The sequence below is a fragment of the Rana temporaria genome, unplaced genomic scaffold (genome assembly GCF_905171775.1).
Source record: "Rana temporaria unplaced genomic scaffold, aRanTem1.1, whole genome shotgun sequence".
NCBI classification, from domain to species: domain Eukaryota; kingdom Metazoa; phylum Chordata; class Amphibia; order Anura; family Ranidae; genus Rana; species Rana temporaria.
Window position 1 is genome coordinate 1 of NW_024404560.1, and position 72,089 is coordinate 72,089.

Here is a 72,089-nt window from a genome sequence, read left to right on the forward strand (position 1 = left end):
CCGGAATTCACAAGTGTACCTAATTTGAAGGATGGTAAAACTTAGAAACTTGGGGCCCTTGGTAGGTGCCCAGGTTGCACCCTTTACCAACAGCACTCATTTTTGTGATACCTGATTTTATTTCTGTGTATAGAATAGACAACTCATAGATATGTGTAGACATTTTATTAGGCCTCAAAAACTTTTGTTTGCTTACAGGTTGCACTTTCTCTGTTCTATCCAGATGGTTTTTATTTACTATAATGTGGAGGTCAACACATCAAAAAATTCCTGATAAAAGGAAACTCTATTCTAACAGACATACTAAGGGCACCAACAGAGTAAGACAGGCCATAGATTATGCGACTTTTGATCTGCAACAATTGCTTAATTCCCCCATCAACACAGACTGTATTCCTTCTGCAGAGCTATTGTGATCACAATGTATTGTGAACACAATGATTGTTGCTAGTAGCTATAGCCGCTGGCAATAATCGCATGCTAAAAAATTGTACATGCTGGTTTTACCCAAGGCAATCAATGGATCGACTTGGCAACATTCAGCCTGCCCAAACATGGATGGAATCTGGACAGCACTCTGCTGAACTGATTGAAATTCCATCTGTATAAAGCTGGCTTTAGTGTTTCGAGCCATAAGGTTCTAGCAAATAATCTAACGGTCTGTACAAAAGATTTGTGGCATATTTGTGATGTGCTGATCTCCACTACTTGTTAAACTTAACTGCCTGTGTGGAAATGCACAGATAGTGAACTCCATTGCCTAGGCTTTTTTTGAAAAAAATCATCATATTAGATGAACTGTTCACATAAGTGTTTATATTTCAATACTGCTTTAAAATAGAATACTTGTTCAATTTACTGTCCATGCAAATTTACGGCCATGGCATTAAAAAAAAAAGAATGGTTTGATTTACTTGGTTATTAAATAGTAAAAACAGCCAATTATAAAAATAATAAAGGCATGAATCTTAAAGCAGTTAATAATTAAGTAAAATATTATTTAGATTTCAAAAACTAGCATAAATGGATATATTTTGCATCTACAGATGGAACTTACCAAACCACCAACAACCTTGTTTAAAAGCCCATCCTGGTTGAGGAAAAGAAAGCAAATCTATATTTAACTACAGACAAAAAATTGCAACCCAGCACTCTAAAAGAGCTAAAAACAGTAAACATGGTGAAATGTCTAAGATATAAGTGTTATAGCCCAAATCTTCCACCACTGAGGATACTCGCGGTACATCCTAAAATTTAAAAATACGAAGGAAAAAGAATAATACGCAAAACACACATCCAGTGTCAGGAGATAATTAATCAGACAGTGAGGCCCCATACACACGATAGAATTTATCCGCGAATACGGTTCAGCGGACCGTATCCGCGGATAAATCCTCTCTAAGATTTCAGAGGATTTCTATGCGATGGCGTGTACACACCATCGCATTGAAATCCACGCTGAAATCCTCTGCCGATGACGTGTCGCGCCGTCGCCGCTATTATGACGCGGCGACGGGCGCGACGCTGTCATATAAGGAATTCCACGCATGCGTCTATTCATTACGGCGCGTGCGGGGAATCCCTTTGGACGGATGGATCCGGTAAGTCTGTACAGACGAGCGGATCCATGGTTGGAATGGATTCCAGCAGATAGATATTCTGTGCATGTCGACAAATATTTATCTGCTGGAAATCCATTCCAGGGGAGATTTATCTGCGGATAAATATCCGTTGGCGTGTACACACCATAGGATCTATCCGCAGAAACCCATTTGATGGGATTTATCTGCGGATAGATTCTATGGTGTGTATGGGGCCTGAATTATTGAACATTGAAGAAACCATAGAGCATCAGTACTAATTATGATGTGTGTTACTTGTGTCCAATTGTAACAGTCACAGTGAAGTCTGGATGGAACTTGACAGATCTGCTATAAATGTTCAAACATGAAAAGAGCAGAGTCACAGCTTGTGGATCATCCATATACTGTTTATTGGCAGAGAGTTTGCTTCAAAGATCCACTAGAGGAAGATCTCAATGCACAAAAAGCACTCCATTCAGTAGTATAACCATAATTATATAAAATGTGTATCACCGTGTAGCAACTCAAAATCGCCGTAAATTAGAGTCCCACATTTTTCCACACAAGTTTTTGATAAATTGCAAAGAACATATGGTGCAGTGCTCCACAAGTATAAATCAGAAAAAAACATATAAATAAATGAGTGCTAATAATATACAGTGAATAATATATAAACTGCAAATAATTGTACTTGAATACATTATAAATGCATAAATAACAAATAATTGTGCTTAATTAAAACAAAGAGTGTACTGTATACAATGTAAATAAAGCTTTATATTACAATGCTGTGTTAAAAAATGTTTGTCCTTTTTTGCAAAGAAAATGTATGCAACATATATGCCACAATATACATCAATCAAAACTGGATGCTTATCACAGTCTCTTCTCCACCACAATTGCCACCTTGTTATCCTCCACATTCACCAAATATGTGCAAAGTTGCCTCTCTGGTAGACAGCTTCTGAGGAAGTCCCTGTACATAACACGTGAAGCAGGGTGCTGATTGTGACGTCATTCCGTGAGTGGGCGTACTTATCTCAACAACCATTCGGGAGGACAGGAGTGTTGTATATGTGAATGAGCCCACTGAGGATGCTGGCTGCTTGGTATACATGCCTAGTCTAAGACTGCTACACTGTAAGCGCAGCTGGATTTGTTCAATAAATAGCACTGAAACAGAGAGCATTAGATCTTCCCCTTTTTGTTTTCATATGCTTCTATCGAGCATTGAGGAGATGGTGACAGTAGAAGAGGCAAGTTGACCAGATAGTTGATTGCAATCCTTAACAAGACATGATGTGATCATTGCTGGAGAGTGATGCTGTTCTGATCAGGCTATTTTTGACCTTTTTGTTGTGATTGATGAACATTGCAGTTATTTTTTTGTGTGAAATATATACTGTATTTATTGGCGCATAACACTCACTTTTTTACCCTGAAAATAGAGTGTAAACTGTGCCTGCGTGTTATACGCAGGGGGCTGTGGAAAGTTTTTTTCCTGAAACTTTCCTCTTAAAGTTAGGGTGCGTGTTATACGCCGATAAATACGGTAATACATACGTTTGCTTGGTGTGATATTCAACAAAGGACTAGGAATCCTAACACAACATTTTATATAGAGCTTTATTTACATTGTATACACTCAATGATTTTCTTGAGTCTAACCATAAGGCTAGGTGCACATCTAGTGTTTTGTAAATGTACATTTCTGAACGCATTTTCTTGTTTTTGTGTGTTTTCACATGTTTTTGAGCTACACGCATAGAGCAGCCCATTCATTTTAATGGGCTGTCCTACATGTGAAAAACATGTACTTTAACGCGTTTGTCACACATTTAAAGGCAAACAAAAATTGTTTTAATTTTTTATACATACCAGAAGTGCCCGTTGCTAGGCAGATTGTCCTAATCTCTCACTTCCTGATCCGCTTTCCGTCTTCTTTCTTCTACTCCTCACGCTGCATCCTGGGGAATGGGGGAGCGGTGTCTTCTGGGACCTTGTGTGTATCCCAGGAGACATCGTCCATTCATGTAGCGCTGTGTGTCTCGCGCATGCGCAGTAGGGAATCAGACGGTGAAGCAGCAATCCTTCACTTCCTGATTCCCTCACCGAGGATGGAGGTGGGGCAGCCGAGACCCGAGCGATTGCTTGGCTTTGGCTGCCGTCATTGCGGGCACCCTGGACAGGTAAGTGTCCTTATTAAAAGTCAGCAGCTACAGTGTTAGTAGCTGCTGACTTTTAATATGTATATTTTTTTTTTAACCGGATCTCCCCTTTAACAATGAATGGCACCACATATGGCACCACATATGGGACACATGTTCTATGAACATGCATGTTCACTGAACAGCTTAGGTGTGAATGTAGCCTAAATTATTTGTTTCAATAAAGTATCCATTTATAACCCCAATTCCAAAAAAGTTGGGATGCTGTGTAAAATCTACATGAAAACAGTATGCAATGATTTGAAAATTTCCTAAACCCATATTTTATTCACAATAGAAAATAGAAAACATTTCAAATGTTTAAACTGAGAAAATTTACAATTTTAAGAAAAAAATCTGGTAATTTAAAAAAAAAAGTTAGGACAGGGCAATAAAAAGCTGACACAGTAAGTGGTACTAGCCAGGAAAAACATTTTACAACAAATTAGGTTAACAAGTTGCCGACCAGCCACCACAGTTATACTGCAGTAAGTTAGCTCGGTTGTGTGAATCGACGTACTGGTACATTGGTTCGTGCACTGGCTTTTGAGGGCGCGTGCCCTCCGCTGGAGGCTTTTGTGATTGCGGTAAAGAGAGCTAGAACAGGGATCTGTCAATGTAAACGAACAGATTCCCATTCTGACAGGGCAGAAGAGAGAGACAGAGATCAGCTGTTCCTAGTGATCAGGAACAGTGATCTCTCTCTTTTCCCAGGCAGCCCATCCCCCATACAGTTAGAAACACTGTGCAGGGAACACAGTTTACCCTTTAATCGCCCCCTAGTGTTAATCCCTTCCCTGCCAGTGTCATTTATACAGTGATCAGTGCATTGATGTCACTGGTCTCCAAAATGTATCACTTAGGCCGGGTACACACGGACAAACATGTATGGTGAAAGCGGTCCGTCGGACCGTTTTCACCATACATGTCTGCCAGAGGGCTTCTGTACGATGGTTGTACACACCATCGTACAGAAGTCCGCGCGTAAACAATACGCAGGGCGTGTCCGCGGTGTCGCCGCGTCGATGACGCGGTGTCGCCGCGACAATGACGCGGCGACGTGGGCGGCCCGCCTTTAAAATGCTTCCACGCATGCGTCGAAGTCATTCGACGCATGCGAGGGACGGCGGGCGCCTGGACATGTACGGTAGGTCTGTACTGACGACCGTACATGTCCGAGCGGGCTGAATTCCAGCGGGCTGTTTTAAAACAAGTCCAGGAATATTTGTCTGCTGGGAAAAGGCCCGGCGGGCAAATGTTTGCTGGAATTCGGCCCGCTCGCGCCCACACACGACCAAACATGTCTGCTGAAACTGGCCTGCGGGCCAGTTTCAGCAGACATGTTTGGTCGTGAGTATGGGGCCTTAGGGTCAGATTTGTCTGCTGCAATGTCGCAGTCCTGATAAAAATCTGTTTTTATGTAGATTTTACACAGTGTTCCAACTTTTTTTTAGAAATGTGGTTTTAAATAAAATATGGAGACAACTGCCTGGAAGTCTGCACCACATCCCCAGCCCTTGGTGTGATTCTAGCTGTCATCTCCCATTCCGCAGCACTCATGCACAGACAGTTGGGAGGGGGCAGCACCACTGACACAAGCAAGGAAGCTTACCGTTGGCACATTTCCCTCTAGTGGCCATGGATCTCTAAAGCCTCGTACACATGACCGAGTTTCTCGGCAAAAACCAGCAACTTGCTGTTTTGTTTTGTTTTTGCCGAGGAAACCGGTCGCGTGTACACTTTGACGAGGAAACTGTCGAGGATCTCGTCGAGCCAAAAAGAGAGCATGTCTTCTTTTTCCTCGACGCCAATGGAGAAATTTGGCTCGCCGAGATCCTCGACAGCCTAACAAGGAACTCGACGAGCAAAACAATGTGTTTTGCCCGTCGAGTTCCTCGGCCGTCTGTACGAGGCTTCGCGCAAACTCTCTGGCAATAAATATGGAATGATCTGCAAGCTCTGAATCTGGTCTTTTTATGTGTTTTCATGAGGAGATTTGTCAGGTTCCATCCAGACTTTGCTGTGACTGTTGCAAGTGGGCACAAGCAACACCATCATCATATGGTGCTTAGATTGGCGTTTCATTATTTCTTCAATGTTTGATTTAATATTTCCCATCACTGGATGTGTGTTTTATACCCAAGTCTCTTTTTGTTTTGTGTTCTATATTTAACATACCAAAGATTTGAGTATTTGTTTAATTTTTTTACAGAGCACATAGCCTACCAGTCCAAACCCTCTGTTGAAGCATACCTGCAATGTACCAGGCCACCTATAAACACTAGTTCTTTTCCTATATATGTGTTCAGGGGGGTGAGTGTTCCATTGGTTCTCTATTTGATGTCAGTCCTGGATCTCCACTGCTTCTCCTTCTGTGCCACACTACTCCAAACCATTACACATCCCCTGATCCTGATTCTGATCCTGTATCTCTTCCTGGCCTTTCACATATCATTTTGGAAGATTCTCTCTTCTCTTTGCCTGCCCTCTCCCAACAATACCAAAATAAAGTATTATAGTCCCATCCAGGACTTTCTGAATGTCTGAGATGGTTTATTTCCAATACTATACCATCTATTCACAAAAATCTATATGTCTGACTATGGGGCTTCCAAGAGAAAATTACGTGGGATCAGAAATGAATAAAACAATGGCAAAATCTGTCTAGCCTTAGGTAAAAAGCCGTAAGAGTGAAGTGACTGCAGAAAGCAAATGGTATAAATTCCTAATTTACAGTACATTATCCTATACCTATATTTTTAGGTATAGTAAGATGAATAAATTCACCACCAAGCAGAATCCTTATTTAGTTTCTATCATTATCATGAAATCTATGGCATTAAAGGCTGATGGAATATTTAGTAGATCTATTTTGAAAATATAACTGTTTCCTAAACTCCTGAAAGAATATGTAGTAAATAAATAAAGGAAACACTGTACTGTATACTACTACTACAACAAAACAGTTTAAAGAATTTTATGTTTTTTCAAGATCTTACTGCTATTCATACCCACAAAAAGGAAAATTCATATTTAAAACAAGATTAAAATTAAACACAAAATTTGACTTACTACCACTCCACAAACTGTTTCCAATAAAGGTCCAACTTGTTCCTGTGAAAAATAAATAAGTTATTGTGAAATATATATTATACATACATACTGTACATACATACACAAATAGATATACATATACTATATACACAAACAGATGACATGTCTTATTGCCGACCTTCTGGAAGATTTTTGACAGTGCCTGTGGCTGTGGTCTGAGCATAGCTATTGTCAATTTCACAAGTTTGTAAGGCAATAGGGGGGCAGCATTACACTTTCATTTTACAAATGAAGTCCAAGTCCAGATTATATTGTTGTCTGAGACTCACTCGCCATCCCTCTGTCAATGATTTCACCAGAAGTGAAGTGAGGAAAATCTACAACAGTGATACCGACAGCAATAAAAAGCTTACAAGGGTACTTTCCTTCCCCATCTCTACTAAAAAAGCATTTTTTGTTTTTGCTTGTCATTGTAGATTGAATTACTGTCAGCAGAACATAATACAAGGGGAAGCTTCTTCAACCCTTTCTAGTCGGCTGGAGCTGGCCCTTCAAAAGTCTGTAACATCGGTGGTGTTAGTAGTTTAGAGTGATAACTGGTAACTACAACAAACCGATCTGGGCAAAATAGGTGAATAGACAGCCATCACCTAATTTAATATGGAAATCTTCCCCCTACTGAAGTTTCAGTGCTGGGTGGGTAAATACAATGGGGGTTATTTACGAAAGGCAAATCCACTTTGCACTACAAGTGTAAACTACAAGTGCAAAGTGCACTTTGAGGTGCAGTCGCTGTAAATCTGAGGGGTAGATCTGAAATGAGAGGACGCTCTGCTGATTTTATCATCCAATCATGTGCAAGCTAAAATGCTGTTTTTTATTTTCCTTGCATGTCCCCCTCAGATTTACAGCGACTGCACTTCCGAGAGCAATTTCAAGTGCACTTTTCACTTGTAGTTTGCATTTGTACTGCAAAGTGGATTTGCCTTTCGTAAATAACCCCTTCTGACTCTAAATGATTGATTTGTGTATAATATAGGTACTTTTCTTCTTTTTCAGCATTTTCTGGTATCAGGCAATGCAAGGGAAGTGCTTGTCAATTTCTGCAGGCTGATTTTAGGAAATCTAGAGTTGGCTATACACTAGTAGAATCTCATTTGAATTTTTTTTTTTTTTTTTTACAGCGGTCGTTTGATTTTCTAATCCTTAGTGGGGTCAAATTGATGTATATTGTCAACTGCAGTGATGAGAAAAATCAAAGGAACAGGATGGATTTTTTTTTCACACAAACTATTTTGACAACGTGTTTGTGGATTTTGTTAAGTAAAGTCTATTTGTTCCAAAATTGAATGTTAAATGAAAATTACATTTCAAACTACTTTAGAGTGACATTTGTCAAGCCATCGACTCTACTAAGAATTTCTGTCCAGATTCTTTCATTCAAAAATCTTCTAGATATGGCTAGCTGTAGTTAAAAGCAGGAGAAAGAAAGATACTATATAAAATAATATTTTAGTAACACCGTACCAGAATTTGTTTTGTTAGGAGATCCGTTGCTAGATTCGCAGCGCCAGGCTGAAAAAAAAAAACACATTATTTTCACAATACTATTTGTAAAATCAAATTGCATTGTTTACACTTTTTAATTACAATATATTCCTCAAAAAAATGTTTTGCTTTTTTTCCAAGTTAAACCATCCCTCTCAGATATATATTACTAAGGTTTGCATGGCTGAGGACTTTGTGGGGAGAACTTATAAGTGGTCACAGCTATAAAAAATATGGAACAGTTGTGATAATCTGGGGCAGAGCTGACTTTTTAATGAGGCACTTGTAGGCACAGTGTCAAGGACCTGGGAAAATGTTATGGCCTATGATTACTGAATACCATACCCTTAGACCAAGCCTCTAGGCTACTAAGGGGCCAATAACCACTCCATTGTTTGCAACTGTTTGTTAAATTATGGAAAGTCAGTAAAAGCTGAAACCTGGGAAAACAAAAATCTACCCTTGCAGTGAACCTATCCTCCGCACTGCAAGGGTTAAATGCTTGTATAGTCTAATTGTGCAGGCATAAGGCGTAATACTTACCTTATTCCTGGCTCAGTCAGGCTTCTTCCATCTACGCAGCTGTCTCTCTACGGTGCTCATAGCCACGTTCGCATGCTCGCCTCCTCTGTGTACAATGCAGGGTTTATAGCCCTGCACTGTAAATGATGATGCTGAGGGACTGCTGCCAGTCCACAGCTTTGAGTAGAAGAGAACTGTGCTGGAGGGATAGGGTAAGTAATTCACCATATCCTTGTGCCCCTAGACTAGACTAGTACTCTAGTACCATGCAAAGCGGTGCAAGCTAATGCACTGCATTTGCGACCTGTGTTTGGGGTGTCGTTAACATTGACACCCCTGCAGATCGCAATTTCAGAGTGTTTTGGTGTGAGCGAGGCCTAATTCCAGGAGTTCAGCTGTAATGTTAATATTTGTTTTTTTTGTTTGAATAGAGTCGGGGAGGATTAGTACCCTTGTCAGGTTGGCAGTTGGATAAAGTCACCATTTTCACCTCAACCAGTCAGAGGAAGCCTCATATTCATTGATGAAAATACAACGCTTCTCTTGAATGGAAGAGTAGCACTCAGCCGGACTCTTCATTTCAACCATACCGCTGTGTCGCTTACTTTATGTAGCTAATACTACTACAGTCCATTACAGCACACACAGCGGCTGCCACTTTATGCAATGAAAATTGTTTGTTTGAGTCAGCTTAGCCCAAATGAACCATTAAAAACAAAAATTAACCTGAATTTCCACTTTGAGTTGTTCATACACTGATAGTTCTTTTTCAACAAAAAAGAACTAACAGACTCTGCTATCCACGCCATACACAGAAGATGGAGGAATTCACTGTGCCTATTGTGCCTGTTGTATTTTGACAATCTTTATCTACAGTTACATAGTTACATAGTTAGTCAGGTTGAAACAGGAGTATCTATGACCACAATTTATAAAGGAGGGGAAAAGGCTGCTGACTGATCTCTGCCTAAAATCCCTCATCCACCTAGGTGACTTCTTTTTGTTTTCCCCTCTTCCGTTGTACTGCTGGAGCTCAGTGTTTTTAGCCCCCCCCCCCCCCATTTTTTTCTGTTTATCACCTGGTAGCATTTAATGTTTTTTTATCTTATATTCATGCTGTGTTTATTCACAAAATGCCACGGGTCCTGAGTGACCCATCAGCTCTGTTTTGAGATTTGACCTATTGCTATATATTTTTACATTTCTATTTATATCTTAATGATTTTTTGTTCCCTAGCATGTGGTCACATGCAGGCCAGAGTGACTTCATTGATATAATACATTTTCCACCTGCCACCATTTTCATTCATTGATATTATATTCATCTCCTATAATTACTGTATTAAAATTATAATAGATTCAATTGTAAAAAATATTTATATATATTTTTTTAAATAGTACATTGTCACCCTATGTTTAAAAAAACAAAGAATGTTTTTTTTTTTATTATAACAGCATACCAAATACATGTATGCAGTCCTTAAAATAGAAATATAACATATTAAGTAGGCAAATTATTCATATAGTTATTGTCAAGTTAACCAATGCTGCTAATGCGATAATAAATTAGAATCACTTGCAGAATTGAGCGATAGAGATTTGTGTGTTAATTCGTCATCAAACACTGAAAGTAATGACAGCGACAATTCTGCAACTGAGCAAGTTTCAGTGTTTTTGATTTTATTACATTATTGAATAATTTTTATTATTATTTGTTATAATTATTTATAGTTATTTATTATTTTATAATTAATGATTCTGTGTTTCAAACTTTATCATACCCGGGATGTCTACTAGACTCTTGTTTGGACAGATTTAAGTGCGTTATTCCTAAGATTTACAGGCCTACAATATAAAACGCCAAAATTTCTATGCAAAACAATTATAACGCTTTCAGCATCAAAAACCTGACATAATCATACCGCCAGGGAGGTTAATACAATCTTGTGAAAAGAATACCTATATATAATATACCAAAATGTAGTTAATGTACTAAAAACTGACATTTCGCAAATGTGGAGTAAAATAAAATGTTTCAAATTTTATTGGTAACTTGTTTAGTTATAAATAAATCTTACCATAGCTTTTTTAGGCAGAGGACAATTTTGGGCAATCTTGAAAAAATAACAAATACTTTAGTTAGTAGAAATCATATTTTAGATCTAAACTCAAAAGGCGACATACAAAATAAACTTTTGTATACAACAAATAGCTACCGCCTTTTCCTCATGTTTACCAATAATTAAATCTATGCATTTAGTGTACAGTTATAGGTACTGACAGTAATAGAAACTACTGGAAATTGGGTTCAATAGCCAACAAATTTCTATTTGGCATCAAAGTGCAAACCTTTGCATACCTAGGGGCAGATCCACGTACCTTCGCATAAGATTCGCCGGGCGCAGCGTATCTAAGATACACTACGCCGCCGTAACTTTTTTTTTTATTTCAAATCCACAAAGAATTTGTGCCGTAAGTTACGGCGGCGTAGTGTATCTCTTGCGGCGTAAGGGCGCCGAATTCAAATGGATGTAATGGGGGCGTGTTTTATGTAAATACGTTGTGACCCAACGTAAACAACGTTTTTTTTTTAACTGCGCATGCGCAGTCCCTGGGGGTATCCCAGTGCGCATGCTCGAAATGTAACCGGAATAAGCCAATGCTTACGACGGTGACGTCATTCTACGCAAATTCCTATTCGCGGACGACTTACGCAAACGACGTAAAAAATTCAAAATGCGAGGCGGGAAAGACGGCCATACTTAACGTTGAGTACGCCTCATAACAGTAGCATTAACTATACGCCAGAAAAAGCCGAACGCAAACGATGTAAAAACAATGCGCCCGCCGGACGTACGTGGATCGCCGTAAATAGCTAATTTGCATACACCTAGCGGCCGGCGGAAAAAATGCACCTAAGATCCAATGGCGTACTAAGACGTACACCTGTCGGATCGACCCGAGATGCCGTCGTATCTTGTTTTGAGGATTCAAAACAAAGATGTGACGCTGGAATTTTCAAATTACGCCGGCGTATCAATAGATACGCCGTTGTAATACCTTTGTGGATCTGCCCCATAGTCTCCAGAGGTTAAAAGATACCAGTGCTGAGGGATATTTAGGATTCGCAATGCTGATCCCGTTGTGCTACTCACCCAAATGTATCTAGCTCAAGTACACAGAGCAAACATTAATAATCTAAATTCAAAATGAAACCAGATCTCCTGTTTTCCATACTTGTTCAAAGAAATTAACTGCCTGACAGTCCGGCAACTAGCATCTTCAGATGGAGGGCATAGTCAGTGTTTCTTTCAGCATAGGTTGCCTCGCAGGACTTAATACTCTTATATTTGTATGTATGAAGATGGTCCAGGACCTGATCTAAAGGGAGCTGGGGTGGGCTGTACCACCCCACTCTATGATACTATGACACCATAATGTGAAGGGGGGACTTTGATGTGATGGGGGTTTCTGATGTGATCCAGGCTGACTACCCAGAAGTAGAGTCAGACGGCACTTCCAGGTCGTGACAATACAGAAGCTTGCAGAGTGAACAAGAAATAAAGGTTCTAACACTGTGTGACAGACTGTCAGTGACCTGGTGAGTAAAGATGGGCTCGGGCGTGTTTGAAACCCCACAGTCCCGATCCCACCAGGAAGCCGACACTGCACACGGCTAATCTCAGGCAGTGAGACATTTCCCGATCTGTGCAGCTGCGAATCAGGACATGTCTCACTGTCTGTGATTAGCGCTGTGCAGTGCCGGCTTCCTGGCGGGATCGGGCACGTGGGGTTTTCTAAACACGCCCAAGCCCATCTCTGCTGAAGAGGCTGAAAAGCAGGGTGTGCTACCCGGAGAAGATAAAACAAAGGTGTTTTTGCAGTATACCCCCACACCTTTTTTTACTGCACCCCCAGATCAGACATGATAGATTTGGGATTAAACCCCAGCTGAACTTTCAGTTTAAATTAGTTAATTATATTACAAGTGTATCAAAACAAAAGCTGTGCAAATTCTTACAGTTTGCTTAAAAAAAAAAAAGCCACAGCCAGTGATTAATTTATGGATGTCAGCCACGCCCCCTGCTCATCCAGAACTCTCCAATCGGGAGGAAGCATGAGCTTTGTGCTTGCAGAGCTATAGGTCTGAATTAGTAGGGGGCGTGTCAGACCTCTACATGGCTTACCCAGAGAGAGCAAGGGTCTCACTCTGCAACTGCTAAAAACTGCTGAAAAAACAGTAAGAATATACACACATTTTATTTTGCACTGCCCTTTGTAAACTTCTCACAAACAGATTCACAGACTCCGAAAGGCAATCTTAAACAAAAGACTAAATATGAAAAGTACTAGTCATGCTGTCGGTCTTACCAAATCCTTAATGGTCTTATTCAGATTCTAGTGCATAAAAAACAAACAATGTTATTGGTTGTACAGAGAATCATAATGAATTATTACTAAATGCATGGCAGTATTTTTAAAGGAAACATGATCACAAATATATGACTGAAATTATAGAGATAATAAATAAATTCATGATTCACACTGAGCCCTTTCATTTGATTGGTATCTGCTATTGGTTGTAGGATATTGATTAGCTTTCTTGAACAGGCTCGTAATTAAAGGACATTTCTGGGACAATTCGGGCTGTTTGTCACTGAAGCAAATTCATGGGGAAATATCTACTGCTTTGCATACTTGTTGAGAGAAATTAAACAGCATGGCACATTTAAATGTATTGCCTTGTTGCTTGTATGACTATTTCATACCTGGGGTCATAACGGCAGATTTCACCCAACACTGTTTCTATAACAGCAGATTTTCTCCCAACACCCATGCTATACTGCTGGTTTAATATCACCCTGCAAAGGCCCCCCCCCTCCGGTGTCACATTTGGCACCTTTCAGGTCTAATACAGGCATTTGCTCCCACTTCCGGGCATATATATCCGCATATATCTATGCCACGTCCTGCGCCTCCTCCGCCCCCCCCTGCTGTCTTCTGGGAGACACACAGGTCCCAGAAGACAGCAAGGTCCATTCAGATCGCGCATTACTACTTGCGCATGCGCAGTAGGGAACCTTGTGGCTTCACTTCCCGATTCCCCTACCAAAGATGGTGGCGGCAGCACCCAAGAGACAGATCGGCTTCGGGTGTCGACATCGCAGGCGCCCTGGACAGGTAAGTGTGCATATTTTAAAAGTTAGGAGCTGCAGTATTTGTAGCTGCTGACTTTCTGAAAATTCGGTGGAATTCCGCTTTAAATATATTCCTCAAATGCCAAAAAGAATATAAATTCACTCTGTGTGAAAATGCCTTTACAAACACAGATATTACCTCTTATAAGAAGCAGTGACATCATCACTGTGCAGAGAACAGAGCTATGTGAGGGTCCTACAGGCTGCCTGTAGAAAACTACAGAAGAGGGCAGAGCCAAGAGGAGTCACCCTCCACAAGGAGAGAGCGCAGCATTGACTGGCTGTCACAGCCTGTAGGGGAGTGGAATGCAGAAGGCACAGCCTTCTAGGATGCACCATTTGGAGGGCTTAGTTCTCATCTGTGTGTGATGTAATAAACTGCCCACCCCCTGCTTTCCAGAAGAAGGCGTGAAATAAAGCAGGGCAGTCACAGAACAATAACACAGCAAATAAAAAATAAAGTAACTATTGTTTTTTATGTAATGCCAATATGGCAGCTAAATAACAACATGTACTGTTTGAACTAGTGATTTTGAATCTGTACAATCACAATTTAAATACCGTGTACAGTATTCTGTCCTGAATCTTGGTTTACTTTGTGTATTTATTCCAGATCTGTGCAGTAATTCAGTGTGAAACTTTGCCTCTGTGCAGGAGCTTCCTGTAATAAAGAATGGTCTCTGCTGCTTTCTCTTTGTGCAGGGTGACTGGTCTTGTTTCCACCCCTATTGTATTTCTTTGCAGGCAGCTTGTAGTGGGTGGGGCCTGCTGGGCCCCTTCCACAGCTCTGTTTTCTGCGCAGGCTACGTACATCACAGCGATAATGTCACTGCAACTTCTGCATAATAGTATCTGGGTTTGCAAAGGCATTTCGAGCAAATGAAAGGTATTTACAAGTTAAATTTTAAGGAGTTACACCTTCTCCATTTTAGAAAACAATAACTTTTCAGCTGGATGTACTCTTGAAACTAATGACAACAAGCATTGCATACCTCCCAACTTTCTGAAATGGGAATGAGGGATACCTATTAGAAAAAGTATATAGGCATAGGACACACCATCTGCCACTTCCCCCTTAAATGAGAATTGTACAAAAAAATTGATTACCGTATTTATCGGCATATACCGCGCACTTTTTTGCCCTGAAAATCAGGGCAAAATCGTGGGTGCGTGATATATGCCCATACCCGCTTTCCCGCGCCGAGTTTGAACACTGCGCCGGCATATACCGAGCGCAGTACACTCGTGTATAGTCGGGCAGGCTCGGCCCCTCTCGCGCTAACGTCCTGGACGTGAGCGCGAGAGTAGCCGAGCCTGCCCGACTATACCCGAGTGTACTGCGCTCGGTATATGCCGGCGCAGTGTTCAAACTCGGCGCGGGAAAGCCGGAATCGAGCGGGGAGGACACCGCAGAAGGACGCCGGACCCGACGAAGAGGACACCCGAACCCTCAGACGGATGCCGGACCCGACGAAGAGGACCCCCGAAGCCGCAGACGGACGCCGGACCCGACGAGGCCGCCGATGGACGCCGCACAAGACACCAAAACTGTAAGTAGTAAAATTTAATAAAATGTATTTTTTACAGGAATGTCGGGTCCACTTTAGGGTGCGCGCTATACGCCGGAGCGCGCAATACCCCGATAAATACGGTACTTAAACCCACAAGTGCTTTTTACCACTACTATTCCTTTATATTGGATTTTAGTATTTAGAAATGTAGCAATTTAGAGATTGGGTAAATGGTTTAGCACTGGGAAACACTTATTGATAGATAAATAGTACATTTTATATATAACTATATAGATCAGACCAAAATGAGGGACAAATGAGGAGGAATGAGGGACAGAGGGATATTGCTCCAAATCAGGGACAGTCCCTCCAAATCAGGGACAGTTGGGAGCTATGGCATTGCTGTGGACACAAGAGAATGCTTAAAGTGGAACTTCATTCTCTCAGTCAACGTTGACTATTTTTAATTCTTAATGCTGCTAGCATTAGTAAATAGATAGGAAACAATATCATATTTACTTGTTTTAAACTTTTTTTTTACATTTCCCAATTTACTTCCTGGTTTCCAGGCCTAGGGTTAAGGATGTCATACATCCCAGGAGTCTTCAGGAGGGGAAGAGGGGCTTTCATAGCCAAACACACTCTCCTGCCTGCATGTTTTTTCAAAGTGATGTCTCAGCAAAATAAAGCATGGCGACATTGATAGATGGGTGAGTTTGCCTTAAATATTAAAAATGAACTAAATAGAATATTTGGTTTGTGGTGCTCAGATGCAGTGTAGTTCCACTTTAAATACATATTTTTAATTACCCCTGTATTCTTACATTTCAGAGATGTTTATTATTATTCAACAACAACTAATAACATATATATATATATATATTAATGAACAATACCTTGCAGACTTGTGTGGGATTCCGTTTATTTAGGAGGTTTGTTAGTGACTGCAATAAAATATAAAATTATTTAAATCAGCAGAACTCTTAAAGCCAATGTACAATTTAGTTTTTTTAAGAAATAAAATAAAGCCCATGGGGTAAAAAAAGTTGGTACCTTCATCCTATTCAAAGACCTGAAAGCCCCACAATCTGGTGCCCCTCTATACAGAATTGTCATTTCAAGTTAAAAAGTTGGAGCCTGGCTGCAGCCACATTTAAACAGAGGCTAATTTTAGAAAATGATTTATACTTCATGGATAACTTCAAATAAACATAAGTTATAAATAGGGGTGCAACAAATTAAAAAACTCACGGTTCGGATCGTTCCTCGGATCAGAGTCACGGATCGGATCATTTTTCGGATCACCACCAAATATAGTTCCCACTGTAATGTCCACATCTCCCCCACTGTAATGTCCACATCTCCCCCACTGTAATGTACACATCTCCCCCACTGTAATGTCCACATCTCCCCAACTGTAATGTACACATCTCCTTCTCCCCCACTGTAATGTCCACATATTCCCCACTGTAATATGATATTACAGTGAGGGAGATGACGTGGATATTACAGTGGGGGATATGTGGACATTACAGTGGGGGATATGTGGACATTACAGTGGAGGATATGTGGACATTACAGTGGGGGATATGTGGACATTACAGTGGGGGATATGTGGACATTACAGTGGGGGATATGTGGACATTACAGTGAGGGATATGTGGACATTACAGTGAGGGATATGTGGACATTACAGTGGGGGAGATGTGGACATACAGTGGGGTGGGGGAGATGTGGACATTACAGTGGGGGAGATGCGAACATTACAGTGGGGGAGATGTGGATATTACACATCTCCCCCACTGTAATATCCACATCCCCTCACTGTAATATCCACATCTCCCCCACTGTATATACGATTGTCTGCTTGCTTAGTCACTACAGAATAGAACGGCACAAGCAGGCAGATCCACGAGCAGTTGAGGCGGGTGATGTCAGTGCGCCGCACTAGGGGAGCTCACCTAGGCCGCCGCTGGGTGTACCAAGATGGCTGCCGCTCCGAGCTAGGGCCGAAGCCGCGGCCTTTCCTATGGCTCCGCTCCTCTCCCCCCCTCCCCGGCCGGCGTCTTCATTGTCACTGTGGGCACCCGGCTGTGACAGCTTTCGGCTTCACGGCCAGGCAACCACTGCACATGCTCGAGCGGCACTGCGCATTTTTGAGCCGTGCGCGCCATCCGATTGGACAGGCGCTCGCCTACAGGGAGGGGCTGTGAAAAGGCAATTAAGCTAATCGCCTTTCCAGCCCCTCGGCGGAAGGAGGAAGTGGGACAGGAAGTCTCCTTCTCCTAAAGCCCCCACTCCCCCCCCCAAAAAAAAGAGATTTTTAATACAGCTTACCTGTAAAATCTTTTTCTTGGAGTACATCACGGGACACAGAGCGGCATTCAATTACTATATGGGTTATATGGAGTACCTTCAGGTGTAGACACTGGCAATCTCAAACAGGAAATGCCCCTCCCTATATACCCCCTCCCATAGGAGGAGTACCTCAGTTTTGTAGCAAGCAGTATGCCTCCCAAAATGGTCCTCAAAAAAGAGGGGTGGGAGCTCTGTGTCCCGTGATGTACTCCAAGAAAAAGATTTTACAGGTAAGCTGTATTAAAAATCTCTTTTCTTGGAGTACATCACGGGACACAGAGCGGCATTCATTACTATATGGGATGTCCCAAAGCAATGCTTACAATGAGGGGAGGGAGAACATCTCCAAGACAAAAGGATTTAATTTAGAGATATACTCAAATCATAATAAATCCAACTTAGTTGAGAAAAATAAAAATTTTAAATTTAACTCGAACAAGAGGAGCCCCCGGAATCCGAGGGTCTCAAACTGCAGCCTGCAGCACTGCCTGCCCGAAGGCAGTATCAGTATTCCTTCTTACGTCCAACTTGTAGAATTTGTAAACGAGTGGACAGAAGACCAGGTTGCCGCCTTGCAAACTTGAGCCATAGAGATCTGGGTGGTGTGCTGCCCAGGAGGCGCCCATGGCTCTAGTAGAATGAGCCTTTAATGATACTGGAGGAGGCAACCCTTTCAAGCCGTAGGCCTGAGTGATTAATTGCTTAATCCACCTAGAAATGGTGGACTTTGCAGCTGCCTGCCCCTTCTTGGGCCCATCCGGTAGAATGAACAGCACATCTGTCTTCCGGATCTTCTTTGTAGCTTTAAGATAGGCCTTCATGGCCCTGACAATATCCAAGGTATGCAGCAACCCTTCCTTTCTGGAAGTAGGTTTAGGGAAGAAGGATGGTAATACCAAATCCTGGTTCAAATGAAAACTGGATATGACCTTCGGAAGGAAGGAAGGATGAGGGCGGAGAACGACCCTGTCCTTATGAAAAACAAGATATGGTTCCTTACAGGATAAGGCTGCCAGCTCCGAAACTCTTCTTGCGGAAACTATGGCAACCAAAAATACTAACTTCCTTGTCAGTAGAACCAAAGGAATATCAGCCAACGGCTCAAACGGTTGTTTCTGTAAACTTGACAGAACAAGATTTAAATCCCACGGACAAAGCGGGGATTTAACTGGAGGTCTAATACGTAAGACCCCCTTGAAGGAAGGTCTTAACCAGCGAGTGGGTGGCCAGCGGCCGCTGAAACCACACTGACAGAGCAGAAATCTGTCCTTTGATTGTGCTTAATGCCAATCCTTTATCCACTCCTAGCTGGAGAAAACTTAATACTCTATCGATGGTAAATTTGCGAGAAAGCCATCGCTTGGACTCACACCAGCCTACATAGGCCTTCCAGACCCTGTAATAAATCACCCTAGAGACCGGTTTTCCTGGCTCTGATTAGGGTAGAGATTACTTTCTGAGACAGACCTCTACCCCTGAGAATCAGGGATTCAGCTTCCAGGCCGTCAAATTTAGATGCCGTAAGGCAGGGTGGAGGATCGGACCTTGCGATAGCAGGTCCTGGCCGTAGAGGAAGAGTCCAAGGGTCTCCACTACCATCCTTAAGATTAGTGAGTACCATGCCCTTCTGGGCCATGCTGGAGCTACCAGGATGACTGGTATGTGCTCCACCCGGATCCTGCGCAGCAGGCGGGGTAGTAACTGGAGCGGGGGAAACGCATAAAGAAGTTTGAACTGATGCCAAGGGCAAACCAACGCATCGGTTCCGCAGGCCATCGGATCCCTTGAGCGGGACATGAACCTGTCTAGTTTCTTGTTGAGTCTCGATGCCATGATATCCACGTCCGGCACTCCCCATCTTTGGCAGAGTGCTTGAAAGACTTGTGGATGCAGAGACCATTCCCCCGGCCATAGAGTCTGGCGGCTTAAGAAGTCCGCCTGAAAGTTGTCCACTCCTGGAATGAATATTGCCGATATGCAGGGCACATGAGCCTCTGCCCATAGGAGAATCAAGCTCACCTCTCTCTGAGCGGCTTGACTCCTGGTTCCCCCTTGGTGATTTATGTATGCCACGGCCGTGGCATTGTCTGATTGAATTCTCACCGGGAACCCCTGCAATTTTGACGTCCAAGCCCTGAGGGCTAGTCGAGCAGCTCTGAGCTCCAAGATGTTGATGGGCAAACTGCTTCTCTGGCTTTGCCCAAGTACCTTGGCGAGTGCAACCATCCAAAATTGCTCCCCAGCCCGTCAGGCTGGCGTCTGTGGTCACTATCTTCCAAGCCACTGGGCTGAAAGACTTCCCCTTCAGTAGATTCTGAGGGTCTAACCACCAACACAGACTTTGTCGGACTCTTGATGAGAGCGGCAACGGGATATCCAAGGCCTGTGGCCTTCTGCTCCATGCTGACAGGATGGCTGCCTGTAGGATGCGAGTGTGGCTCTGGGCGTATGTACCGCCTCGAATGTGGCCACCATCTTGCCTAGTAACCTCATACATAGGCGAATAGTCGGTTCTTTCTTGCTTAGAACCAGTAGGATTAATTCCTTGATGGCTTTTACCTTCCTCAGAGGTAGGAACACTCCTTGTTGTTCTGTGTCTAATCTCATGCCGAGATATTCCAACTGCCTTGTGGGCTGGAAAGCTGACTTTTCTCGATTTAGGACCCAGCCGAACCTCTCGAGGTATTGGACCGTGAGGGCCACTGCTCGCTCCAAGCCGGGAGACGAGTGATCTATGACTAGGAGGTCGTCCAGGTATGCTAGGATCGTGACCCTTGGATCCTTAGTTTGGCTAGGATTGGAGCTAGACCTTCGTGAACACCCGGGGGGCCGTAGCCAACCCGAAGGGAAGCGCCACGAATTGGAAGTGACGCGAAGCCACCATGAAGCGTAGATATCTTTGATGTGGCTGATAAATTGGAACATGAAGGTAGGCATCCTTATGTCTATGGACGCCATGAAGTCGTCCTTCTGGAGTGTGGCAGCTGCTGACCGCACGGATTCCATCCGAAATGAGCGGATCTTTAGATATGCATTTACCATCTTTAGGTCCAAAATTGGCCTGACATCTCCATTGGATTTTGGGATGATGAATAGGTTGGAGTAGAAACCCAGCCCCTGTTCCAGGACTGGTACCTCTACTATTACTTCCTGGGAAAGTAGATGATCTAATGCCGATCTTAATGCGGCTCCCTTTTCCGGATCGTTTGGGATCCTCGACTTCTGGAAATGAGGAGGAGGAAACCTTAGGAAATCTAATTTGTAGCCTGTGGCCACGGAAGACCGTACCCACTCGTCGGGAATGCTGGCTTCCCAAATCTCTGAAAAGAGTCGCAGCCTTCCCCCACCCACGAAGGTGGGGGCGCCCCTTCATAAGGTTGGCTTGGGGGCTGGTTTTGCTGGTTTGCGAAACCACTGCCTTTTGCCTCTAACAGCCTGTCCTTGTGATCTGCTGTTGAAGCCGAAGTTTGCTTTTGCAGGAGGCCGTCGATACTGCTTGGCATTAGAGGGCCCCTGCCCAGGGGAATACTGGTCGTTTAAAACGCAGGTCCCTGAACCTTCTTCTTAGTTGGCAAGAGAGTACTCTTGCCGTTTGAAATGGTCTGAATGTATTTATCTAGGTCTTCTCCGAAGAGTCGTCCTCCATGGAAGGGGAACCCTACCAGGAGCTTCTTGCATGGGGGCTCAGCCTCCCAGCTTTTTAACCATAAGAGTCTTCTCATATGGATAAGGGATAACGATAAACGTGACGCTTGCTGGATAGAATCCTTGATTGCGTCTACCGTAAAACATATGGCCTTAGGGACATCCGAAAAATTTTTCTGCCTGCTGGGCCGGAATAAGTTTAAGCATCTGCTTAAATTGGATCCGATAATGCTTGAGCGACCCCAATCGCAGCCACAGCTGGCTGTACTACTGCCCCTGCAGTAGTGAAGGAGTTCTTAAGTAGTGCTTCCAAGCGCTTATCAACTGGATCCTTGAACACCTGTATGTTTGTCTACAGGCATGTTAACGATCTGTTTAACACATGAGATGGCTGCGTCCACTGCAGGAGTAGCCCATCTTTTGGAAAATTTTTCTTCCATAGGATATAGGACAGAGAACCTTTAGGTGGTAAGAAGATCTTATCTGGCTTGTTCCAATCTTGGAACAAAATCCCTCTAATAGAGGATGAATTCGGAAACACAGCATTGCTTTGAGGCGCCCTCAGTGAGCCAAAGCTGAAACCGTCGATACCTGGAGATCTGGTACTGGCAAGTTGAATGCCCTATGGACCAAGTCCGACAATCCTTGAATCCACCAGCTCTCCTCAGGGAGACTGCCCCAGACTCCTCTGTATCCGGGTCTTCGATCCCTGAACCTACTGGTCCTTGTCCAAGAGGTCGTCCAATTCCCCTGAGGAAAGGACCTCCTCTTCTGAGGGTCCGCGCTCGGGCGACGGAGATCTATTCCGCTTACTGCCCCGCATAGCTGCGGCTATCATTTTTCCCATGCTTTTCTGCATCTCTTTTAAAGAGGTGAGTAATACCTCCTCCGTGACCATCTTAGGGTTGGACTGACCCGCGTCAGCTCCAGCCCCAGATCCCGATGGCCCCAAGGCTCCCTGTAGGGAAAACAGCGGCATACCATGGTACAATACCGAGGTACACCTGCTACCTATTGGTATTTGGAACTATAAAAGTTAATTGTCCCAAACACCTGTTTGGGGGATAAAAAAATGCTTCTCTCCCCTAGATGACTTTTTTTTTTTTTTTTTTTTTTCGTTTTTGTTTCAAATCCAGGAAAGAAAAAACATTCTGTCCCCCTGAGTAGTATTGCAAAGAAAAACTATGAGATGGAAAAGAAACAGCCTATTTCTAGGCTTGAAAAAAACAGTCCTCTGAAGACTGCAATATCCTTTCTGGCCACTGTGTGTCCTCGGCGCCCCGTGCTGCCGCTCTGGTCTTTCTCCTCAGTTCCAAAGTATTGAATGGAACAAACAAGGAAGGGCCGCCCCTTCCTTTAAGCCACTGACCCGCCCTTCCCCCCCAGCAATCTCAAACAGGAATGCCCCTCCCGACAGGGGGAGGGGGGGGATTTTGGGAGGAAGGGACCTCTCTGTTCCAGCAAACTGCAGCCTGCAGCCTGGAACCATGAGGAGGTCAGCGTTTTGCCTGCTTGCAGGCTCTGAGGAGGAAGACTGAATGGAGCATCGCCTGGAGGCCTGCAGGTAAGCAAAGCTCTCTGACACACACATATATTTTTATATAACACAGGCCCCACTCAATGCTTTTCCAACACTACAAGGGAGGTCACATCTTATGGGGAATAATACATAGAGAGCCATCCTATCTTATGATATGTGACTAGTTTGCCAGATGCAGTGCATAACTTTAGGCATGTCCCCTGTGACCCCCCAGAAAAAAACCTGCTAAGAACCAAGTTCCGCAAGTTTTCCCCTCACTTACCTGCTCCATGCCGCAGGACTTTGCCAAGCAAGAGGCCCAATCTTCCCCCATCTCCGTGGGGATGTCTAGACCTTCAGGCCCTGGGTTCCTATGAAGGATCCACTGTCCTGGGCCCATATAGCACCCTGGCAACAGAAAACTTTAGTACCCAAAGGTTTCTAAGTCTGGGCCCAGGGTCCAGCTCTCTAAAAGAAAAGCATTATGGGGCTATACCCAAGGGTTTGGGGTCCGGTTACTGACCACTTTAAGCGCTGAGGCTTTTTGGACAGAACCGGTAGCTCACCTAATCCCAAGGATGCGGAGGCAAGCTAAACCATGACTAACACCTAAGACACTGGCGTAAAAACTGAGGTACTCCTCCTATGGGAGGGGGTTATATAGGGAGGGGGCATTTCCTGTTTGAGATTGCCAGTGTCTACACCTGAAGGTACTCCATATAACCCATATAGTAATGAATGCCGCTCTGTGTCCCGTGATGTACGATAGAAGAAAAATTGATTGGCATGTAAGGGGGTGAGGAGTGGGATAAGCGGAAGTTCCATTTTTGGGTGAACTCCGCTTTAATGAACTACAAGTGCTGTAATTGACACTTCCTCCAGCTCTCCAATCGACAGCCCTACAGAGGTATGGGCAAAGAGCTGGAAGAAATATTTTCAGGAACCTACCATTGCACCCGACGATCCACTGATTGCGGGTGCAATTGGTTTACAGACTCCAATACAAAAAATTATAAATGCACATTTGTTTTCTGCAAAAGTTTGTGCATTTTTTTTTCAAAGGGTAACCCTAGCCTTTAAATCCTATAGTCTAAGCTTTAAGGTAACCAATTATCTGTGTAAAAGCTCACAGATAGTGATAGCGGACAATTAAACAGTTAACACTTCCTTTTTATATGCTTCAATTGGAATTTGAATTGCTGCATTCATTAGGCAAACACAAAACACAAATAAATAAAAAATGTATGCATACCGCAACAATCTTTGTTATACAGGTAGCCTGTAAAATAAAGTAGTGTTAGTAAGGGCTAGAAATCATTATTCAAGTCTAAGTGAACTTTCAGATTAAATTAGCTAAATATAATTCAGGTGCATGAACGCAAAGGTATTCAAGTCTTAAGCCTCATACACACGATCGGATATCTGATGGAATCGAATCCGATGGATTTTTTCATCAGATATCTGATGAAGCTGACTTCATCATTCTTGCCTACACACAATCAGTCAAAAATTCCGACCGTGCCAAAGCGCGTGACGTAACAACACTTCGACGTGCTAGCATGCGTCGACTTGATTCTGAGCATGCATGAATTTTTTGACCGATGGTCTTCCACACAGACGATCGTTTTTTTTCTATCGTCTTTTCATCGGACAAACTAATCGTGTGTACAGGGCTTAACAGTTTGTTTCTTTTTAAAAATCGGCCACAGCTGAGGAGAAAATCCTGTCATGCCAGCATCTTCCAAGTGGAACCCTTGCTCTCTGTGGTAGTCAGAGCCAGTGCTTTCCAATCAGCAGGGAGTATGAGCTCTGCTGATTGCACAGCTACAGGTCTGACCGGTAGGGTGCATGTCGGACCTCTGCAATGAGACCACTGCTTCTCCAAGGAGAGCAAGACCCTCTGGGCAGCTGATAGCAGGGGATGAGATTTCTGCTTTAATCTGTGTCTGCTTTATAATGAAAACAAACATTGTATTGATGCACTTAGTTTGTATTTAGCTGATTAAAATTGGTTTAATTGGGCTTTAAATGCTGATAAAATAATTGAAACATGAATACTGTAAAAAAAAAAAATCCTAGAAATGGTCTGTAACTATTGCAACAATGTTATAATCTATATTTGTTAGTCCAGTGTGTTATGAAGAGTATTTCATACCTGTGCGTTCCAAATCTTTAAATTAGATATCACCTGTAATTTCCCCTCCTGACAGGCCATGCAGGGTGTCATGACAATGTAATATGTGGCCGCTTTATAGAGAAGTCCCTGTGATTTGGAAAACTGCAGCCACCAGTAGGCTCCTTTTCTCACTTATGGAGCATTACATTTACAGGCCAAATAGAGCGCATTGCTGACGGAGTGGAGCATGGCCATCATGTTTTCCTGAATACTTTCTTCAAGCAGTTCAAACAGTTGCTCTACTACTATTCTGGACAGTACCAGGAGACGGCTCTCTGGTAAGTGAGATGCTAAAGTGTGCCCCTGCCAAGCTGAGGTTGAGCCCTGCACATCCACATATGCAGTTACTAGCACAGTATGACATTAGTGCCATTCACTGGCAGAGGAGCACCGCTGATTACATGGCAGAGGCGTACTCTCCCAGTATAATCTGCATGGCTGGGCTGTAATTATGGGGTAATGCAGAGGCAGGGGAAGGGATCCTTTCCCAGCAGGGCACCCAGAGTGAAGTTCCTCGTATGTCTCTGCCTTGGCCCCAAACCCTGACTCTGGAACTAGACAGCTCTGCAGTTTACAAATCTTAAACATAAACTGAAGTTATTCATAGGTAAACATTAAGGTAGACATGACAATTTTAGAAAAAGGAAATGCTAGTGTAGGTAGTATATAGATTTGTAGATAGCTCCAATTCAGCTTAAAATATTTAAAGTAGTGTACACAAAAATGACAGCCATGTACACGAAGCAATGACTGATCCGAAAAGGGTATTAATTTAAATTGAATCGTTGTTTAAACTTCTACATTTATGAATTTTAGTTATTAAATTAGAATAATAGCCTAAAAAAATTGCAACAGGCAGATTTTTAATGTACGTCTCTTCTGCATTACCATTCCATTGCCTGCCTGTATGCATGCACATGCTGAGATAACAGCAGTGCTGAGATTACTGAACTTCTGTGCATGCATGGGAGTGACAACATCTCGAACAATGCAAACATCCGGGATCGATACCAGAAACTTCTGGGCTGAAGATGACAGGAAGCCGGTGTCTTGTCGATCTAGTTACCCTATCGATATGGTTCCATGCTTGACTGCGCAGGGCCCAGACGAAGCCCAAGGAAATCTCCAAACCGGGCGGCATCCAGGCTCATTCCTTAACATCCCGTGGATTGGGAGGATGTTAAAAAAAGAGCCAGGAGGCCGAGCGAGCGCAGCGAGCCGTCTGAATGAAGCGAGGACGTGAGGCCGACTGGCCACTTACAGCAAATTCCACGTCGCCCTGGACCTTTTGCTACAGCTGCTCAGGTTCGGTGATTTCCGTTGGCTCGGATTGCGCCTGCGCAGTCAAGACGGGAAACATATCAATAGGAGAAACCATATTGTCAGATCAACTCCGGAGATTACAGCGCTGGAGAACAGGTGATTATAGTTCCGCTTTAAATCTGTTGTTTGAATGTGTTTTACAATGACTAATATTCAGACATTATAATTGGTGCATGCAATATCTTTGTAAATATAGCAGTTAGAGGAACAGCACTAGTGCTACCACAGTTAAGTAATCGACAAGACTGTATATAGGAATAACAACGCTGATTTATGCCTAATTATATATTTTTAGTCTGAAGAAAAGCATTAATTACAGGTGAAAATTAGAAAGATTTAAGATACTGTTAGAGATCTTACGGAATCGCATAATAACGAGAGTACATCTTTTAATCCCAAACTATCCTAAAATAGAAAGAAGATACATATTTTTTACTTTGTATTTTTTATGAATAAGTCAAGCTTCAAACCTTTCAAGGCCATTGTTGCCAATGTATGGAGAATTAGATCCTAAATACCTCTTTCCAGTAAGCAGCTTGGAACACTTAAAGTAAAACTAAAGGCATTTTTTTTGGAGTGGAGTGGAGAGGAAAAGAACACCTATAGGTTTTTATTGCAATCTGTGCCCTCGTTCAAGAGATTCACCCTCTCTATTTGTCCTGTTTACCATTATCATCGCATAAGAAAGTCAACAAAGTCCCAAATGTTGTGTTTGTCCCAAGAAAAGTAATAGAGGGGAACATTTCCAATGGGGGAATCGCCAAGAAGTTCCCTTAAATTTGTGGGGGTTATCTCTCACTCCTGTTTTGGCTATGGGACATGAAGTGAAGGTAAATGTCCCCAATAGGACAGAGATGGCAAAAAAATAAACTGACATGGGTTATAACTTTCCCTTACTCTACCAAAGTGAAAATATACTTCTATTTAAAAGTGGTCTGCACACTAAAACACAGTGGGGTTGATTTACTAAAACTGGAGAGTGCAAAATTTGGTGCAGCTCTACATAGAAACCATTACCTTCCAGTTTTTTTTTTGTCAAAGCTTAATTGAACACTCTACAGTTTTAGTAAATCAACCCCAAAGTCTGCTTATATGGCAACCCTCATGACTAGAAAATAATAATCACCTTTCTGCATTGGATTTTGGCTATTGCTTACTACCTGTGGCTGATGTCCATCACAAGAACAAGCTTTTAGCACTTTTCAGAAGTGCATTCTTGCAGAGTTTGGGATACTCTCTTTTTTCCAGGATTCTACAAAAACTTCCAGATATGTCACCCTCGTCTAGGTGAGCCCACCAGAAGCTGGAGAGTAAGATATATACTGTATTTTAATGTTATAGGCTTCATGCACACTGGTCTTCAAAAAATTCCACTTTTTCAGGCATTTGGCTTTTTTTTTTCAGCCTGTAAAAGCACCTCTATGTTAGCCTATGTGTCCATGCACACATATGCATTTGTAGGTGTATTCGAAGAGGACCATATACAAGCTGAAAAAACAAAAAACATCAAAAGCACGTTCGGGACAGGACCCGAAGGGCAGAAAAAAAAACGCTTGATGTGCCTAAAATGCATTTAAAGGCGCCTAAATGCTTGATGCATTTAAGAGCGTTTGAGGGTTAACACATTTGAATGACCAGAATAGAATAATATTAACCATAATAATAATAATAATAATCCATTAACCCTCAAAAGATTGATGCTCCTAAATCCCTATGTAATACACACGGCTGCTTTAGGCATATTTTCTAAGACGCTTTTCTCCTGCCAGTAGAAATAGCATTTACAGGGACTAAATAAACACCCTCTGTGCATGAGGCCCTACTTTCAATGTATTTTTTATTTATTTTATTTACAGCTTTTCTGCTAATATTGTAATTAGGCAATGAGGTCGCCACATAAGCAGATCTTGCTCTCACTGTACATTGTACATGGAGAAGCGCAAGTCTGTGGTGAACACTGCACTGGGATAGTCAGTACTAAGAGAAGATTTTAGCCTGAAATAAGCAAGCAGCATGGTGGGAAGTTTTTATGTTTGTTTAGGTTGGGATAGGGAAAGTGGACCTGTCCTTTAGGTAGGGAACATATACCTAACTGCTTGTAAACATTCTTAATTTTTTTCCATTCCAGGCTATTCAAAATACTTAAAGGACAGTCTCTGCTGCTGATGCAGGGCAGAGGAACACAGCCAGGCCACGGCCACCCCCCCCCCCCCCCCCAATCTCAGTGACAGATGTTCTTAACCACTTAAGGACCGCCGCATGTACATATACGTCAGCAGAATGGCACAGGCAGGCACATGCACGTATATACGTGCCCTGCTTGACGTGGGTCGGGGGTCCGATCGGACCCCCCCCGTACATGCGGCGGTCCCCGTGGCTTCAGGAGCGATCCGGGACGACGGTGCGGCTATTTGTTTTTAGCCGTGCTGTCGCGATCGGTCCCCGGAGCTGAAGAAGGGGGAGAGCCGTGTGTAAACACGGCTTCCCCGTGCTTCACTGTGTCGGCGCATCGATCGCGTCATTCCCTTTATAGGGGAGACACGATCGATGACGTCATTCCTACAGCCACACCCCCCTACACTAGTAAACACACTCAAAGTAAACCCTAACTCCTACAGCGCCCCCTGTGGTTAACTCCCAAACTGCAAACTGTCATTTTCACAATAAAGAATGCTATTTAAATGCATTTTTTGCTGTGAAAATGACAATGGTCCCAAAAATTTGTCAAAATTGTCCGAAGTGTCCGCCATAATGTCGCAGTCACGAAAAAAATCGCTGATCGTCGCCATTAGTAGTAAAAAAAAAAAAAAATGCAAAAAAACTATCCCCTATTTTGTAAACACTATAAATTTTGCGCAAACCAACCGATAAACGATTATTGCGATTTTTTTTTACCAAAAATAGGTAGAAGAATACGTATCGGCCTAAACTGAGGAAAAAAAATGTTATATATGTTTTTGGGGGATATTTATTATAGCAAAAAGTAAAAAATATAGCATTTTTTTTCAAAATTGTCGCTCTATTTTTGTTTATAGCGCAAAAAATAAAAACCGCAGAGGTGATCAAATACCACCAAAAGAAAGCTCTATTTGTGGAGAAAAAAAGACGCCAATTTTGTTTGGGAGCCACGTCGCACGACCGCGCAATTGTCTGTTAAAGCGACGCAGTCCCGAACTGTAAAAACCCCTTGGGTCTTTAGGCAGCATTTTGGTCCGGGGCTTAAGTGGTTAAATTCCCTCTTTCAAAAACTGGTTACAATGGAGCTACAAGTCCCAGCATTCTGTGTATCTGTAATTTTATAAAGGAACTACAAGTCCTAGCATTCTGTGTATCTGTATTTTTATATAGGAACTACAAGTCCCAGCATTCTGTGTATCTGTCTTTGTATATAGGAACTACAAGTTCCAGCATTCTGTGTATCTGTCTTTTTATATAGGAACTACAAGTCCCATCATTCTGTGTATCTGTCTTTCTATATGGGAACTACAAGTCGCACCATTCTATGTATCTGTCTTTTTATATAAGAAATACAAATCCCAGAATTCTGTGTACCTGTCTTTTTATACAGGAACTACAAGACCCAGCATTCTAGTGTATCTGTCTTGTATACAAAAAAACTACAAGTCCCAGCACTAAATGTATCACCTTGTATACACGGAACTACAAGTCTCAGCATTTTATGCATATCTAGGAATACAGAGAGTATGGGGGGGGGGGGGGCTGGTGTTATCTAGGAGTATAGGGGGTTCTGGTGTTATCTAGGGGTATAGGGGGTCTGGTGTTATCTAGGAGTATAGGGGGGGGGGTCTGGTGTTATCTAGGAGTATGGGGGGGAGGTGGTCTGGTGTTATCTAGGAGTATAGGAGGGGTCGGGTGTTATCTAGGAGTATGAGGGGGGGTGTCTGGTGTTATCTAGAAGTATGGGGGGGGGGGTCTGGTGCTATCTAGGAGTATAGGGGTGGTCTGGTGTTATCTAGGAATATGGAGAGGTGGTCTGGTGTGTTAGCTAGGAGTATAGGGGATTGTGGTGTTGGCTAGGCATATAGGAGGTCCTGGTGTTATCTAGGGTATAGGGGGGTCTGGTGTTATCTAGGCGTATAGGGGGTTCTAATGTTATCTAGGGGTATAGGGGGGTCTGGTGTTATCTAAGAGTATGGGGGGGTCTGGTGTTATCTAGGAGTATGGGGGGGGGGGGCGGTCTGGTGTTATCTAAGAGTATGGGGGGGGGGGTCTGGTGTTATCTAGGAGTATAGGGCGTTCTGGTGTTATCTAGGAGTATGGGGGATATGTGTTTGTGAGACTCTTGCTAGAGCAACAGCAATCAAAGCATATTTTATAGGTACAATGAAGGTTTAACCGTGCCTCTTTAGCCCCTACCACTGTTAACAGTTTGATCGCACCCAGTTTTTTGCCGTGGCGCGCATAGCGTGCTGTAGGTCACTATCTCCAGAAAATGTCTCTCATTCTCAAGTTTTAAAGTTGGGAGTTATGTGTAAGGGCCCTTTCACACGTGCGGACCGTATGTCCGCATTTTCATCCGTCCGTTGAAAACGGGACATACATGGGTCCCTATGTGATTACGGGTGTCAGCGGATGACCATCCGCTGACACCCGTAATTTGTCCGCCTCTGCAAAGATCCACAAAATCGGACGGAAGAAAATCCTATTTTTCTTCCGTCTGCCGGATCGGATGGGATGAACACGGACATACGGTCCGTGTTCTTCCGATCCCCCATAGGGGAGAGCGGAGGAAAGACAGGGCGGTCCCTGCACAGTGTGCGGGAACCGCCCTGTCAGCTGCCAGCTCAGCAGGGATTTTACGGAGGATCCCCGCTGAGCTGTACGGACACACGGAGGCGGATCATTACTGATCCACCCCGTGTGAAAGGGCCCTAAGTGTTTCACCAAAATCTAGCATTATATTTGCATAATACATGCTTGAAATTTTTTTTTTTTTTAACACACTGATTAAAACCCACTGCTTGCTCACTCCTTCTGTTTGACATAATGGGGTTACTTTATTAAAGGCAAATAGACTGTTCATATAACAAGGGAATGTTTCCTTAACTTTATGAATGTGATAAAAATTCACTTTGCAAAGAATTCCTATTAAATACTGTACGTGCAAGAAAAATAAAGAATACAGTATTTCAGTTTGCGTATGATTAGATGATGGAAGTCATCAGAGCTTTGCCTTATTCAAGCTAAGAGAAAATTCCCTTGCATAGTTAAGTCTACTTGCTTTTTAGTGTGCAGACTGGGACAGGCAGCCTGCACACATTATTCCTTTTACTCACAAGGTCCTAAGGTCCTGTCATTCTTTTAAAGCCAAACATTTTTTGGACCGTGTATAAGTCAGAGTGAGGATTCTAATGTGAGCATGTTAAAAGCAAGAAAAACCTCCCCATGTTTGTTAATAGATATGATATTCTGTAGGACCATCATGCAGGCTGAACTTTTCATTGTGCTTTTGTTGTTCTTGTTTTTAGCATCAATATAATAGACAGGAAAGTGCTGTTAGTTTATATTAGAGCCAATTAACACTCTTTTAATATCAGTAAACTTACCAAAGCTGTGATAACAGTTTCTACAATAGGTTGTGCAGAGTCAGCAGTGACATCCACCAAATTTACCTAGAATGAGAAATAAATCATATATTATATGCATTGTCATAGTGTTTACAAACTGTACTAATTCATTCTGTTTTTGATTCAGGGTCTATTCACACCAGGTGTGGTAGGACTGCATTATGTGGCAATTTCAGTACATTTCCACCGCAAGACAAGGCAAAATGTCACAGTGTTACATTTCAAAAAGGTTCAATAAAAAAAGACAGTTTTCATTGAACAGCGTGATGTGTCATGATTGGCGCATTAGTATTACAGTCACCCCACTTCAGTTGCTGCGCTAATGCAGCGGCTGTTGTGAATAGACCCTCAAACATACTAAGAAGAGAACATTTTCTATCAGTCAAATCAGAAAGCAGTGCCAGATTAGTGCTCATTTATTTAAAGCTTGTGTAGATCTCAATAACTGTAAACCTCCCTAATACAAATTGCAAATTTATGTTGTAGCTCTGAATGGGAAGAAATGATTACATTTTGCACCTTATCAGTCCTCGTATGTAGTGGCTACATTAGTTTCAGGTTGTCTTTTCCTTCATTTTCACCTAGCCTTACTCACTCAACTGTACAACTGTATACATGAAGAGAGCCATGGTTGCCACTCTAGACCACTCACCTCATTACTAACCTTCACTCCCCATATCAGTTACATACAGTAGGGAAGAGTTCTTTTGTAGGTCACAGAAGGGTAGCTGGGAAAACTGATTAGACTTGTTGGTATATCAGTTCAGAGCACAGTAAGTTAAAGTGATTGTAAGGGTAAATTAAAAAAAGAAAAATAACAAGCATGTCAATACTTACCTGCCCTGTGTAAGCCACGAACCTGCTCCTCTTTTTGAGTCCCCCCGCCGACACTCCTGGCCCCTCCCCTCTGTCCAGTGCTCCCATGGGAAGCAGCTTTCAATGGGGGCACTTGTGTGTGCCCCGCCGCTGTGTAAATTGACAGACAGCGGGACTCTGCCCTGCTCCCAGCTTCCTAGTCATTGGCTTTGATTGCAAAGACAGCAAGTCCCGGAAGTGAAGGGAGAGAATAATTGCAGATGTGAATGGCGCTGGATCGAATGAGGTCTCAGGTAAGTAAAAGGGGGAGGGGGTGAGGGGGGATGCTGACACCTAAACATTGTTACCATATTGCAAGGAATGCATTAAGGTAAAAAATGTTTAGGCTTCACAACCACAACCACCTCGTGTGTACGAGGCCTGACATTATTTAAATGTCACAAAATGAGAATTCATTTATTTATATGCAGCAGAGCTGAGCTATGGTGCAGTGGCCAACAGTGACATTAGGTGAGGTGCTATGCGTTTGGAAAAAATGCAGCATTGTGGTATGAACAGGGCACACAGAACACAATCTACGTACAAAGATCAAAACAGAGCAAATTAAGAGTTATAAACAAGTCCTAACCGCCTAAACCACACCATTGTCTATGCTTGCATAATTTTAGATTATTTTGGCCAAACTGGTGGAGCAACAGAGTCCTTGCTGATCAACATGGGAAGTCTTTACAAAAGGTTATTTGACTTTACAGGTAACTACTGCCACATCAACACACATATATTATTCAGAAATCTCACCCAGAACACCAACAATATCGTTAAATTCCAAGTAAGCATCCATGACAATGCTATAAACATGCTTTTAAATTGTATGTAAACTCTAGCATTCAACTTCTTTTATATGGTCTGTTAAATATACAATTGAATGTATTTAGTTATATCTGTTTGATATACTGTATACAATACAATAACAATAGATCTCCCAGCAGCCAACATTAATAGACCTTCCAGCAGCAAACAACCATAGACCCCTCCCTCAGCAGTAAATCCCTCCCAGCAACATAAGACCCACCAGCAATAATAGATCCACCACCAGCAATGACAGACTCCCAGCGACAATAGATCTCTGGGTAGCCAGCAACAACAGACCTCCCTGAACACTCCACCATCCCTTACGACTACATACATTCAGGCCTCGTACACACGACAGAGTTTCTCGGCAGAATTCACCGAGAAACTCGGTCAAAACCCGGATTCTGCCGAGAAACTCTGTCGTCTGTACAGTTTTGGCTCGATGGAGCCGCCGAGGAACTCGACGAGAAAATAGAGAACATGTTCTCTATTTTCTCGTTGTCCGCGTTGTTCTATGGGAGAAGGCGGCCCGCCGAGCTCCTCGGCGGCTTCATCCCAAAACTCGACGAGGAACTCGACGTGCCAAGCGCGTCGAGTTCCTCTGTCGTGTGTACGGGGCCTCAGTGTTGGAGGTGACGGAACTGCGTTCCCTGCATTCCCGCTGAAAAAAACTTTGCTCCTATGTTATGGAGATAAAGCGATGTAGAGGTGCTCTGTAGACTTATCCTAGGGTGACAACACTGCTCCTCCGTAGATGCACTACGTTGGGTGAGTGTTGTGAGCCTAAGACAGGAAGTGTGTTACTGGCAAGACACCAGGTGAAAATAAAGAGGAAAAAAGCCTGAATAAAAAGCATACACCCATAATACATTAAAGGGGTTGTAAACCCTTGTTTTTTGTTAAATAACAAACATATCATAGTTACCTCCACTGTGCAGTTAGTTTTGCGCAGAGTGATCTTGGTCTGGTTTTCTGGTGTCCCCCAACAGTGCTCGCGGGTCCTCCCCACATCGAAAAACCCCCTAGGAGAAGCATTCTCCCTGGGGGTTACCGTGCGGGCGTGCTCTGGAGTCCAGCATTTGCGCGCATACACACAGAATGTCGGACTCGGCCCCGTCCACCGGCACCCACGTCATTGGATTTGATTGACAGCAGCGGGAGCCAATGGCTGCACTGCTATCAATCTATCCAATCAAGAGCCGAGACACGGGTCAGAGAGGGTTTACAACCCCTTTAATCACTGTGTATGGAAACCACCTCTGAAAATTTTCAATGCAAAGTGCTAGTGTGTAAACTTACTTCACCAAGCCCGAGGATTTTGCGGAGATCACAGCCATCCTGTTGGGTAATAATAAATCAGATCACATTACTGCGGTTTAAACAAAAAGTTCCTTCTGATTATATACAGGATGTGATAGGGACAGTGAGCTGCATCATTCACATAAAGGGTCACCTGCAGAGGAAATGTAATATAGCCATTTAATCAGATGTAATGCTGCTCTGTGAGGGGCATTATATGTAGTATAACATATGAGTCTAATAAATGGTGACACGCCAGTTTCCCTGTTATTTACAAAGATTCTTTGGACAAGATTAGCATCAGCCAATAAAAATTCTGATTTAGCTGAAGCACCAATTTAATGGAAGATCATTTTATAGTAAATAAAAGCAAGCATGCTGTGACAGCCATAATGATAAATTAGGCTCTAAATGTTACAATTACCGGTATTTCTTGTGATGATCAGAATGTATTATTGGACATATTTGTATCCTGAGTATTAGCTAGTCTGGCTGCATATTCTAGGACACAACTAGCCTATACTGAGGGTCAGAGGGAAACTATAATGGTGTTGGGTCAAAAAAATGTATTTCTTTATTTTTTAACCACTTAAGCCCCGGACCAATATGCTGCTAAATGCCCAGAGGCGTTTTTACAATTCGGCACTGCGTCGCTTTAACAGACAATTGCGCGGTCGTGCGACGTGGCTCCCAAACAAAATTCACGTCCTTTTCTTCCCGCAAATAGAGCTTTCTTTTGATGGTATTTGATTGCCTCTACGATTTTTATTTTTTGCGCTATAAACAAAAATAGAGCGAAATTTTTGAAAAAAAATCAATATTTTTTACTTTTTCTTATAATAAAAATTGAATAAACTAAATTTTAGTCAAACATTTAGGCCAAAATGTATTCAGCCACAGGTCTTTAGTAAAAAAAATCACAATAAAAAAAAAATTAGCTTCCTAGCGGCACCAGTGACACTAATACAGCGATCAGAAAAATGATCGCTTAGTGACACTGGCAATAGGGAGTGAAAGGGTTAACTAGGGCGGTGATCAAGGGGTTAAAACTTTATTGGGGGGGGTACGGGGCTACCCTGGACCTAACACTAACTGGCTGTCACACTAACTGTCACACTGACACTAAATGCAGTGATCAGTACATATATGATCACTGCATTCAGTGACAGTGTGACAGGGGGGTGGGTGATCGGAAGGGGTTAAATGTGCCTATGTGTACTGGTGTCAGTGTAGTGTCAGTTGCGACTTACTGTGACTCTTCTCTCATCTCGGCGGTTTGAAAATACCGCCGAGATGAGAGCTGCATCACTTCCTTTGCCTATGTTTACATTTTACAGGCAGAGGAAGTGACACGGCGGTGGCTCACAGGATTGGCTGGAAGCGTTCACGAGGGGGCGGACAGAAACGAACAGCCGTCCCCTCGAGTCGGATCGCTCCCGGAGGTAAGCCGCCCGCCGCACGCAGCGGAGGGGGTCCCGATCGGACCCCCGACCCGCTAGAAGGCAGGGACGTATATATACGCCCATCTGCCTGTACGTGCCATTCTGTGGACGTAAATAGTCGTGCGGCGGGCGTTAAGTGGTTAAAGTGTACATATAGATACAACTTTTGTTGTAATACCATCAAATAAAATTTGGCATTAGGGTCAATGAAATGTATAAAATATGCACTGTAGTTAAACAAAACACAGGCTTGTCTTACCACCACATTTCCATACTCTTTTACAAATGTTACGATTTTTGCAGCCTTGTCCTCTGATGACTGTGGAAGTAAAATGCAATCAGTTAAACATGCAGGAGAGGAATTCTGCTTTTGATGCAATCTTATTAGAAAATGTATATAATATAACCTATAGCACCACAACACTGTAGTACTTGTTCATTTCTATTTTGTCTTATCTAATATATTAAGGCAAATATGTACTGGGAGAAATATGTGGACTACCATTGCTAAATCTTCCAAGAATGCCATGCTGATCTAGTGAATTGAGTTCTGAATTCACTTTGACTTTACTTGCTGCATACTTGTTCTGGGTCATTAACTTAATAAAATAAAACAAGAGGTAAACAAACAAGTAGCATATTTAGGATAGGTCAGCAATGACAGCCCCATATTTTCTTCAGTAGAAGCTTACTGTAATGCAGGCAAAACATTTTCTTGAAAATCAGAAATTTTGTGCGTTTTGATTTCGAAAATTCGGCCAACCAAGCCTCCAATTTCGCCTTATGTTGCTACAGAAAATAAATTTTGTGCCTGGGAATCGTCTTTTCTTTCCAGGTCACATCTCACGCTCATTTCTTTTTCATTCATATTTCTCACACGATTCTCCCATCATTGATTAGAAATTTGTTTGTTTTTCAAAAAATTTCAACATCACTCAAATTCGATGGCCATGCGAAAATCGCACATTGCTGTGGCCCACAAATTTTGCGACATTAGAAGGCAAAATTCTCAATTGCGATATTTGAACGAAAATGAGTTTGGAATTTGACCTGTGTCAAATTACAGAATTTGTCTGACAGCATCAGGAGCCAGTGGCTCGCCGGAGCCACTGGCTCCTGATGCTGTCAATCAAATTCTGTAATGCGAAAGAGGTGGGCAGCGCTGAGCCACACTCACTTGCTATCAATCTGCCCAGTGGGAGGGAGAAAGGTGAGAGAGCCGCTGCTCTCATGCACAACACAGGATCGAAATCGGGCTCAGGTAAGTAAAGGAGGGGCTGAGGGGGATCATGCAGACCAGAAGGCTTTTTATAGAATGCATTAGGGTAAACAAATGTAAGGCTTTAGAACCACTTTAAAATTGACTCTCCTTTGATACATATGGGCCAACTTCACCTGTGCCAATGCTATTAATATTTATTCAAAATGATTAATTTAAGCTCAAGCCGTGGGTCCAAATAGAAACAAATGTAACCCCTTTCCTTTTATTCTCCCTCCCATAGCTTGTACCCTGATCCCACCTCTATCTCTTCTCTCCCCACACATTCCTCTACTTCTTGGAACTTGTGATCACTTAAAGTGACACTAAATTCTATCTTAAAAAAAATAAAAAGTTCTATTCAAGCATGTATTCTTAACTCAAAAAGTACCGTCTATCTTTTGTTTTCTGTCTCCTCAAAGTCCCTAAAATGATTTTTGTTTGCTGTAATCTGATTTCCTGAGAACGTGGGAGCTCCATCCCTATGGGTTGGACAAGCAGAGATTAAAGGGCGGGGTTGGCTGTTCGGTGGTCACCTGAGCATGGATCCCCTGTGCACATGAGTACATGTATATATATTTGGAAGCGCACGCGAGAGAGGCACCACGGACCACCTAGGCTCTGAAGAAAGGGGTGCGCCCCAGAAACGCGTCAGCCGTTTGAGGGACGTCTGATCCTCTCATCATCAAGTCCCACCTGTAGGGGCCAGGAGAGCTAGTTTGTTTGTCAGAAAAGCGTATACCTATGCTAATTTTGTGAGTAGGACCATTGATTTATTCTATTTTTAATAAACATTTTTATTACGGTAATGCACTAGGTCGGTGTGCCCTCCTTTCTTTCTTTTTCTTTAGAGGGTAGTTCCGTACATTCTCCATGGTACCATTGTATGTAGGATCATAGCCAACTTTTCCCAAGATGTACTAGGGTCTGTGGACTATGGATTTGTAGGGTGCATAGAGCATAGTACATGGCGGCAACTAACATGCCCTGCTCATTCTAAACAAACAGAAGTGAGAGGGAAAAGGAGGGGGCTCGGACTATCATGGAGGACATGATGGTGGAGGAAAACGCAATAAGAAACAATTTTGTGCAAAATAGATTACAGGTCCCTTAACCTCTTTATTCCTGAGTTTGGCTCAGGGTGAATTTTCAGTACCAAAAGCAATAACCCCGAGCCACACTCGGGATCACATCGCAGGATCCATGTACAGCTTACTTACCTTGTCCCCAGGACCCTGCGCTGTCTCCCCGCTGTGTCTGCAAGCTGTGTTTCCGCTCGATGTATCACAGTGCCGAGCTCCGTTCCCTGCGAGCATTGCGACTTGGGGGAACTCAGTTCCACCACCTCTGGCTCAGACCCTTTGGTGCCTGCTCACCACAATCACTTGTAAACACAGAAGTCTGGTTTCTGTGTTTACAAGTGACAGCTTTGTAACCCCCTGAACTCTGAACTTGTATGTAATGCAATTCTGGTATTTAATGCCCCTTTAAGACCCTTCTACTGTTTGTGAAATCTGAACTGGTCGTGGTTGAGTTCCTGCACCTAATTTCTGAGAAAAAAAGCTCTGATTGCGACGCACGGGGACGAAGCCCGGCGCCAAATTCTAAAGTGAAAAACACAGAATACATACAGTACTGTAATCTTACAGATTACAGTACTGTATCAAATAGTTTCACATTCCCTTTGTCCCTAGTGGTTTGTCCAGTGCCCTGCATGTAGATTTATATTATAAATACTATTCTTTCTGCCTGGAAATTTGAGAATGTCCATAGCAACCAAAAAGTGTCCCTTTACGTCAAAAGCGGTTTTAGAACCAGCTAGAAAACAGCGATAATAAATTAGAATCACTTGCAGATAGTGATTTGTGGGGAAATTCGTCATCAAACACTGAAAGTAATGACAGCAACAATTCTGCAACTGAGCAAATTTCTGTGTTTTTTATTTGATTACATTACTGAATAATTTTTATCATTATTATATTATTATTTGTTATAATTATTTATAGTTATTTATTATATTATAATTTATGATTTTGTGTTTCAAACTTTATCATACACTGGATGTCTACTAGACTGTTGTTTGGACAGATTTAAGTGAGTTATTTTTAATGCCTTGTACACGCGATCAGAATTTTCGATGGATATTCCGACCGCGTGTGTGCCCCATCTGAGTTTTTCCATCGAAAATTCTGACGGACTTAGAAAGAGAACATGTTCTCTTTTTTTCCAATGAAAACAAATTCTATCGGAAATTCTGTTCGTCTGTATGGAACAAAAAAACATGCATGCTCAGAATTAAGTCGACGCATGCTCGGATGCATTGAACTTTTTTCTCGGCTCGTCATAGTGTGGTACGTCACCACGTTTTGGACGGTCAGAATTTGGTGTGACAGTGTGTATGCAAGACAGCTTGAATGGAATTCCATCTGAAAAATCCGTCGGAGTTTATCCCAACGGAAATTCTGATCGTGTGTACAAGGCATAAGAATTACAGGTCTACAATATAAAATGCCAAATTTCCATGTGAAACAATTGTACCGCTTTCAGCATCAAAAATCTGGCATTATCATACCGCCAGGGAGGGTAAGCAGGGAATGTGTATGGCCCCGTACACACGACCGAGTTTCTCGGCAGAATTCAGCCAGAAACTCGGTCAGAGCTGAATTCTGCCGAGAAACCCGGCCGTGTGTACACTTTCAGCCGAGGAAGCCGACGAGGACCTCGGCGAGGTAATAGAGAACATGTTCTCTATTTCCTCGTTGTTCAATGGGAAATTTCGGCTCGCCGAGATCCTCGGCGGCTTCACAAGGAACTCGACGGGCAAAACGATGTGTTTTGCCCGTCGAGTTCCTCGGACGTGTGTACGGGGCCTATGGGTTATTTGTAGAAAATAAGAATATCGTTTAGAGTGACTTTAAGCTCTACTGAGTGAAACATGTCAGAGGAGTAGCGGGATTGGTTTAATATTATTGAGTGCGGCTTCCTTTCTTTAATTGTTATTAGTTACCCTTTGAACATTCTTAGCACAGAAATTAATATTATTAAAACAATTTTTATCCATTTTAGTGCATTCTATTATATGACTTTATAAAAGATAACTTTTTTTAATGTGTAATAATTACCGAGTCACTGTTATATACTGCGCATATAAAATCTACAAGATCTGTAGCGAAGTTTGGAGCCGCCTGTTCGAAAAAAAAAAAAGAAGCATTAATAAGTCATGGATTTTGCAATACAAAGTATCTACCAACATTTTACAGCAGAGATCCACATATTTGTTTAGTTTGGGGGCCGTTGAACAATGAAGGGAACTGTACTGGAGAAGTATTGAGGCTGACAATGATAACCTCTCCTTCTGAGGTACCAGTTCCCTGACTGTCATGGCCATCCAGTGGCTTCACTACTTTATAAATCCCTGACTCAGAGCAGTATACAGATAAAGGACCAGGCACAATACTTCCTAAAATTTCTAGAAAAGGGCAGAGAGAAATACTCACCTGTGACCAGCGTTGCTCCCTCACGGGCCGGATGAGTGAGATATTGTAACTCATGCTGATGGAAACAATGCAGAATCTCCCTCACTGGTGATGAAGTATTGCTTCTTCATCTGCCCAGTGAGCAATGGCATGGAAACAGTTAAATGTTTCTCTCTGTCCTTTCCAGGATTCCTGTCACCAAAGAGTGGGGGGGCTGGGGGGCTGCGGGCATGAAGTGCCACCTCCCTGAAATTTGTTGGTTGGGATGTCTGGTATAACTGTAACTATAATAAATATATATCACTAGGACAGTGGCAGGATTTTTGTCAGGGACAGGGTTTGTTTCACTAGGATGGTGGCAGGGTCTGTCACTAGGATGGTGGCAGGATTTGTGTCACTAGGATGGTGGCAGGATTTGTGTCACTAGGATGGTGGCAGGATTTGTGTCACTAGGATGGTGGCAGCATTTGTGTCACTAGGATGGTGGCAGGATTTGTGTCACTAGGATGGTGGCAGGATTTGTGTCACTAGGATGGTGGCAGGATTTGTGTCACTAGGATGGTGGCAGGGTCTGTGTCACTGACACCAGAATAATGGGGTAGAAAAGGCATATGCTGAAGGACTGAACCAAATATATGTGTATATAATGTTCTCAAATAAATTGATACATGAATAAGACAAGACAAAAAAAGTTTACCTCAACAATCTTCCCAAGACAATTAAGTCCTACTATATTTCCTTGTGATCCTGATGCTGAGTCTGATCCTTGAGCTTTTGTTTCTACAATGAAAAGACAAATACATATTAGACGACAATCCTCATCCATCATAGCAATACTTTCACCGTAGCTCTTGTTTTCACATATTGTTAAAGTCCATGTATAATAACTTTCCAATTACTGAACCCTTTATAATAAAATGCAATGTGTTTTTATACTGCTGGCTTGATTTTTAGAAGTCCATTTATCTAAAGAGGCAGCAAGAAAGGGGACTGGAGGACCTCAGATTTGAGGAACGACTGCAAACATCAAAGCGGTTGTAAAATCAAAAACATATATTTTTTTTATAATTCTGTTTATTGTAAATTGTTAATATGTGACATGGTCTGCCCCTATTCTGTGTGTGCCTTCATAGCAAGCCGTATGCTATGGGGGCTCATCTGCTGGCATGCTACCAAGCTGGGCTCTTTGCATCCATAGACATGCACATGGCTGTTTGACCCCGCCCAGCTCCCTCCTCACATAATTTGACTGACAGCAGCAGAAGCCAATGATTCCTGGTGCTGCCTGATTCTCCTGTGAGAAAAGAAAGAGGGGCGACAAGAGCTGCACACAGCACTCACAGCACTCCATTGATGTAGGACTCAAGGAAGAGGGAAAAGCAGCTAGTATATTTTTATTTTTTTACTGTAATGCATTCTTTTGACCTTAGAACCACTTTAAACGTATTTTCCATGGAGAAAAGATACTTAAGAGGGGATATAATCTCAATATACAAATATCTGAAAGGTGATTCCAGCTTAGGGAGAAAACTATTTAGCCTTAGGTTTCTTGAGAAGACCCGCGGCCACTCAATGAAGTTGGACTAGAAATAGTTTATCCTTAAACTGTGTAGGGGGTTCTTTACCGTGCAAGTAGTAAGGATGTGAAGGTCTCTTCCAAAGTTGGTGGTGTCAGCGGGGAGTGTTGATAATTTAAAAAAACTTTTAGATGTGTTAATTAGGGAACACAATACTGTATACAGGGGTAACTATGTGCTAGCATTTTGTGTTAGGAAAAAGAAAGAAACATTTATAAATGATGGATTAACCCTTTATTATACCTTTTCATGGGCACAGATGAATGGGGATGGCCTTTTGTATAGGCTAAATCATGCTAATGCAAATGTGAAAAACAATGCTATTAAACTGGGATTGATTTACTGAAGGTGTAAAGGATGTTAATGTTTCAAAAATGTTAGTAAATCAGGTGAGCCTGTGTTCCCTTTCAAAATGCAATCATGTGAAAAGGTAAAAAAAAAAAAAAAGGCTTTTGGCTAGCACATGATTGATTGGTAGATTGAAGTGAACACTGGTTCTTCCTATTTGCTAAACCTGATGAACATACACTAAGTAAACAGCCACTATCCTTTATTAAAGCAACTCCATAGTTTGCATTCAGAATACAGCCTGCAGAGACCGGGGACATGGCTGCTTGGCTGTGAGCAGTAGGGAATCTTGATACAGAAAGTACTTAGCAGCAGCTTTCTTAATTTGTTTGACTGTTGTTGTTGTTGTCCACAGGTTTCAGTAGGTAGCAAGGTATAGAATGAACAAATGTAATGCTAACAAACTAATAAATGTAGTGTAATTGTAAAAGCTGTACTGAATGTTGCCTCCTGCTACCCTGCTGTTCTAGCCTTATCCAATGAGTGTCTTGTGGAAATAGAAGCCATGTTTATAGTGCCTCAATATACATGAGTAATGCATCACTAAAAAATGTAGCACCAAGAAGTAGATCTAACATTTCTATTTCACTTAACTGACAAATAAAAGCGAATGGCTTACCCCAAAAGCTGTGACCAGCCAGCAGAAAGAAGGTGAAGATGAAGGTCTTCATTGTTCAGGTTCTTTTGGTTAACCTCAAGGTACTGTACCTAGGTGTAGCTCCTCTTTTTATATAATTGAAGATGATGACATCATCAAAAATATGGAACAAAATCAAGGACTTTAAAGGTCTTCACATGACAGTCATTTTTAATCCTAAAGGGCAAGTGATTAAAATAAATATTGGATGAAGTTAAAAAAACAGTATGTGATTGCCAATTTTTTTCCTCATCATAAACTGAGAATAATGTGCCAAAGTACCATTTTGCAATTTTGGCACCAGGTCCTGCTTTTGTAACATGTCCAATTATGATCAACACTTGTTGAGCTTGTGATAGGGACATTGGGCCAGATCACGTAGAGCGGCGCATATATAGACCGGCGTAGTGCATCTCTGTTACGTTACGCCGGCTCAATTTCGTGACGCAAGTACCGTATCCACAGAGTACTTGCGCCCAAATTTGTGCCAGCGTAACGTAAATTCCGAGGCGTAAGGCGAGGTAATTGAAAGTGGGAAGGAAGTGGGCGTGCTCCATTGAAATGAGCCGTGACCCCATGCAAATGAAGGGCCGGCCGGACTGCGCATGCGCGCATGATTCTGCACCTCACTGTGCATGCTCAGAACTCGGCCCGGCGCAATCAGTGAGATAGGAACTAGGCCCGGCGTACTTAGTGAGATACGCCCTGTGTATAAATAGGCCCAGACAAACGCCCTTCCATTGCAAAAGTACATCCATGTGTTTCCCTTCCTGAAGAAAGGTGCTTTTGTTCTGTTGTCTGTGGCTGTGTGTTGGTTTGTGTAGGAGTGTTATAGGAAAGATTTATTGGAGTAGGAGATTGTATTAGCTGTTTGTTTTTTCTGGGTGTTTTTTGTGTCTGTTTTTTCTGTGTGTTTTTTGGTGTCTGTATTAGCTGTCTGTTTGTGCTGTCTGATTTTGGTGTTTGGTTTTTGCTGTCTGTTTTTGTGTCTGTTTGGTGCTGAGTGTTTGGTGGTGATATGGCACCAAAGAGGAGGAAGCTAAACTTCTCTGTCCGTGAGAAGGAGATCCTTGCCAGGGCCATCACCCGAAATGGGCATTTTTTGCATGGCCCTGAGAGCCGGGACACCACCCCGGCCAGGAAGAAGCAGATCCTCCAGGAGATAGATGATGATATCAATGCCTTGGGGGGGGGAGACGAGGACCGTCAGTGGTATCTCCAAAAAGATTAATGATCTGAGGAGCGTGGTCCGTGATAAGCTGGCCAAGCTTACAGCACATTCCATGGGCACTGGAGGGGGACCACCTTGCACCATCAGGCTGACTGATGAGGAGCGTGCGGTGGCCCGGTGCTTCAACAGGCAGCAAGTGGTGGGCCTGCCTGGCTTTGACTCCGAAGAAGCCGGGAGGACAGGTAAGTTTTTTTTTGAAAATTGTAGATTCACACTGAAGGCATCAAAACTATGAATTAACACATGTAATACATAACAAAAAAGTGTGAACCAACTGAAAATATATTTCATATTCTAGGTTCTTCAAAGTAGCCACCTTTTGCTTTGATTACTGCTTTGCATACTCTTGGCATTCTCAAGAGGTCACCTGGCGCAGCACCCCATCACTCTCCTTCTTGGTCAAATAGCCCTTACACAGCCTGGAGGTGTGTTTGGGGTCATTGTCCTGTTGAAAATTAAATGATGGTCCAGCTAAACGCAAACCGGATGGAATAGCATGCCCCTGCAAGATGCTGTGGTAGCCATGCTGGTTGTATGCCTTCAATTTTGAATAAATACCCAACAGTGTCACCAGCAAAGCACCCCCACACCATCACACCTCCTCCTCCATGCTTCACGGTGGGAACCAGGCATGTAGAGTCCATGTGTTCACCTTTTCTGCGTCGAACAAAGACACGGGGGTTGGAACCAAAGATCTCAAGTTTGGACTCATCAGACCAAAGCACAGATTTCCACTGGTCTAATGTCCATTCCTTGTGTTCTTTAGCCCAAACAAGTCTCTTCTGATTGTTGCCTTTCTTTAGCAGTGGTTTCCTAGCAGATATTCTACCATGAAGGCCTGATTCACACAGTCTCCTCTTAAAAGTCCTAGAGATGTGTCTGCTGCAAAAGGTGGCTACTTTGAAGAACCTAGAATATGAAATATATTTTCAGTTGTTTCACACTTTTTTGTTATGTATAATACCACATGTGTTACTTCATAGTTTTGATGCCTTCAGTGTGAATCTACAATTTTCATACTCATGAAAATAAAGAAAACTCTTTGAATGAGAAGGTGTGTCCAAACGTTTGGTCTGTACTGTATATATGCCTGTTAGCTTGTGGTTTGAGTAAATATCAAGTGATTTGTGCACAAGGTACATTGATGCGCTATGCCATTTTCAAGTTTCATTTTCGTTATTTATACTCCTGACACAGGGGTTATAAAGTAGGTATGTTAGCAGCTGCATTAAGGTCACCTAATTTACCATAATTTACCATAGCATGGTAAGTCGCTGAGTCTCCTAATTGCAAAGCCACAGGCAAAGCTGGACTCCGGTCAGAAAGTTATAAGTCAACTAGTGATATTCTACTCCCTGAGCTATTGGTAGTCTTCAATGAGGCACTTGAATCATCCATGCTCCCAGCCTCCATGAACAATGTAAGTATAATAGTCCTCCCAAAGTAAGCATTTAATGGGTATACTCTGGCAGAAGCCTTCCTCTATAGTATTTGAAGAAACAATTTTAGTGCCTTGTACATCACTCTGCAAGATAAAACAGTTGCTATTTTTTTCCTATTATTACTGGGCCAGTTGTACTTTTGAAAAACCGCTGATGGAAGTCTTCACAGACTTTGAATGAATAGTTTTTTTGTATTGTAAAATTGAACGTTAATAAAAAGTATTTGGAAAAAAATGAAATAAAACATTTATTAAAAATGTGTTCATAGTACTGAACATAAAAAATAAGAATCATACATTACTGACCAGTAAAACCATTGTCATAAAAAGGCTGTTGTGTTATCAACTGGTTGCAATTCATCTAAACTGGGTTATGGTCAAAAACTTGGTCAGTGTTAGAAGCAGTAGTGTATTTAGGTTTTGTGCTGCCCTAGGCCTGACTAAACTTGTGCACCCCCTAATTTAAATATGACCCACCCCTTCCTGTCAAGGTCACACCCCTTGCTGTTTAAGACCTGCCCGAGTAGGGACACTAGTTTTGAGGGCCTGGGGGGGCAAGGGATTCCCTTAATTTGCATAGATTTCCTCTCACTTCCTGTTTGACTATGGGGAAGGAAGTGAAGGGAAATCTCTCGGGCAAATGCTCTCGATGCTTCACCCGATACTTGTACTGTCGGCGGTGATCAGTGCGTGGGGAAGTTACAAGCACCGATCTCCGCTGATTTTAAAGCAGCTGAAAGCCGCCGTGTATCCTGTGTATGCCGCCGTGTGTATCCCGTGTATGCCGCCGTGTGTATCCTGTGTATCCCGCCGTGTTTCTCTCCCCTTTCGGTGCTCCTCCTTTACCCCCTGGAATTGTCAGGATGGAGAGCGGGGTAGGAGCCGGTAAATCCGGCTCCTTACTGCTCCGAATGGACAGAGTCAGTGATCACTGACTCTGTCCATTCACATAACTGAAACATTGTAACCTGTGTTTACAAATGTTTCAGTTTATGAATGAAGAGAAGACGCTGTCTTCACTCCATTCATTTTCAGTGCAGCTGATGCTGCTGAGAAAGGGACAGGGGAACATGTGTCCCTGGTCCCTTTCCCTGTCTCAAAGGGAAGATGTCAGAGGTCTGTTAAGACCCCTGATATCTCACCAAAGCCCCCCCCAACAGGGCTGAAAAAAGAAATAAAAAATAAAGAATAAAAAAACAAAAGAATAAAAAAATGATTGTAGAAAATAAAAAAATTAAAGAAAAAACACACTGACACGGTCCACCCCCCCCCCCTTAAAAAAAAGAAAGCATTATAAATAAAAAAAAATTAAAAAAAAAATTGTAAAAAATTTAAAAAATGAAAAACAAATTGTTAAAGATAAAAAAAAAAACATACTGACACATGTGCTGCTGTCACATTAGATAAAAACAAAGTATCGGTATTCAAAATCGGCGAGTACTTGAAAAAAAGTATCGGTACTTGTACTCGGTCTTAAAAAAGTGGTATCGGGACAACCCTAGCTATAACCCTCCCTTACTCTATCCAAAATGAAAAAAAAAAATGTTTTGCCTATAGTTCTACTTCAAGCACACATTTCTGATAATTTTATGTAGAGGACTAAGAAGATATAACCATGCAAATAGAAACATATAGCACAGTGAGGAAGGTTTGTGGTCCAGGATGATAGGATAGTCAAAATAAGAAGCAGAGCCCCCCCCCCCCCCCCCAGTTGCGGAATTCAGTCCGCCTGCATGCTGGAAGCAGTGCGGCCGCTTAATGGGGGTGCTAGACTAATTTTTGCCTAACAGTGCAGTGCAAACCGACGGGGACTCTTTGCGTGCTGCCCCCCTGCAAAGTGCTGCCCTAGGCCAGAATACAGCTTTGGTTAGAAGCAGATGGTCTAAGCTCATTATACTCTTCACCTGTACAGCATGTAGTTACTTTAACAAAAGATAGTTCATTCTGTCATGTTGAATTCATATCTGTCAGAAAATTATTTGTTCATTTCATGCAAATATGAATATGTGGATAAGACTTTTAAAGACTGATAAAATATCAGTACCTCCTTTGTTCAGGTGATATGGATGTGTAAAGTCTGAAAAGGTTAAAATCACTGAAAGAGAAAATATGATGATATGGTTAGGAAACTGCCAAATACAAGGATCTGGCAGCTAAAATGGTAATTGTTGAGACTTATTCTTCAAAATCAGTCATTAGTAGTTTCCATATTAAAATAATGTTCTAATTCATTAGGCAATACTAAATTAATTTATGTAAAAATATATACTGTTAATACACAGTAAATATAAAGCATTCACTAAACAAATATCCCTTGGCCATTGTACCCCACAGGGGCCCCTTATGAGTGCTTCTTCTCATCCTGTTCACATAATATAGAACATATGACTGTGCTTATGTACCAAATATTGATAATAATTATCCTCATCATATCGATCATCTAGATTTGTTTGGTAATTTGCCCACTATTCACCTTTTTTTGTCTTGCCCAATATTTCAAATATTTTGTGCCTTTGCACTGGAAATATATATTATAAAGTGGTTACATAGTTACATAGTATGTCAGGTTGAAAAAAGACACAAATCCATCTAGTTCAACCAATAGAAAAAATAGAAAAACCTGCATATACACTATCCTAAACCCATGGTTGTATCAGAGGAAGAAAAACAAACAAACAAACAGACAATTAAGCATCATCCAATTTGCTCCAGTGAGGGAAAAATCCTTCCTGATTCCCAAGAACACAATCGGATATTCCCAGAGTCAATTACACCTGGTGTTATTAACTACAAATTGTAGTATCCGGTTATAGTTCATGCATTTAGGAATGCATCCAGCTTTTTTTTAAAACAATCTATCAAGCTGTCCAGAACTAATTCTTGAGGGAGTTTAATCCACATTTTCACAGCTCTTACTGTATATACGAAAAATAAAAAGTACCCCTAGGGACTTTGAATTGCAGCAAAAAATAACAAAATAAACAATGGGTGAAAATTTATATGAAAGTATAAAGTTTATTTACATTCAAATGGTATCAAAGAAATATATGTATAAATGGTAAAAAAAAATCTAATTTGAATCAGGACATGAGCTCCAGAGAGAAACATAATACAAGTGCTAATGCATACAAAAGGCAGCCATGGAAAATAAGTATAACATAAAAATGATTACTGAGGACGCAAGGCCACAACGAGTTCTGACCTTTTACAAAAGTTGCAGTCTTCTTCAGGGGGGAACGAGATTTGCGACCATAAGTACTACAATAAAATACATATATATTAAATATTATATACATGTTTTTTTGCAAGCTGCACACACAAGACATATAATGACATCACTGACATATAATGACATCACTGCCAAGGTACACATACCCAGGAGACTGTCAGAGGTCAAGGACGGCAGTCATCCAGTAGCCAAATGTCGAGGAACAGCCCTTGAATGGCCCAGCCGGATGGGAGGATGGTCAGGTGGATAGAAAGACCAAAAAGATTACGGGGTGAGAAAAGCATCACCCCCTGGCCTACAAGAGGCCGCAACCTGCAGCCCCACACCAGCGGAGCCAGGAAGGGGGGGGGAGAGCGGGTGGAGGGAGAGGCCACCAGGCAGGACCCAGGGAGAGAGGGGGGGAGCGGGGGACGGGGCAGCAGCCACCAAGGTCCAGTGGGCGGGGAGGGGGCCAAGGGGTGCAGGCCAACCAAAGATGGAGGAAGACTATCCACCAAAGGAGTGACACCAGTAACCCTGTAGGGAGATTGTACAAAAGTAAGCATAAACATGCAGATATTTGCCTGTCTATATATTAATCAAAAAAATGTTAATCAGAAAATATATATATGTGTATATATGCATATACAGCCATATATAGCCCAGGACGGGCCCAAAAGAAATATATATATATATAATATATAATAAATATAATAAAATGATAAAAAAAATGATAGAAGTGATGGATGGAATTTAATATGTGTGGGTGATAGAATGATGATGTGTAAATGGTTGCACAAATAAGTCAGGATGCTCTCTATATTGCAGATAGAGAAAGGAGCTGTGTGTTAGTGGGAGTCCTGACTCTCCTGTAGTCCAAGGGAGGGAGCGAGCACGACACTCCACACCAGGGAGAAAGCCTTGCATTACTGTGTGGAGTTACAGACAGAAGAACAGGAAGTGAGAATTTCTCAGAAGAAATAAGGACATTTAAAAGCAAAATCGAAGGATGAGGTAAGTAAAAGAGGACTGCACTAAGGTAAAGGAAGCTATTTAGGAAAAAAAAAATTGTACCTTTACAACCCTTTTAAGATTTAATATCTCTCAGAGATGGTTTGGGTTAAATGAGAGTTCTTAAAATGGAAAAGTTCCCAGGGTAGTTTTAAGCAGCAAAATAATCATAAAATGGTAAGTATTTTCAATATTTTATTATCAAAGAGTGCCAAATACAAGTTTTTACAAGAGTTTTAAAATGTGAGCCCTGGTTGGAATATAGAACAAAGCATTTCCACTATATGTTGTTACATTATACTTTTACTTTACATGTGAATACCCCAATGCATTTTCGACCACTACATTCATGGTCTTCATCAGGAGGTTTTTGTTACTCTTAGGAACATTTCAAAAAGGAAGATTTTTTACTTGTTGACCTATATGAATATTTCCAAGAATATGCATAAACATTTAATTTTAAGCAAAATATATCTTTGGTAAAGTTTCAAGTATATTTACCATTTTATTGATGGAGATAAAAGTGTGCGACACCCAACCAGAATTTAAAGTTCATTCAGTGATCCAAAGTACTCCATGTGGTCCTTCAACACCCTTCGGGCTAGCCCTAATCCATGGGGCTTACAACGAGTCACGCGTTCGAACCCCAGAGAGGGGAAAGGAAGGAGGCCAAACACCTGCAATGTATAGTTCACTAAATAAATAGGAGCTAGGGTTTTTGTTTTGTACCACCTATTAAAACCAGACCCAGTCGAACCCAAATAGTTTGTTTATTGATATTAGGTTAACATTTATTTCTAATTTGAGTTTGTATTTAATCGATTTAATTTGGGGCTATAGAAATAAAAATATATAACTAGAGCCCCTGAACATGATTATGTAATATTATATCTTAATAAAAAAGAGGTGAAGTGGGGTGCGATAAAGTAAAAGTTCTAGTATTAAGTGGGACAAATCAACGGTAAAAAAATGTGTGCATGTGAAAATTAAAGGGGTTGTAAAGGAATTTTTGTTCCCCTAAATAGCTTCCTTTACCTTAGTGCAGTACTCCTTCACTTACCTCATCCTTCAATTTTGGTTTTAAATGTCCTTATTTCTTCTGAGAAATCTTCACTTCCTGTTCTTCTGTCTGTAACTCACCACGGTAATGCTAGGCTTTCTTCCTGGTGTGGAGAAAGCCTATTGAGGGAGGAGGGGGCGAGCAGGCAAGTCAGGACACTCTCTACTTTGCAAATAGAGAAAGGAGCTGTGTGTTAGTGGGTGTCCTGACACTCCTGCTCGCCCTCTCCCCCCTCAAGAGGCTTTCTCCACACCAGGAAGAAAGCCTCGCATTACGGCGGTGAGTTACAGACAGAAGAACAGGAAGTGAGCATTTCTCAGAAGAAATAAGGACATTTAAAAGCAAAATTGAAGGATGAGGTAAGTGAAGGAGGACTGCACTAAGGTAAAGGAAGCTATTTAGGGAAAACATTTTTTTTCCTTTACAACCCCTTTAATGGTGCAATGTTGAAGCAAAAAACAAAGGAACTGTGCAAAATGACACACAAATAACAAGCAGCAACAATGCTGCTCAATCTGGGTGAAAAGATTCTTGTAAATAAGAAGTTGGTGTGAAGTAAAAAGGTAAAATATATATATATCTGTTTACCAGTATCGAGCAACTGGAAGACCTTACCTCGACCCTCCGTGACAAAACCGAAGAGCATAAGACCAGATGGTTCTATTGGAGTCTCTTTCGCTTCTCTGAGGAATACTTGCAACACGTCTGATCCAGACAATGTTTGGGCCTGTCCTCTTCACTAAGTATTGGACTGGACCTACTTTTTTTTTGGCTCCCCCAGCGGTGAGCTTCACCTACCCCTTCTCCACCCCCCCCCTTTTTTTTCCACACTTCGCCCCTCTTCCTTCGTTTTCCTATTCTCTCTATATACTATACTAACAGAAATGTTTTGGGATATGCTCAGATTAAAACACTTATAGCCTTATCTGACTTTTGTACATCTAGATAGCCTTTCAACTGAAAATCTACCTGGAAAATGTTTCAAAACAACTGTCAGATTTATTTATACAGTTATGTAGTCTTTTGTTAACTGATGCAAATCCTCTAAATATAAAATATGATATAATATAAAAAATGTAAAAGAAAGCATGCTGGATGCAGGACAGGCCAGTAGCTCATTTGCATATTGAGCAAGTTCTGGCCAGTGGTCCAACCTTAAAGCGGAGGTTCACCCTAAAAAACAATTATATACCATTACATCCAGCATACTTCTGACATGTACAGTATGCATACCGTCTTATAGTTTTTTTTCACCTGGCTTAGATGATTGACGTGCGGATAAGGCGCGTCACGCGTTCCGAAAATAGCCGAACTGGGACTCGGCTCTATACAGCGCTATACGGAGCCTGCGCACAGACTAGGAGCCGTGAGGAGCTGACTGCGCAGGCGCTGTATAGAGCCGTGTCCCAGTAAGGCTATTTTCAGAACGCGTGACGCGCCTTATCCGCACGTCAATCATCTACTCCTCTTCATAGGAACGCCTACTCCCGGCGCGAGTGAGAACCCGGAAGCCAGGTGAAAAAGAACTATAAGACGGTATGTACAGCGGAAAAAAAAAATACCAGCATTCTGTACAGTAAATGTCAGAAGTATGCTGGATGTAATGGTATATAATTGTCTTAGGGTAAACCTCCACTTTAAGACCCAGTAACTCAGTGGATTCTCTGTTGGAAAGGTTTGCAAGTCTGCTCTTACCCCTAGATATTACTGCACCATATAATGCAGACGCTGGCGATGGTTGTTGGAACCTATCAGACCTTAGTGCTGAGGTATGAAAAATTGTTTAAAGGCATTGGTCAGCCGGCCACCTCTCTTCCTCTGACCAAACAAAGCCTCAGAAACACGTTGTCCAGCACCAGGAAATAGTAACCTCCCAGTAACCTTACCCTTGTAACGTGGATCAAGAAGGGTTGCCAGCAAGTAATAATCAGCCATGATTAAGCACTAAACGATAGTGTGAAACGCGTAGGCTGCCATCCCTATTTGTGCTGTGCTTTGTAGTGCATTTTCCATTTGTTTTTACAATAAAGACAACCTTCAAGGTTTTTTGGAGTGCGGCTTTCCATTTTATAGCCTCTATCAAGTAATGATCCCTCTTCTTAATACCACAAATCCTAGGGTCCTTTCACAGGCTTTGCAGAATCAGGGAGGCCATGCAGGGTAAGTTTGCAGAGAAATTCGATTCTGAGTCCTCTGGGTCAATAAGGATCACATTATCCATAACTGCCTCCTCCCAGCCACGTACAACTCCTTGGGTTTCTGAGGACTGAATACCATCCTTTGAAGACTGCTGCGTATTTTCCTTGACATCCATGCTGACACAATCCTCCTTTTCTTCCTGTGTATTTGGCAGACCTGCAGGAATGCTTTCTGGATAAAGGGGGTCTTGAGAGTAAAGGAAGTTCTTCTCTTCCTCCCGCTGTTCTGCCTCAAGTGCCCTGTCCATGATTCCACAAAGTGTGTGCTCCAGCTGGAAGACTAGAGGGACAGTGTCACTGATGCATACATTGTCGCTGCTCACCATCCTTGTGGCCTCCTCAAATGGTGACAGGACAGTGCATGCATCCTTGATCAGTAGCCACTGGCATGGCGAAAATAAGCCAAGCTCCCCTGACCTTGTCCTGGTGCCATACTCACACAAGTACTCATTGATGGCTTATTGATCTGCTGTGTGTGCAGCCGCTGCAGCATTGCCAATGTTGAGTTCCACCTGGTGGGCAAGGCACAAATGGGGCAGTTGATGGGCAGGTTGCATTCCCTTTGAATGTCAGCCAGCTGAGCACTGGCATTGTATGACTGGCGGAAATGACCACAGACTTTTCTGGCCTGCCTCAGGAGATCTTGTAAGCCTGGGTACATGTTCAAGAAATGCTTCACCACCAAATTCAGAATGTGTCCCAAACATGGAACATGGGTCTAGTGTTCCTGTTGGAGGGCGGAGAGAAGCTGATGTGGAGTTAACCACCTCTGAGCCTGCCCCTGCAGAGCTGACAGAATCTCTTCCCCAGTGTGGCTCCTATCCCCTAGGCAGACCAACTCAAGCACCACATGACATCTTTTTGCCTGACTGCTTGCGTAGCCCTTTGAGTGTTTAGGGAGCACTGCTGGTTCAGTGGACAATTCTGCAGGAGAGGCCATAGAGGAAGAAGAGGAGGGGGGGAAGCGGATGCTGTTCTGGTCACGCTTGATACGCTTCAATCATAGGTTGCAAACAGCAACGGTTCGATTTTCTGCACACGTGTCAAAAAGGCCCACACCACGGAACTTTTAAAAGCCAGTGGGGAGTCAGCAGCACCCTGCGCCTGCGGAGCTCTGTGGTGTGATGCAATAGGGTGGCTGCCCTTAGGCTGACCGCTGGAGGAATTGTGCCTCCTCCTCCTGCTCACTTTCCTCCTCTCTTCTCTCAAGCACCCAAGTATGGTCAGTGACCTCATTATCCCCTCCCTCCTTGTCACTGGAGCAAACTTGGCAATATGCTGCAGCTGGGGGAACATGACTGCCAGTTTCTTGTCCTTCTGTGGCACCCCCTCTCTCTAGGCTCATGTTACTCCCTTCCACCTGGAAACCAACATCGGAGCCTTCAAATTGCTACGCATCCTCCAGCCAACATCTAAACTTTCAAATTACTGCGCATCCTCCAGCAGCATGTAACCAACACTGTGGTCAAATTATTCTGGGGACTCCTCCGTGCATGATGGTGGGGCTACGGAAAGAGTAACTGTGGACAAGGAGCCTGTGGAATAGGCCACTTTGGCAGCTGCGTTGGGAGGAAAAGTACTATGAGCCTGGGTGACAGAGGATGAGGACGACTTTGTTATCCACTCCACTAACTCTTCTGCATGTTGTGGCTCAATAACATGGCCAGCAGAAGAAAAAAAGGACAAGCGTGCCCCACAGCCACCTGCAGAGGATGCTACATGTCCACGACCACCACTGTTGACTGTAGACTCTTTTGGTGGCCTGTGAGCGTCTGCCTCTCCTTGGTGGCCTTCTGGACATGATGGGGATTTTTTCTTTTCACAGCACACTACACTGTATTCTATACTTTGAACACTGCCTGCACTTATTAGAAACAGTACACCGGCTGCACCAGACGAAGTGCACAGCTAAGTGCACAAAATGCATCAACGTAGCTGTAGCAAGCCCATCCCTGCACTCCACTATGGCCCCCAATCTGGGATGGTAAGGTGTTTCCTCACTATTGACATCTAAGGGACCATACTTGGATAAGTCTACGTCCGCAATCACTAGCGGGCCATTCTGGTCGCTGTAGCTCTGCATTCCAGACGCTGAAGGGGAAGTCTTGAGGAAGTCTCTCCGGACAAACAAACTGCCATTCGGAACAGTCAACGCAAGCGGTCAGAGTCCAGCAAGCGGCACCACAGTCACCTCTTATGGTCTTTCTGCCAGAGGACATATCTAGTGATATTATATCATGGCCAAAACGTTCTGGTAAAGGAAGGGTAAGCGCCCGTTCTGGGCAAACACTATCCACGTATTTCTTCCCTTCAATGAGATATTACAGGGATTATTCACGGATATATTTTAAACTGTGATGAATGCCTCACTTCTCACGTTGTCTATATGGTTACTGCAGCCCTTTACACAAGAGAGAGACTATTCTAATACAGTGGAACCTTGGATTATGAGCATACTTCGTTCCAGGAGAATGCTCGTAATCCAAAGTACTCGCATATCAAAGCGAGTTTCCCCATTGAAGTCAATAGAAACGAAAATTATTTGTTCCGCATTGACTTCAATGGCATGCAATACCGCATGCGGCCAGAGGCAGGGGACGCTGGAGAGCCTCCGTTCACAAGCCTTTCCGAGGTTTGCCGAGCTCAGCCGAACTGTCCTCGCGCCTTTCCAGTCGTTTCCGAACACGGTACTGCACACCGCTTTGGCCTGAATCCTGTTTGTTTTGTGAGACAACACTCACAAACCGAGTTAGGATTTTAGGAAATACAGTGCTTGTATTGCGAAACGCTCGTTAACCGCGTTATTCGCAATCCAAGGTTCCACTGAACTCTATAACGCATACTGCAATAGACAGCTGGGATTTGTTTATTTGAATGGCAGACTTATTCTATCAGCTGAAGCAAATGACTGGAATGCTATGATTACAGGGCTATTCATATTCTCTTTTATTATATGACCTCACACTGAAATATTTGTACAAGCCTTTTCCTACAGACCTACAGTCCCTGTCTTGTTTGCACCGCCTGTATACTGCTGTTCAAAGTATATAGGGCCAAAGGGGCTGGTAATGACCTGGGGTGAGGGGGGAAGGGGGGGGGGGAACCCATGCTATTTTTCTCAATAATTTCCATCCATATTGCAGGGACCAGACATTACATTAAAGCCGCAAGCAGTTTTAAATGACTTTTTTCTTATAGTAATGTCATTTTGTGCAGGGACAGTTCTAAACACGTGCCACTTCACAGGCATACTATAGACACCCAGCAGGTACGATATTTAAATTAATTTTTCATTTTTTTCCACTTTAAGCATCATTAAAATCACTGCTCCCGAAAAAACGTTAGTTTTTAAAACTTTTTTTTCCATTGATCCATGTTCCCTGGGGCAAGACCCGGGTCCCCAAATCTGTTTTATGACAATAACTTGCATATTAGGCTTTAAAATGAGCACTTTTGATTTCGAACGTTCGAGTCCCATTGACTTCAATGGGGCATTTAACTCGAACATCGAGCTCATCCCTACTCACCATGCTGTAAATTACAAAACCTGACCCGCCCCTCTGTATCTGCAGTTCAGTCACCCCCCATACACCCCCCATACACTTTAGAGTGGCCAGCCTGACCTCAGGTACTGGCCCTTCTCCTAGTACCACCATAGGCCTGCCTGTGGCTTCAAAAGTTGCTACATGAAGGAGCCCAATTCCTTTATTATGATGCTGCAGGAATTGGGACTGATCTGTGTTAAAAGAACAATAGCAAGTAATGTAAATAAATTGGAGAAAATAAATTAGACTGAGCAGGTGTGAGCCTACTCAGAATAATTAGGACTTTGTGGAGGGGGGTGTGTCTATTAAGGTGAGCAAGGATAACAACAACGTTATAATACAAAAGTATAAATTTTATTAAATAGTTAAAATGATAATAAAATCAGTTTTTCCCTGATATGATACAGATTACAAGATGATTCAGATGGAGATAATGCTGGTCGCCGACATGTTTCACAGTTTTAGCGTCATCAGGGAGCCGCATCCATCTATTTCTTCATCTAGTTCTAAACAAAGTAAAGCACAAAGCATATTACTAGTGTAGATTTGTATTACAGGGTGTAACAACATTTTTCGATCATAGATTTATTTGCTGGTAATCTAATTGCAATTTTGTGCTCACCTATTTTGTCTAATGAGACAGGGACTGCACAAGATGGTTCGTGGTCACAGAGAGCAGGAGCGAGCAACCGTAGGAGGACACTTACCTGATGGGAGCCAGACCCATCAGGTTGCTGTGGAGCTGCTGGACCTTACATATACCTAACAGGATATGGGGTTTCCAATGTCTAAAAAACAATTTTTATAATGGTAATTAATATAATATAATAAAATATAATTGTAATTAGCGTCAGGTGACTAGATCCAACGCACAGATATGTTTAAGTTGGTAATTACTGAGGTACCTACTAGATAAATGGTTGGTGTTCCACATGAATGTTATCCCCATAGATTAGGTGGTGGTTACTATACTAGGCAAATGACTGGTGAGGAGCTGGGGCCACAAACAGAGGGTGCTCTAAGAATAAAGGATAATAATGCATGTTGTTTAAAAAAGCATATAGATAGGGTATGTAAAGTATCTAAAAGTATCCATGCTGCTTCAAAAACGAAGACAAGAGGTGATGCTATATATACAGCACCCCATTTTCTTACTCAGTCATGGGTAATTAGGAGTTACAGAGGACCCCAGTAGCGTTATTACCTTGAAGAGCGTTGTGGTGGTATTCCCTGCTGTGTGCTCCCACCGTGTACTGCCTTAATCGGATGACCGTCGGACGCATCTGACAAACAGGCATCCGCATCGGCATCCTAAGTACTGAGGTCCACCCGGAAGTGATGGGTCATTACTGACCCCTGACATCACTTCCGGCGGTTGTTCCCGGGCAGCGCGTGCGCCGATGAACCACCGGCAACGGCCATACTGCGAATGCGCCATCATAGTCCGCATATATTGTGGACTTGAGTGTGGGGAAAAGAGGTATCTCCCCACAATAGGACTTAACCATACCCACTTGAGACCCGCGCTATAGACAAAAGACGTCCACAGCGCGGCTCTCAAGTGCCAAGTGGATGTCTTTTAAAGTACATTACCCTCGCGCGCCACTGGGGGGCGCGCAGCGGGTAAACACTGTCCTGGCGCATCGCTGAAGAGCCCATGCGTGTACCTGGCGGCCGCGATGTCCGCCGGGTACACGCGATCGGCGGGAACACAGCAGGGACGTGGAGCTCTGTGTGTAAACACAGAGCTCCACGTGCTGTCAGAGGAGAGGAGACCGATCTGTGTCCCTTGTACATAGGGACACAGCATCGGTCACCTCCCCCAGTCACCCCCCTCCCCCCACACAGTTAGAACACACCCAGGATACACATTTATCCCCTTCCTCACCCCCTAGTGTTAACCCCTTCCCTGCCAGTCACATTTATACAGTAATTAGTGCATTTTTATAGCACTGATCACTGTATAAATGTGAATGGTCCCAAATTTGTGTCAAAAGTGTCCGATACGTCCGCCGCAATATCACAGTCCCAATAAAAATCGCAGATCGCCGCCATTACTAGTAAAAAAAATAATAATAAAAAAAAATCACAATTCTGTTCCCCATTTTGTAGGCGCTATAACTTTTGCACAAACCAGACGCTTATTGCGATTTTTTTTTTTTTTTTACAAAAATACATCGAAAAATACGTATCTGTCTTAATTGAGAAAAAAAAATAGTTATTTTTTTTTTAAATTGGGATATTTATTATAGCAACAAGTAAAAAATATATATATTTTTTTAAATTGTTGCTCTTTTTTTGTTTATAGCGCAAAAAATAAAAACCGCAGAGGTGATCAAATACCACCAAAATAAAGCTCTATTTGTGGGGAAAAAAGGACGTCAATTTTGTTTGGGAGGCACTTCGCACGACCGTGCAAATGTCAGTTAAAGCGACGCAGTGCCGGAAGCTGAAATTTCGCCTGGGCGCGAAGGGGGTTTATGTGCCCAGTAAGCAAGTGGATACAGCTCCACCTAGCGGTGTGTCCTCCGGTGTTGATCGTCCGCAATCCGAGCATCACCAAACGCCATGCTGCTGAGCCTGTCTACATAGGAAACAAAAATAAAGTATTGGATATAATACATAAAAAATATATATATATTTGCATTCATATCTATTCAAGGCAGCAGAAATAAGAATAGAATTGTAGTATTGCAATGTACATCGCTGTACTTAGTATGTAGAACACACACAGTAAGGAAATTAGAATTTAGATGTTCACTATCACATAACATAAAAAGGACCGCTAGATGGCATAGTAGAGTCACATTGAGTGGCATAGGAATTGGAATTCGGCTATACAGATACACATTTGAAAAGTATAAATTAAAATAGATGAAAAAATAATAGATAAAAGAAGAAAAATAGAAAAATTCTTACTATAGCTATTTGCATACTCTTTACAAAAATGGTTTAAATGATAGGGCTGTATTAAGCCCTGGTGCATAAGTAGCCCTTTGGTTAAATATCCATCTTGCTTCTTGTTGAAGCACTTTTTTGTCAAAGTTTCCTCCTCTTTCAGTAAGTAATGTAAAGTTGCTTTGTACTGTGAACTATATATATATATATATATATATATATATATATATACACATGCATTATACCTTTCTGTCCAGCAGGTGGCTATGGTAATATATTTAGAGGAAGTAGCTTCCTTCCTATGTGTGTGTAGTTGTATCCTCTTGCTTCCTGTTCCATGATATGCTTTGATATCCTCCATGAAAGTAAGGGTATACTCTGCATACAACAATCTTCCAGCGCATGATTCAATAACCTGCTAATAGGTTATTGGTCCCAGGCACCCAAGCATTGGAGAGGATACTACAGGCACCCAGCAGCACCCAGGCACTAGAAAAAGAATCCTGCAAGTCTGAGTACTGTATACAAGCTGCTGAAACATGACACGTGAAGTTTGCAATAGCAAAGCTGAACAATGCCAATTACCAGTTGTGGAAGTTTTTTTTTTAAATCAAATAGGGTTTTATTGAAGAACAACAAAAAACAAAGGAAGATACAAAAATCACAGAAATAAATGCAGTACAGCACACCCAGTTAAGGTACGACTTGAACTTACAACCACAAATCATAAATACATAGCAGACATCTCACCTCTGGACCATCTCATAGTATTCTAAGTAGCATACCCATCAGTGCAGTCCTCCTCTTAGGGATACAACTAGCCATCCCATGTGGAATTACAATGTCCACTTCGCCACCGGACCGCGACCTGCGACTTGCACCACTACGGCTTCCCTGATCCCCCAATCCTCCTCCCTCCTCTTACGGTACAATAACAGGCGGTCCATAATGAGATCAACCGGAGCTAACCCGGGACCATTCAACCAGCATGCCCAAATGTTTTAAAATTTCTTCACACTCCCCCTGTGCTGATAAATGTATTTCTCCAGTCTAATAGTATCGCCCATTTGGTTAATCCATTCCCGTACAGTAGGGGGTTCCTCCGTCTTCCAGTGCCTCAGAATAAGCACGCTCTTCCCATCAACATCATGCCGTGCAGGATTCGTTGTCTGTGGCACACCTTAGAAGCCTTGTGAAACTGGAGCTTTCTGGTTGTCCCCTTGTGACTGTGTGACGTCACACAGGGGAGTAAACCAGGGGATTCGAGAGACATCTATAGCAGCAATCATCTGCGACTTGCAACTTTAGTGACAAAAAAAAGAAATTAAACTGCATGGAAAATTATAAAAAATGTTTAGGGACAAATCAACTTGCTAAACATGTGTTATGGGTTGTGGCATGGCAGCTATGAGCAGCGGAGCTTGGTTGCTATAGCAACGTAGATTGGTAAAGAGGCTTGGATTACACACAATTGCGCATGTGCTAGATTTTAGCAGGGAAACAAGGCAAGGGGGAGATGACATCCCCAGGGGGAGACAGAAAGCATTACTCAAGATGGCACAGCCTAATCCCGGAAGACTATTTTATTGCAAACTTCTAAAATACAGTAAGCAAGCATCTTTCTTATACAGTATACATTAAACTATGCAATGCTTGTAAGTAATGTTTCCAGTCAAAGTACATGAAAAGCCCAATACAGAATGCAGAGTTTACTTCCTCTTTAAGATGTACAAAGGCACAAAGCACAACAAAGAAAGCAGAGCCTGTTTTCGCTGTAAAAGGAACGGTCACTTAAAAAATGACTGTTCTATCTGGAAAGCCGAGCAGTAAAAGCTAGAGCTTTTCACAAAAGAAAGCATCAAAGCAATCACAAAGGAAACTGCAGACACATCATCAGGCCCGGATTTCCCACAAGGTCACCAAGGCCAGGCCTCGGGGTGGCAGGGCGCTGAGGGGCGGCAGCAGCATGGAGTCCCCCGATGGCCAGTTAAGGGCGGTAAGTTGCTTTCTGGAATCCGCTCCCTCGTTAACAAGTGATTGTGGCGATGTCGCTCAAATCACTTGTAAAATGTGTGCTGCCGTCCGTCCTCCCCTCCCCCCACATACCTCTCTACTGGCTCTGTCTTCGGGACTCCGTCCTCCCCAGGTCGCCTAGTCTATCTCCTGTGACTGTCCCTGCCACCGATGTACACTATGAGAGGGGTGATCTGTGCTCTTCCCATCTTAGCTGTGGCAGGAGTTCTAGCACAGTGCTAGGACTCTTGTTTTGGAGGTGACAGGGTCAATAAAGAGAACCCGTCACCTCCAAATTGCTATCACACAGGGAATTGTTTTCTCCTGTGTGATAGCAGTAAAGTTATGTGAAAAAATTTGATAAAAAAAATTGATAAAAAAATAAGAAATAATAATTAAATAATTAAAATAAAAAAAATATTAAAAAGTAAAGAATAAGAAAAATAAAAAGAAAATTATATAAGAATAAAAAAAAGTAAACGACAAGCTACAAAATAAAAAAAGTGATAAAAAAGAAACAAAGAATACTTGAACTAATCCGGTTGGCATTCTCCATTGATTTGGGGGAGTGGTTTGGTTGGCAGGGAGGGGGTGCATTGCAGAACCTGGCCTTGGGGCAGCAGGGAGAGCAAATCAGGCACTGCACATCATGGAGTGGCACATTTAAATTCACAAGGAGCAGCAAGCCACACACCTGGTGCATAGACTTGGGTGAGACAAGCCACATGATTAGCAATAAGACCTTCTTCACAAACATTGATTACAGTACAAAAGACAAAGATTTCCTAGCAAATGGGAAAAGCATCACATCCGAAGGTAAAGGTCAGGGCTTTCTGTGTTGCATTACACCACAAGGTGAGCAGAGTTTCCTTTTAAAGAAAGTGCTGTATGGTCCAGAACTAGAAGGCAGCCTTCTATCAGTGAAAATTCATGAAAACGGTCCCACAGTTAAGTTCCAGGGTGATGAATGCACAATTCATAATAGAAGGCGATTCCTCGCAAAGGGAAAACTGGATGATCACCTATACAGGCTCATCACGACAGACCAGCAAGCCAATATAGTTTCTAATGACCTACAAAGAAAATGTATTAACGTATGGCACAGACGGCTGGGGCACAGAAGTCTAGAATCTATACAGGACATTACAAAGAGAGGTTTATCAGAAGATTTAACAATAGCGCCTCGCAAAGTGCCTTATAAAAAACGCAAGTGCTGTATTGAAGCAAAAGCCACTCGTGCTCCCCTTCCACAGGCGTCTCAAAGAAAGACTACCCACCTCCTGCAGCTCATACACAGTGTTGTATGTGGTTCCAATGAATACTCCCACATCAGGCGGGAACAGATATCTACTGACTTTTATTGATGAGTATTCCAGGTACACAACTATTTATCTGATGAAACACAAGAATGAAACATCAGAGAAACTTCAAGAGTTTGTTGCCATGTCTATCAACAAATTCCAGAGCAAACCAGGAATAATACGCTCCGACAATGGGGGAGAATACAGTACATAAGCAAAGAAGTAGTTTTATATCTGAAGAGACAAGGAATAGTACACCAGATAACCATACACTCCTGATCAAATTGGCGTAGCAAAAAGGAAAAATCACACTCTTATAGAATCGGCCAGGTGCATGTTGTCGGATACCAACCTACCTCACAATTACTGGGGAGAAGCAGTCAACCTATCTACAGAACAGACTACCCTCAAGAGCCATTAAAGGTACTCCATTCAAAATGTGGTATGGATCAAAGCCGCTAGGCACATCAGAGGGTTTGGATGTAAAGCATATGCCTATATTCCAAGTGAAAAGTAATCCAAGCTGGAGAAAAGAGCAATAGAGGGCATTCTAGTAGGCTACAGTGATCAAAATAAGGGTTACATAATCCTACACCCAAAGACTGACAAAGTGACAATAAGTCGTAGTGTTTATTTTGATGAGAGCCCATCATCAGAAACACAAATCTCTTAAAGCTGTGAAGTTAATATGCCAAGCAAACCAGAAGAAAAGGTTGACCAAAGCGAACCTGTGCAAGAGTCAGAACAAGAGGTGGAACTCACAATGCCTAAATCAAGTTCCTGCTGAACTGCCTGAAGTCAGAGGATCCATTCAGACAACAAAGGGGATACCACACTGCAAGCTGTCATATACTGTCAAAACACACAGCATACTTGAACCAACATCCTGGGAAGACATAGAAAAACTGCCAAACTGTGAAGCCAATAAATGGAGAAAATCAGCAAAAGAAGAATTAAAGTCACTTCAAGAAAATAAAACCTGGACACACAGAGCTCCCTCCTAACTGCAAAACCAATGGAAGTAAGTGGACCTTCAAAGTATAGTCAGACGCAGAAGAGAATATCCACAAATACCAAACCAGACTAGTCGCCAAAGGTTACTCCCAGAACTTCGGTGAAGATTACGATGAAACATTCGCTCCCGTCGTAAAACACTCCACCATCAGAGCGCTTCTTAGCAGCAGGGAAGGGCATGCAAGTGAAATATCTAGATGTTAAAACTGCTTTCCTATATGGAGACATTAAAGTTGATGTAAACCACTTTATTTGGCTGGCACAATGTAGAGTATAGGATTTCATGTCATCTGTGCCCAGTCTTGCCACAAAGAGTTAATCCAGCTCTGAGCAAACCTCTCATCTTTTTTTCAGTGAGATAAAACAGACTTATGGTGAAAGCCCAGTCTGTTCTTCCCCCCTTCTGTGAGTGACAGGTGTTTTACATATCTCATGCATGAGAGAGGCACATTCTGTGTACTAAGTACACAATTCACACCCCCTCCCCCTCCCCTATTTCTTCTCCAGCTCTCCCAGGATTGGCTGCCTTTCCTGTGTTTTGACTGGATTTTTCTCATCATGGGGTCGGATCCACAGAAGGAGAAAATGCATGTATGGTGCATTGAACTCACAGGCCACCAGCAGAAGATACACAGACAAGTGATTTGATTTAGGGGAGATGTACCTAGTCAAGACTGGGCAGAGGAGAAGCTCCAGTGATCTGATTATTGTTATGATGCAGTGTGTGTGTCTGAGGTCACCTGATTACAGTCGCAACATTCCTTTTGATCACAAGGATGTGTTATGTGGGGGAGGGGTGGATGTCTCACTTTTCATAATTATACCCAGTAAGACCCCTTTCACACCGGAGGCGTTTTTCAGGTGCTTAAGCGCTAAAAATAGCGCCTGTAAAGCGCCTGAAAAAAGCCTCAGCTGCAATCCCAGTGTAAAAAGCACAAGTGCTTTGCCACTGGGACGCTGCGCTGGCAAGGTGTCAAAAAAAGTCCTGCAAGCAGCTTCTTTGCAGCACTTTAGGAGCAGTGTATACACTGCTCCTAAAGCGCCGCTGCCCATTGAAATCAATGGGCAGCTCTGCCGAACCCCCTGAAAAGCACCGATGCAGCGGCGCTTTTAACCCTTTTTCGGCCTCTAGCGGGGGTTATAAGCCCCCCGCTAGCGGCCAAAACGTGCCGCAAAAACAACGGTAAAGCACCTCTCAAAATAGTCGATCCCCGGGGTGCTTTCAGTCTGAAAGCACTCTAAGGCTAAATAAGCTCAAAGCTTACAGCCTACCAATGTCACCTGATTGCTCCCACCAAGTATCTACACGAGTCACCTGACTGCTCCTACCAAGTCCCTACATGAGTCACCTGACTGTTCCCACCAAATCCCTACAAATGTCACCTGACTGCTCCCACCAAATCCCTACACAAGTCACCTGACTCCTCCCACCAAGTCCCTACACGAGTCACCTGACTGCTCCCAGCAAGTCCCTACAAGAGTCACCTGACTGCTCCCACCAAGTCCCTACTCGTGTCACCTGACTGCTCCCACCAAATCCCTACAAATGTCACCTGACTGCTACCACCAAGTCCCTACACAAGTCACCTGACTCCTCCCACCAAGTCCCTACACAAGTCACCTGACTGCTCCCAGCAAGTCCCTACACGAGTCACCTGACTGCTCCCACCAAGTCCCTACTCGTGTCACCTGACTGCTCCCACCAAATCCCTACACAAGTCACCTGACTGCTCCCACCAAGTCCCTACACGAGTCACCTGACTCCTCCCACCAAGTCCCTACACGAGTCACCTGACTGCTCCCAGCAAGTCCGTACTCGTGTCACCTGACTGCTCCCACCAAGTATCTACACGAGTCACCTGACTGCTCCTACCAAGTCCCTACATGAGTCACCTGACTGTTCCCACCAAATCCCTACAAATGTCACCTGACTGCTCCCACCAAGTCCCTACACAAGTCACCTGACTCCTCCCACCAAGTCCCTACACGAGTCACCTGACTGCTCCCAGCAAGTCCCTACAAGAGTCACCTGACTGCTCCCACCAAGTCCCTACTCGTGTCACCTGACTGCTCCCACCAAATCCCTACAAATGTCACCTGACTGCTACCACCAAGTCCCTACACAAGTCACCTGACTCCTCCCACCAAGTCCCTACACGAGTCACCTGACTGCTCCCACCAAGTCCCTACCCGTGTCACCTGACTGCTCCCACCAAGTCCCTACTCGTGTCACCTGACTGCTCCCACCAAGTCCCTACCCGTGTCACCTGACTGCTCCCACCAAGTCCCTACCCGTGTCACCTGACTGCTCCCACCAAGTCCCTACCCGTGTCACCTGACTGCTCCCACCAAGTCCCTACTCGTGTCACCTGACTGCTCCCACCAAGTCCCTACTCGTGTCACCTGACTGCCCCCACCAAGTCCCTATGTAGCGGTGTGTTGCTACTAGTTACTAGATACACGCATATTCACCCTGCTGCCAGACATCCATACATCACACTTTGTAGACAACAATGTTATTTTATTTGGGGGATTGAACTTGGTTGGGGAAAGGGATATGGGATTTACAATGAAAATGTTATAGCGGTTCACTCATTACTTTGGAAATGTTATAGCGGTTCACTCATTACTCATTTCCCACCTCTGCACCATCCCTGCAGACTTTTACCTCCAGAACACTTCTCCTGCACATCACTTTCTTGTCACAGCATTAGTACTCATGTCCCACCATGTTGAGCTGACCAGGCCTCACTCTGAATAGGCTCTAGTAGTGATTTCAACTGATGATCCTTAGTAGGCTGGGGGCCTGCAGTACACCTTCTTGGTGGCCCTGAACATTACTTGAAATTGATATTTGTTGATGGACTACTGTACATCGCTTCCTCTCTTTCGTTCTCCAGACTAGCTAGCACTGTAGGCCTGACACTGATTCAGCCAGGCCTAAAGCAAATGCCCTTCACAGGCAGGGACCGCGGACACCTATGGTGTAGCAAAAAGAAAATAGTAAATTCTGGTCTGTGCTAAGTCATTGAAAGATCGTCTGCCAAAATTCCATCCATACCCACTTTGTCTCCAGGCTCTTTTTCTTGTACAAAATGCAATTACCGTGGTTTTATGCTAAATAGCAATGAAGTCAGACTACCCGATGTCCGTGTTCATCAATTAAGCATTGCATGACCTGTCAAACTGCTGGTGTCATATATATGATGCAAAGTAAGAATTAAACGATCATGTGTCCTTGATTAAAAAACATAAGATGGAGACTCCAATCAGTCGCCATGTAGGACTCTTTCATGGCTTCAGATTGGACACTATCAAATTTATGGCCCGTGAACATATCCCCCCTGATGTTAGAGGGGGCAGTAATGATCAAAAGTTGTTGCAATTAGAATCTCGGTAGATCTTTTCTCTAAAAGCAACAGTGTACCCTGGTTTAAATGAAACGTTGAGTTATAAACCTTTTTTATAATTTGTACAACCTTTTTCATTGTGCCCCCTATCTTTCATTGAACTCTGTTTCTTATTCTTTTTTCATTTTCCCTTTCTCTTCATTTTTCATTTTTATTTATTTATTCTTTTATTTATTTTTAATATTTTTTCCTCCCCTTTTTCCCCCCCTCCCTCCCTTTTCCCCAACCTCCAATCCACACCCCCTCCCCCCTCCCTTTTTCCTTTCCTTATCACTTTTTCCCCATTCCACTCCTTTTGCTCCTCCCCTTTTTCAATATATTTTATTTTTATTATTATTATCATTATTATTTTTATTATTATTTATATTTATTTTTATTTATCTTTGTTTTTTGTTTTGTTTTCATTTTTTTTAAATTTATTTTATTTTATTTTATATATATTATTTTTTCTCCCCCTTTCTTTTGTTAATGATGGGTTTTTACATCTCTTCCTACACCCTCCTTATATTACCATCCTTTTTCTCCCCCTTTTCCCTAGCCCGATGATTCCCAATGAGTATATTAATTACTTGTGTACTATTTTTGATTGTTATAATTGTTTCAGTATTCTTCTTTATGTACTTTACTGTTTTTTATTTAATTAAAATCAGTCTGTTTTATTATATTGTCGCACAGCATGCACATGATCACATTTATTAATTAATCATATAATTATACACAATGTAATTGTATTTAATTGAATTTGATCTTTGTAAGGCTGGGTTCACACTACGATTTTCCCGTCCGTCAGCCGCATACGATTTATATGAAAAAACGTATGCGGCTGAAACGGACGTAAACGTATGGAACCGCACATATGTGCTTTTTCCATTGACTTTAATGTTAAAAAAAAGTATGCGTTTGCCATACGGTTTTAAAAACGGCCGCAAAACCGTGGTTGAACACGGTTTTGCGTACTGTTAAAAAACGTTTTGCCAGCAAATCGTACGCACCCGGATGCATCTGAGTGCATACGATTTGCAATGCATTGTCTATGTATGCGTTTTCCCGTACGGGCCCGTACGTTTTCAATACTGAAATCAAATGCGGCTGACGGACGGGAAAATCGTAGTGTGAACCCAGCCTAACACTTATTTGTTTTAATTTATACATGTTTATTTATATACACTTATTATAGTATATGCCTGCGTATCGCCATTTTACTTTGAGCATCTCTTCCCATCAATCCTCTCTCTCTCTCCCTGATGGTTTATCTCATCTCCCATGTTCTCGCCCCTGTTTGACATGGCTGTCCGATCCCCGGGTGCCTCTCGGGTTACCACATGGACGCCCAAGGGTGTCTCTGTCTCCAAGCAGGGCACCCGATTTCACTGTCCGTGCATGCCTCTGTCCCCTTCACTTTCCTCCTTTCCTCTGTGAGGTTCCCCATCAGTTGGGTTAATCTTCTTTCCAACCACTAGATGGAACTCCTGTGCTATCTTTCCGATGACTTAACATTAGGCATGGAAAGCACGAGTGATGTCAGCGACGAGGGCTGCGCATGCCCGCTACAGTCTTGTGTCTGCTTCCGGTCTACGGACCGGATGGGGGTTATAAGGGCCGCAAGCTCCGGCTGTTCAGATGCTGCTGGAGCCCCTGGGACAATGTTTGCTGACATACTGGCATAGGTAATACTTGGAATTGTTCTCAACATACTGCTGTTGGTTCCCCAATGAATTGGTGATTTATGTGCTTTTTATCTGTAATTATCTTTAAGGCTTGTCGCCACCTGCTGTGTATTGGTATGCACAGCTATATAATTCTTTTTAGTGCAATCTCTTTAGCTGAGTAACTACTGTGCCATTGACTCTATACTCCACTTTTCTTTTTTGTTTAGAGTTTTGGATGCTAACACCAGAGCTTTTTTTCTCAGAAAATAGGTGAAGGAACTCAACCACGACCCGTTCAGATTTCACAAACAGTAGAAGGGTCTTAAAGGGGCATTAAATACCAGGATTGCATTACATACAGAATGCAGAGTTCAGGGGTTACACACAGAGTGCAGAGCTGTCACTTGTAAACACAGAAACCAGACTTTTGTGTTTACAAGTGATTGTGGTGAGCGGGCACCAAAGGGTCTGAGCCAGAGGTGGTGGAACTGAGTTCCCCCAAGTTCCCCCTGAAAAAAAAGCCTGGCTAACACCTATTGCATCTTGTTGACAGCACTTGTCCCAGGTTTTTAGGCTTAAAGTAGAACTAGCCCATGTAAGTTTATCCATTATTTCCCTCATATACTTCAAGTAGTGTGGGCCCGTTTTCTATATGGTCCACTTATTGTTTATTTTACCTTATACCTTATAAGGCTGGTCCCTCTGTTCCCCCTGTATTGACCCAGCACCTTATGGTGTGTCGGACCTGACCGGTCATCGAATGGGATGACATTGATGGAATCCACCATAGGAGAGGCAGATAGGTGGCAGTGCTCTGGGGATTGGGGATGCGCAGACATAAAAAAAAAAAAAAAAAATATTATTGCAATTGTTAATTTTGATTGATTTTGATATATTGTTTATTTTTGTACTATTCCATCTTAGAATACACAGTCCTCTCCTATGGTTCTGCACCCATCTCCGACTGCACTCTCCCAGTCCTTTCAGGTGTGCCTCCCCAGTCCTCCCGACTGTGCATGCCACTCACTAGCCCTCTTGGCTGCAACCAATGGTTCCTCTCCCTGGAGACCTGCCCAGCAGTACTCTCTCCTGCTGTCCTCTCTTGCTCCCCCTGTGCCTCCTGTCCAGGACACCTCCACATTTTCTTGGAAAGCGCTGTCCGCACCTGAGTCCAGGCCCAAGGTCACCCCCCCAGACTGGAGAGCTCCCTCCAAGGCCCTGACAGCCTCAGTACTCCAACTCTTCCACCCAACAACTTCTCCCAAATTGAGCTGACCCTGGGTATTTGAGAAGGCCTGCCCCCTGCCAGTTCCGAGTTGGGGATTGGTCAGAGCTCCTCAGAATACCTCAGGCAGCTCACATCCCCTCTCCTTCTCTCTTTCAGAACCTTCTATAGACTCTGGAAATAAAAAGGAGGTCTTGGTAATGCTGCCTGTGAGTCACCCAGATTCTACCCTGAGCCACTCCCAGCCCAGATCAAACAAAAACAAACAGGGCTGGCTGGCAGCCAGGCCAGTCTACATGTACCTACACTAACAACTCTCACTCTAGCACCTACACTACTAGAGGGTGCTACAATTTGCATAAAATATTGGGCGTTGACTTAAAGGGGTGTGGTTTAATACAATCTGAGATGACTTGCATAGCGCAGAATGTGGTAATGTTAAATAGGGAATGCACAGGTAGAGTGGACGACGGTGGGTAGTATATGCAGGAGAGGGGTGTGGAGTGCATGGAGGTGAGTACTATGTACACTAGGGGAGTGTGAAGTGTATGGAGGTGGGTAGTATGTGTAGGAGAGTAGTGTGGAGTGTATGAAGGTAGGTAATATGTGCAGGTGAGGAATGTTGAGTGTACAGTGGTAGGTAGTATGTGCAGGATGGTTTCAGTAGGACAGATTCAGTATTTTTTTTTTTGCAATTAATTAATAATTTTTTTTTTTTCCAAAAGTTTTTTTTTGGGACCAGTGGATGGTGTTAGTAGAGTAATGGACAGTGTTCGAATGTTTTTATTTTTTTTTACAATTAATTTTTGTACTTTTTTTTTCTCACAATGATGGGGGGGGGGGGGTTTTATTTTTTAAATATATTTTTTCACAGAGCTTTTGGTAAAGGAGGTAGGGGATGGAGCAGTGGTCGGTGTCAGTAGGGCAGTGGACGGTGTCAGTAGGGCA

The 72,089-nt window shown here is 42.8% G+C and overlaps 1 protein-coding gene across 1 annotated transcript; it reads right to left on the reverse strand.

Annotated features, from left to right (window-relative positions):
- Window positions 1-6,823: 6,823 nt before the first annotated feature.
- On the reverse strand, window positions 6,824-44,027 carry LOC120922504. The gene is made up of 13 exons (XM_040334696.1): window positions 43,920-44,027; window positions 42,073-42,155; window positions 41,022-41,084; window positions 36,901-36,960; window positions 35,200-35,238; window positions 32,212-32,277; window positions 27,005-27,049; window positions 24,398-24,424; window positions 16,520-16,567; window positions 13,286-13,312; window positions 10,993-11,028; window positions 8,372-8,419; window positions 6,824-6,904 (listed from the first exon to the last, which is right to left on the reverse strand). Exons 1-13 carry the CDS (start codon window positions 43,969-43,971, stop codon window positions 6,824-6,826), a joined length of 675 nt encoding a protein of 224 aa, XP_040190630.1. The 5' UTR covers window positions 43,972-44,027.
- Window positions 44,028-72,089: the final 28,062 nt, after the last annotated feature.

What these genes read in the sequence shown, in the direction of transcription:
- LOC120922504 (XM_040334696.1), bottom strand. Translation starts at nt 43,971, where the DNA reads ATGAAGACCTTCATCTTCACCTTCTTTCTGCTGGCTGGTCACAGCTTT. An exon ending in AAACTGTTATCACAGCTTTG is followed by an intron (nt 27,050 to 32,211) that starts GTAAGTTTACTG and finishes TTTCTATTTTAG; the next exon opens with GATAGTTTGGGATTAAAAGA. An exon ending in ATAAGACCATTAAGGATTTG is followed by an intron (nt 11,029 to 13,285) that starts GTAAGACCGACA and finishes TATTTTTTCAAG; the next exon opens with ATTGCCCAAAATTGTCCTCT.